We start from the raw sequence: 72,089 nt of genomic DNA, 5'->3' as shown, positions 1-72,089 counted from the left end.
CTTCCGCCTCCTCCTCCTCCGCCTCCGCCTCCTCCTCCTCCGCCTCCTCCTCCGCCTCCTCCTCCGCCTCCTCCTCCGCCTCCTCCACCGCCTCCTCCTCCGCCTCCTCCGCCTCCTCCGCCTCCTCCACCTCCTCCACCTCACTGTGTGATGGCCAATACATTTTTTTACTGACCAATTTTGTTTGACTGGTCTTTCCTTTTTTACTGGCCAATTTTTTCAGTTTGACTTTTTTTTACCATTTTGAATTAAAGCTTTCGTGACTGCAGGGATTCATATTCTTGGTTCTTTCGGTAAAGTCATGTAGAAGGGAATTTACCAGTCAAATTTTTTTATGGCCACTCATCCTTTTTTTACTGGCCAATTCTTTTACTGGTCTCTTTTTTTACGGGCCACCTACCTCTTCCGCCTCCTCCTCCTCCGCCTCCTCCTCCGCCTCCTCCTCCTCCTCCTCCGCCTCCTACACATCCTCCGCCTCCTCCTCCGCCTCCTCCACCTCCTCCTCCGCCTCCTCCGCCTCCTCCACCTCACTGTGTGATGGCCAATACATTTTTTTACTGACCAATTTTGTTTGACTGGTCTTTCCTTTTTTACGGGCCAATTTTTTGTAGTCACTTTTTTTAATGGGCAATTTTTTTAACCGTTCACTTTTTTTGATGGCCATTTATCTTTTTTACTGGCCAATTTTTTTCGACTGGTCTTTTTTTATGGGCCAATTATTTTTTGGTAGGCCAATGTTTTTTTAATGGCCACTCTTTTTTAACCGGTCACTTTTTTTGATAGCCATTTATCTTTTTTATCGGCCAATTTTTTTCACTTTTTTTATGACCATTTTTTTTACCAGTCAAATTTTTTCTTTAATGGCCACTCTTTTTTAACCGGTCACTTTTTGGATGGCCATTCATCTTTTTTACCGGGCAATTTTTTTTGACCGGTCTTTTTTTTATGGGCCAATTCATTTTTGATCGGCCACTATTTTTTTAATGGCTACTCTTTTTTAACCGGTCACTTTTTTTGATGGCCATTTATCTTTTTTCCCGGCCAATTTTTTCACTTTTTTCATGACCATTTTTTTTACCAGTCAAATGTTTTCTTTAATGGCCACTCTTTTTTAATCAGTCACTTTTCTTGATGGCCAATTATCTTTTTTACTGGCCAATTTTTTCAGTTTGACTTTTTTTACCATTTTTAATTAAAGCTTTTGTGACTGCAGGGATTCATTAACCGGTCACTGCAGGATTCATTAACCGGTCACTTTTTTGGATGGCCATTCATCTTTTTACCGGCCAATTTTTTTCACTTTTTTCATGACCATTTTTTTTTTACCAGTCAAATTTTTTCTTTAATGGCCACTCTTTTTTAACCGGTCACTTTTTTTGATGGCCATTTATCTTTTTTCCCGGCCAATTTTTTTCACTTTTTTCATGACCATTTTTTTTTTACCAGTCAAATTTTTTCTTTAATGGCCACTCTTTTTTAATCAGTCACTTTTTTTGATGGCCAATTATCTTTTTTACTGGCCAATTTTTTCAGTTTGACTTTTTTACCATTTTGAATTAAACTTTCGTGACTGCAGGGATTCATTAACCGGTCACTGCAGGATTCATTAACCAGTCACTTTTTTGGATGGCCATTCATCTTTTTACCGGCCAATTTTTTTTGACCGGTCTTTTTTATATGGGCCAATTCATTTTTGATCGGCCACTATTTTTTTAATGGCCACTCTTTTTTAACCGGTCACTTTTTTTGATGGCCATTTATCTTTTTTCCCGGCCAATTTTTTTCACTTTTTTCATGACCATTTTTTTTTTACCAGTCAAATTTTTTCTTTAATGGCCACTCTTTTTTAATCAGTCACTTTTTTTGATGGCCAATTATCTTTTTTACTGGCCAATTTTTTCAGTTTGACTTTTTACCATTTTGAATTAAAGCTTTCGTGACTGCAGGGATTCATTAACCAGTCACTTTTTTGGATGGCCATTCATCTTTTTACCGGCCAATTTTTTTTGACCGGTCTTTTTTATATGGGCCAATTCATTTTTGATCGGCCACTATTTTTTTAATGGCCACTCTTTTTTAACCGGTCACTTTTTTTGATGGCCATTTATCTTTTTTCCCGGCCAATTTTTTTCACTTTTTTCATGACCATTTTTTTTTTACCAGTCAAATTTTTTCTTTAATGGCCACTCTTTTTTAATCAGTCACTTTTTTTGATGGCCAATTATCTTTTTTACTGGCCAATTTTTTCAGTTTGACTTTTTTACCATTTTGAATTAAAGCTTTCGTGACTGCAGGGATTCATTAACCAGTCACTTTTTTGGATGGCCATTCATCTTTTTACCGGCCAATTTTTTTTGACCGGTCTTTTTTATATGGGCCAATTCATTTTTGATCGGCCACTATTTTTTTAATGGCCACTCTTTTTTAACCGGTCACTTTTTTTGATGGCCATTTATCTTTTTTCCCGGCCAATTTTTTTCACTTTTTTCATGACCATTTATTTTTTTACCAGTCAAATGTTTTCTTTAATGGCCACTCTTTTTTAATCAGTCACTTTTCTTGATGGCCAATTATCTTTTTTACTAGCCCAATTTTGTCAGTTTGACTTTTTTACCATTTTGAATTAAAGCTTTCGTGACTGCAGGGATTCATATTCTTGGTTCTTTCGGTAAAGTCATGTAGAAGGGAATTTAATTGTTTCATATTTCTATTCTTTTATTTTTTTTACCAGTCAATTTTTTATGGCCACTCACCTTTTTTTACTGGCCAATTCTTTTACTGGTCTCTTTTTTTAAGGGCCACCTACCTCTTCCGCCTCCTCCTCCGCCTCTGCCTCCTCCTCCGCCTCCTCCGCCTCCTCCTCCACCTCCTCCGCCTCCTCCACCTCACTGTGTGATGGCCAATACATTTTTTTACTGACCAATTTTGTTTGACTGGTCCTTCCTTTTTTACGGGCCAATTTTTTGTAGTCACTTTTTTTAATGGGCAATTTTTTTAACCGGTCACTTTTTTGATGGCCATTTATCTTTTTTACTGGCCAATTTTTTTCGACTGGTCTTTTTTTACGGGCCAATTATTTTTTGGTAGACCAATGTTTTTTTAATGGCCACTTTTTTTTAACCGGTCACTTTTTTTGATGGCCATATATCTTTTTTATCGTCCAATTTTTTTCACTTTTTTATGACCATTTTTTTTACCAGTCAAATTTTTTCTTTAATGGCCACTCTTTTTTAACCGGTCACTTTTTGCATGGCCATTTATCTTTTTTATCGGCCAATTTTTTTCACTTTTTTTATGACCATTTTTTTTACCAGTCAAATTTTTTCTTTAAAGGCCACTCTTTTTTAACCGGTCACTTTTTTGGATGGCCATTCATCTTTTTTACCGGCCAATTTTTTTTCGACCGGTCTTTTTTTATGGGCCAATTCATTTTTGATCGGCCACTATTTTTTTAATGGCCACTCTTTTTTAACCGGTCACTTTTTTTGATGGCCATTTATCTTTTTTCCGGGCCAATTTTTTTCACTTTTTTCATGACCATTTATTTTTTTACCAGTCAATTTTTTTCTTTAATGGCCACTCTTTTTTAATCAGTCACTTTTTTTGATGGCCAATTATCTTTTTTACTGGCCAATTTTTTCAGTTTAACTTTTTTAACATTTTGAATTAAAGCTTTCGTGACTGCAGGGATTCATATTCTTGGTTCTTTCAGTAAAGTCACATAGAAGGGAATTTAATTGTTTTATATTTCTATTATTTTTTTTTACCTGTCAAAGTTTTTTTATGGCAACTCATCTTTTTTTAATGGCCAATTCTTTTACTGGTCTCTTTTTTTACGGGCCACCTACCTCTTCCGCCTCCTCCTCCTCCGCCTCCGCCTCCTCCTCCTCCGCCTCCTCCTCCGCCTCCTCCTCCGCCTCCTCCACCGCCTCCTCCTCCGCCTCCTCCGCCTCCTCCGCCTCCTCCACGTCCTCCACCTCACTGTGTGATGGCCAATACATTTTTTTACTGACCAATTTTGTTTGACTGGTCTTTCCTTTTTTACTGGCCAATTTTTTCAGTTTGACTTTTTTTACCATTTTGAATTAAAGCTTTCGTGACTGCAGGGATTCATTAACCAGTCACTTTTTTGGATGGCCATTCATCTTTTTACCGGCCAATTTTTTTTGACCGGTCTTTTTTATATGGGCCAATTCATTTTTGATCGGCCACTATTTTTTTAATGGCCACTCTTTTTTAACCGGTCACTTTTTTTGATGGCCATTTATCTTTTTTCCCGGCCAATTTTTTTCACTTTTTTCATGACCATTTTTTTTTTACCAGTCAAATTTTTTCTTTAATGGCCACTCTTTTTTAATCAGTCACTTTTTTTGATGGCCAATTATCTTTTTTACTGGCCAATTTTTTCAGTTTGACTTTTTTACCATTTTGAATTAAAGCTTTCGTGACTGCAGGGATTCATTAACCAGTCACTTTTTTGGATGGCCATTCATCTTTTTACCGGCCAATTTTTTTTGACCGGTCTTTTTTATATGGGCCAATTCATTTTTGATCGGCCACTATTTTTTTAATGGCCACTCTTTTTTAACCGGTCACTTTTTTTGATGGCCATTTATCTTTTTTCCCGGCCAATTTTTTTCACTTTTTTCATGACCATTTATTTTTTTACCAGTCAAATTTTTTCTTTAATGGCCACTCTTTTTTAATCAGTCACTTTTCTTGATGGCCAATTATCTTTTTTACTAGCCCAATTTTGTCAGTTTGACTTTTTTACCATTTTGAATTAAAGCTTTCGTGACTGCAGGGATTCATATTCTTGGTTCTTTCGGTAAAGTCATGTAGAAGGGAATTTAATTGTTTCATATTTCTATTCTTTTATTTTTTTTACCAGTCAATTTTTTATGGCCACTCACCTTTTTTTACTGGCCAATTCTTTTACTGGTCTCTTTTTTTAAGGGCCACCTACCTCTTCCGCCTCCTCCTCCGCCTCTGCCTCCTCCTCCGCCTCCTCCGCCTCCTCCTCCACCTCCTCCACCTCCTCCGCCTCCTCCACCTCACTGTGTGATGGCCAATACATTTTTTTACTGACCAATTTTGTTTGACTGGTCCTTCCTTTTTTACGGGCCAATTTTTTGTAGTCACTTTTTTTAATGGGCAATTTTTTTAACCGGTCACTTTTTTGATGGCCATTTATCTTTTTTACTGGCCAATTTTTTTCGACTGGTCTTTTTTTACGGGCCAATTATTTTTTGGTAGACCAATGTTTTTTTAATGGCCACTTTTTTTTAACCGGTCACTTTTTTTGATGGCCATATATCTTTTTTATCGTCCAATTTTTTTCACTTTTTTATGACCATTTTTTTTACCAGTCAAATTTTTTCTTTAATGGCCACTCTTTTTTAACCGGTCACTTTTTGCATGGCCATTCATCTTTTTTACCGGGCAATTTTTTTTGACCGGTCTTTTTTTTATGGGCCAATTCATTTTTGATCGGCCACTATTTTTTTAATGGCTACTCTTTTTTAACCGGTCACTTTTTTTGATGGCCATTTATCTTTTTTCTGGGCCAATTTTTTTCACTTTTTTCATGACCATTTATTTTTTTACCAGTCAATTTTTTTCTTTAATGGCCACTCTTTTTTAATCAGTCACTTTTTTTGATGGCCAATTATCTTTTTTACTGGCCAATTTTTTCAGTTTGACTTTTTTAACATTTTGAATTAAAGCTTTCGTGACTGCAGGGATTCATATTCTTGGTTCTTTCAGTAAAGTCACATAGAAGGGAATTTAATTGTTTTATATTTCTATTATTTTTTTTTACCTGTCAAAGTTTTTTTATGGCAACTCATCTTTTTTTAATGGCCAATTCTTTTACTGGTCTCTTTTTTTACGGGCCACCTACCTCTTCCGCCTCCTCCTCCTCCGCCTCCGCCTCCTCCTCCTCCGCCTCCTCCTCCGCCTCCTCCTCCGCCTCCTCCACCGCCTCCTCCTCCGCCTCCTCCGCCTCCTCCGCCTCCTCCACCTCCTCCACCTCACTGTGTGATGGCCAATACATTTTTTTACTGACCAATTTTGTTTGACTGGTCTTTCCTTTTTTACTGGCCAATTTTTTCAGTTTGACTTTTTTTACCATTTTGAATTAAAGCTTTCGTGACTGCAGGGATTCATATTCTTGGTTCTTTCGGTAAAGTCATGTAGAAGGGAATTTACCAGTCAAATTTTTTTATGGCCACTCATCCTTTTTTTACTGGCCAATTCTTTTACTGGTCTCTTTTTTTACGGGCCACCTACCTCTTCCGCCTCCTCCTCCTCCGCCTCCTCCTCCGCCTCCTCTTCCGTCTCCTCCTCCGCCTCCTCCTCCTCCTCCGCCTCCTACACATCCTCCGCCTCCTCCTCCGCCTCCTCCACCTCCTCCTCCGCCTCCTCCGCCTCCTCCACCTCACTGTGTGATGGCCAATACATTTTTTTACTGACCAATTTTGTTTGACTGGTCCTTCCTTTTTTACGGGCCAATTTTTTGTAGTCACTTTTTTTAGTGGGCAATTTTTTTAACCGGTCACTTTTTTGATGGCCATTTATCTTTTTTACTGGCCAATTTTTTTCGACTGGTCTTTTTTTACGGGCCAATTATTTTTGGTAGACCAATGTTTTTTTAATGGCCACTTTTTTTTAACCGGTCACTTTTTTTGATGGCCATATATCTTTTTTATCGTCCAATTTTTTTCACTTTTTTATGACCATTTTTTTTACCAGTCAAATTTTTTCTTTAATGGCCACTCTTTTTTAACCGGTCACTTTTTGGATGGCCATTCATCTTTTTTACCGGGCAATTTTTTTTGACCGGTCTTTTTTTTATGGGCCAATTCATTTTTGATCGGCCACTATTTTTTTAATGGCTACTCTTTTTTAACCGGTCACTTTTTTTGATGGCCATTTATCTTTTTTCCCGGCCAATTTTTTCACTTTTTTCATGACCATTTTTTTTACCAGTCAAATTTTTTCTTTAACGGCCACTCTTTTTTAATCAGTCACTTTTCTTGATGGCCAATTATCTTTTTTACTGGCCAATTTTTTCAGTTTGACTTTTTTTACCATTTTTAATTAAAGCTTTTGTGACTGCAGGGATTCATTAACCGGTCACTGCAGGATTCATTAACCGGTCACTTTTTTGGATGGCCATTCATCTTTTTACCGGCCAATTTTTTTCACTTTTTTCATGACCATTTTTTTTTTACCAGTCAAATTTTTTCTTTAATGGCCACTCTTTTTTAACCGGTCACTTTTTTTGATGGCCATTTATCTTTTTTCCCGGCCAATTTTTTTCACTTTTTTCATCACCATTTTTTTTTTACCAGTCAAATTTTTTCTTTAATGGCCACTCTTTTTTAATCAGTCACTTTTTTTGATGGCCAATTATCTTTTTTACTGGCCAATTTTTTCAGTTTGACTTTTTTACCATTTTGAATTAAAGCTTTCGTGACTGCAGGGATTCATTAACCGGTCACTGCAGGATTCATTAAGCAGTCACTTTTTTGGATGGCCATTCATCTTTTTACCGGCCAATTTTTTTTGACCGGTCTTTTTTATATGGGCCAATTCATTTTTGATCGGCCACTATTTTTTTAATGGCCACTCTTTTTTAACCAGTCACTTTTTTTGATGGCCATTTATCTTTTTTCCCGGCCAATTTTTTTCGACTGGTCTTTTTTTACGGGCCAATTATTTTTTGGTAGACCAATGTTTTTTTAATGGCCACTTTTTTTTAACCGGTCACTTTTTTTGATGGCCATATATCTTTTTTATCGTCCAATTTTTTTCACTTTTTTATGACCATTTTTTTTACCAGTCAAATTTTTTCTTTAATGGCCACTCTTTTTTAACCGGTCACTTTTTGCATGGCCATTTATCTTTTTTATCGGCCAATTTTTTTCACTTTTTTTATGACCATTTTTTTTACCAGTCAAATTTTTTCTTTAAAGGCCACTCTTTTTTAACCGGTCACTTTTTTGGATGGCCATTCATCTTTTTTACCGGCCAATTTTTTTTCGACCGGTCTTTTTTTTATGGGCCAATTCATTTTTGATCGGCCACTATTTTTTTAATGGCCACTCTTTTTTAACCGGTCACTTTTTTTGATGGCCATTTATCTTTTTTCCGGGCCAATTTTTTTCACTTTTTTCATGACCATTTATTTTTTTACCAGTCAATTTTTTTCTTTAATGGCCACTCTTTTTTAATCAGTCACTTTTTTTGATGGCCAATTATCTTTTTTACTGGCCAATTTTTTCAGTTTGACTTTTTAACATTTTGAATTAAAGCTTTCGTGACTGCAGGGATTCATATTCTTGGTTCTGTCAGTAAAGTCACATAGAAGGGAATTTAATTGTTTTATATTTCTATTATTTTTTTTTACCTGTCAAAGTTTTTTTATGGCAACTCATCTTTTTTTAATGGCCAATTCTTTTACTGGTCTCTTTTTTTACGGGCCACCTACCTCTTCCGCCTCCTCCTCCTCCGCCTCCGCCTCCTCCTCCTCCGCCTCCTCCTCCGCCTCCTCCTCCGCCTCCTCCACCGCCTCCTCCTCCGCCTCCTCCGCCTCCTCCGCCTCCTCCACCTCCTCCACCTCACTGTGTGATGGCCAATACATTTTTTTACTGACCAATTTTGTTTGACTGGTCTTTCCTTTTTTACTGGCCAATTTTTTCAGTTTGACTTTTTTTACCATTTTGAATTAAAGCTTTCGTGACTGCAGGGATTCATATTCTTGGTTCTTTCGGTAAAGTCATGTAGAAGGGAATTTACCAGTCAAATTTTTTTATGGCCACTCATCCTTTTTTTACTGGCCAATTCTTTTACTGGTCTCTTTTTTTACGGGCCACCTACCTCTTCCGCCTCCTCCTCCTCCGCCTCCTCCTCCGCCTCCTCTTCCGTCTCCTCCTCCGCCTCCTCCTCCTCCTCCGCCTCCTACACATCCTCCGCCTCCTCCTCCGCCTCCTACACCTCCTCCTCCGCCTCCTCCGCCTCCTCCACCTCACTGTGTGATGGCCAATACATTTTTTTACTGACCATTTTTGTTTGACTGGTCCTACCTTTTTTACGGGCCAATTTTTTGTAGTCACTTTTTTTAGTGGGCAATTTTTTTAACCGGTTACTTTTTTGATGGCCATTTATCTTTTTTACTGGCCAATTTTTTTCGACTGGTCTTTTTTTACGGGCCAATTATTTTTGGTAGACCAATGTTTTTTTAATGGCTACTTTTTTTTAACCGGTCACTTTTTTTGATGGCCATATATCTTTTTTATCGTCCAATTTTTTTCACTTTTTTATGACCATTTTTTTTACCAGTCAAATTTTTTCTTTAATGGCCACTCTTTTTTAACCGGTCACTTTTTGGATGGCCATTCATCTTTTTTACCGGGCAATTTTTTTTGACCGGTCTTTTTTTTATGGGCCAATTCATTTTTGATCGGCCACTATTTTTTTAATGGCTACTCTTTTTTAACCGGTCACTTTTTTTGATGGCCATTTATCTTTTTTCCCGGCCAATTTTTTCACTTTTTTCATGACCATTTTTTTTACCAGTCAAATTTTTTCTTTAACGGCCACTCTTTTTTAATCAGTCACTTTTCTTGATGGCCAATTATCTTTTTTACTGGCCAATTTTTTCAGTTTGACTTTTTTTACCATTTTTAATTAAAGCTTTTGTGACTGCAGGGATTCATTAACCGGTCACTGCAGGATTCATTAACCGGTCACTTTTTTGGATGGCCATTCATCTTTTTACCGGCCAATTTTTTTCACTTTTTTCATGACCATTTTTTTTTTACCAGTCAAATTTTTTCTTTAATGGCCACTCTTTTTTAACCGGTCACTTTTTTTGATGGCCATTTATCTTTTTTCCCGGCCAATTTTTTTCACTTTTTTCATCACCATTTTTTTTTTACCAGTCAATTTTTTTCTTTAATGGCCACTCTTTTTTAATCAGTCACTTTTTTTGATGGCCAATTATCTTTTTTACTGGCCAATTTTTTCAGTTTGACTTTTTTACCATTTTGAATTAAAGCTTTCGTGACTGCAGGGATTCATTAACCGGTCACTGCAGGATTCATTAAGCAGTCACTTTTTTGGATGGCCATTCATCTTTTTACCGGCCAATTTTTTTTGACCGGTCTTTTTTATATGGGCCAATTCATTTTTGATCGGCCACTATTTTTTTAATGGCCACTCTTTTTTAACCAGTCACTTTTTTTGATGGCCATTTATCTTTTTTCCCGGCCAATTTTTTTCGACTGGTCTTTTTTTACGGGCCAATTATTTTTTGGTAGACCAATGTTTTTTTAATGGCCACTTTTTTTTAACCGGTCACTTTTTTTGATGGCCATATATCTTTTTTATCGTCCAATTTTTTTCACTTTTTTATGACCATTTTTTTTACCAGTCAAATTTTTTCTTTAATGGCCACTCTTTTTTAACCGGTCACTTTTTGCATGGCCATTTATCTTTTTTATCGGCCAATTTTTTTCACTTTTTTTATGACCATTTTTTTTACCAGTCAAATTTTTTCTTTAAAGGCCACTCTTTTTTAACCGGTCACTTTTTTGGATGGCCATTCATCTTTTTTACCGGCCAATTTTTTTTCGACCGGTCTTTTTTTTATGGGCCAATTCATTTTTGATCGGCCACTATTTTTTTAATGGCCACTCTTTTTTAACCGGTCACTTTTTTTGATGGCCATTTATCCTTTTTCCGGGCCAATTTTTTTCACTTTTTTCATGACCATTTATTTTTTTACCAGTCAATTTTTTTCTTTAATGGCCACTCTTTTTTAATCAGTCACTTTTTTTGATGGCCAATTATCTTTTTTACTGGCCAATTTTTTCAGTTTGACTTTTTTAACATTTTGAATTAAAGCTTTCGTGACTGCAGGGATTCATATTCTTGGTTCTTTCAGTAAAGTCACATAGAAGGGAATTTAATTGTTTTATATTTCTATTATTTTTTTTTACCTGTCAAAGTTTTTTTATGGCAACTCATCTTTTTTTAATGGCCAATTCTTTTACTGGTCTCATTTTTTACGGGCCACCTACCTCTTCCGCCTCCTCCTCCTCCGCCTCCGCCTCCTCCTCCTCCGCCTCCTCCTCCGCCTCCTCCTCCGCCTCCTCCACTGCCTCCTCCTCCGCCTCCTCCGCCTCCTCCGCCTCCTCCACCTCCTCCACCTCACTGTGTGATGGCCAATACATTTTTTTACTGACCAATTTTGTTTGACTGGTCTTTCCTTTTTTTACTGGCCAATTTTTTCAGTTTGACTTTTTTTTACCATTTTGAATTAAAGCTTTCGTGACTGCAGGGATTCATATTCTTGGTTCTTTCGGTAAAGTCATGTAGAAGGGAATTTACCAGTGAAATTTTTTTATGGCCACTCATCCTTTTTTTACTGGCCAATTCTTTTACTGGTCTCTTTTTTTACGGGCCACCTACCTCTTCCGCCTCCTCCTCCTCCGCCTCCTCCTCCGCCTCCTCTTCCGTCTCCTCCTCCGCCTCCTCCTCCTCCTCCGCCTCCTACACATCCTCCGCCTCCTCCTCCGCCTCCTCCACCTCCTCCTCCGCCTCCTCCGCCTCCTCCACCTCACTGTGTGATGGCCAATACATTTTTTTACTGACCAATTTTGTTTGACTGGTCTTTCCTTTTTTACGGGCCAATTTTTTGTAGTCACTTTTTTTAATGGGCAATTTTTTTAACCGGTCACTTTTTTTGATGGCCATTTATCTTTTTTACTGGCCAATTTTTTTCGACTGGTCTTTTTTTATGGGCCAATTATTTTTTGGTAGACCAATGTTTTTTTAATGGCCACTCTTTTTTAACCGGTCACTTTTTTTGATAGCCATTTATCTTTTTTATCGGCCAATTTTTTTCACTTTTTTTATGACCATTTTTTTTACCAGTCAAATTTTTTCTTTAATGGCCACTCTTTTTTAACCGGTCACTTTTTGGATGGCCATTCATCTTTTTTACCGGGCAATTTTTTTTGACCGGTCTTTTTTTTATGGGCCAATTCATTTTTGATCGGCCACTATTTTTTTAATGGCTACTCTTTTTTAACCGGTCACTTTTTTTGATGGCCATTTATCTTTTTTCCCGGCCAATTTTTTTCACTTTTTTCATGACCATTTTTTTTTTACCAGTCAAATTTTTTCTTTAATGGCCACTCTTTTTTAATCAGTCACTTTTTTTGATGGCCAATTATCTTTTTTACTGGCCAATTTTTTCAGTTTGACTTTTTTACCATTTTGAATTAAAGCTTTCGTGACTGCAGGGATTCATTAACCGGTCACTGCAGGATTCATTAAGCAGTCACTTTTTTGGATGGCCATTCATCTTTTTACCGGCCAATTTTTTTTGACCGGTCTTTTTTATATGGGCCAATTCATTTTTGATCGGCCACTATTTTTTTAATGGCCACTCTTTTTTAACCGGTCACTTTTTTTGATGGCCATTTATCTTTTTTCCCGGCCAATTTTTTTCACTTTTTTCATGACCATTTTTTTTTTTTACCAGTCAAATTTTTTCTTTAATGGCCACTCTTTTTTAATTAGTCACTTTTTTTGATGGCCAATTATCTTTTTTACTGGCCAATTTTTTCAGTTTGACTTTTTTACCATTTTGAATTAAAGCTTTCGTGACTGCAGGGATTCATATTCTTGGTTCTTTCGGTAAAGTCACGTAGAAGGGAATTTAATTGTTTTATATTTCTATTCTTTTATTTTTTTTACCAGTCAATTTTTTTTATGGCCACTCATCTTTTTTTACTGGCCAATTCTTTTACTGGTCTCTTTTTTTAAGGGCCACCTACCTCTTCCGCCTCCTCCTCCGCCTCTGCCTCCTCCTCCGCCTCCTCCGCCTCCTCCTCCACCTCCTCTGCCTCCTCCACCTCACTGTGTGATGGCCAATACATTTTTTTACTGACCAATTTTGTTTGACTGGTCCTTCCTTTTTTACGGGCCAATTTTTTGTAGTCACTTTTTTTAATGGGCAATTTTTTTAACCGGTCACTTTTTTTGATGGCCATTTATCTTTTTTACTGGCCAATTTTTTTCGACTGGTCTTTTTTTACGGGCCAATTATTTTTTGGTAGACCAAGGTTTTTTTAATGGCCACTCTTTTTTAACCGGTCACTTTTTTTGATGGCCATATATCTTTTTTATCGGCCAATTTTTTTCACTTTTTTATGACCATTTTTTTTACCAGTCAAATTTTTTCTTTAATGGCCACTCTTTTTTAACCGGTCACTTTTTGCATGGCCATTCATCTTTTTTATCGGCCAATTTTTTTCACTTTTTTTATGACCATTTTTTTTACGAGTCAAATTTTTTCTTTAATGGCTACTCTTTTTTAACCGGTCATTTCTTGGATGGCCATTCATCTTTTTACCAGGCAATTTTTTTCGACCGTCTTTTTTTTATGGGCCAATTCATTTTTGATCGGCCACTATCTTTTTTAATGGCCACTCTTTTTTAACCGGTCACTTTTTGGATGGCCATTCATCTTTTTTACCGACCAATTTTTTCCGGCCGGTCTTTTTTTTATGGGCCAATTCATTTTTGATCGGCCACTATTTTTTTAATGGCCACTCTTTTTTAACCGGTCACTTTTTTTGATGGCCATTTATCTTTTTTCCCGGCCAATTTTTTCACTTTTTTCATGACCATTTTTTTTACCAGTCAAATTTTTTCTTTAATGGCCACTCTTTTTTAATCAGTCACTTTTCTTGATGGCCAATTATCTTTTTTACTGGCCAATTTTTTCAGTTTGACTTTTTTTACCATTTTTAATTAAAGCTTTCGTGACTGCAGGGATTCATTAACCGGTCACTGCAGGATTCATTAACCGGTCACTTTTTTGGATGGCCATTCATCTTTTTACCGGCCAATTTTTTTCACTTTTTTCATGACCATTTTTTTTTTACCAGTCAAATTTTTTCTTTAATGGCCACTCTTTTTTAACCGGTCACTTTTTTTGATGGCCATTTATCTTTTTTACCGGCCAATTTTTTTCACTTTTTTCATGACCATTTTTTTTTTACCAGTCAAATTTTTTCTTTAATGGCCACTCTTTTTTAACCAGTCACTTTTTTTGATGGCCAATTATCTTTTTTACTGGCCAATTTTTTCAGTTTGACTTTTTTACCATTTTGAACTAAAGCTTCCGTGACTACAGGGATTCATATTCTGGTTCTTTCGGTAAAGTCACATAGAAGGGAATTTAATTGTTTTATATTTCTATTATTTTTTTTTACCTGTCAAAGTTTTTTTATGGCAACTCATCTTTTTTTAATGGCCAATTCTTTTACTGGTCTCATTTTTTACGGGCCACCTACCTCTTCCGCCTCCTCCTCCTCCGCCTCCGCCTCCTCCTCCTCCGCCTCCTCCTCCGCCTCCTCCTCCGCCTCCTCCACTGCCTCCTCCTCTGCCTCCTCCGCCTCCTCCGCCTCCTCCACCTCCTCCACCTCACTGTGTGATGGCCAATACATTTTTTTACTGACCAATTTTGTTTGACTGGTCTTTCCTTTTTTTACTGGCCAATTTTTTCAGTTTGACTTTTTTTTACCATTTTGAATTAAAGCTTTCGTGACTGCAGGGATTCATATTCTTGGTTCTTTCGGTAAAGTCATGTAGAAGGGAATTTACCAGTGAAATTTTTTTATGGCCACTCATCCTTTTTTTACTGGCCAATTCTTTTACTGGTCTCTTTTTTTACGGGCCACCTACCTCTTCCGCCTCCTCCTCCTCCGCCTCCTCCTCCGCCTCCTCTTCCGTCTCCTCCTCCGCCTCCTCCTCCTCCTCCGCCTCCTACACATCCTCCGCCTCCTCCTCCGCCTCCTCCACCTCCTCCTCCGCCTCCTCCGCCTCCTCCACCTCACTGTGTGATGGCCAATACATTTTTTTACTGACCAATTTTGTTTGACTGGTCTTTCCTTTTTTACGGGCCAATTTTTTGTAGTCACTTTTTTTAATGGGCAATTTTTTTAACCGGTCACTTTTTTTGATGGCCATTTATCTTTTTTACTGGCCAATTTTTTTCGACTGGTCTTTTTTTATGGGCCAATTATTTTTTGGTAGACCAATGTTTTTTTAATGGCCACTCTTTTTTAACCGGTCACTTTTTTTGATAGCCATTTATCTTTTTTATCGGCCAATTTTTTTCACTTTTTTTATGACCATTTTTTTTACCAGTCAAATTTTTTCTTTAATGGCCACTCTTTTTTAACCGGTCACTTTTTGGATGGCCATTCATCTTTTTTACCGGGCAATTTTTTTTGACCGGTCTTTTTTTTATGGGCCAATTCATTTTTGATCGGCCACTATTTTTTTAATGGCTACTCTTTTTTAACCGGTCACTTTTTTTGATGGCCATTTATCTTTTTTCCCGGCCAATTTTTTTCACTTTTTTCATGACCATTTTTTTTTTACCAGTCAAATTTTTTCTTTAATGGCCACTCTTTTTTAATCAGTCACTTTTTTTGATGGCCAATTATCTTTTTTACTGGCTAATTTTTTCAGTTTGACTTTTTTACCATTTTGAATTAAAGCTTTCGTGACTGCAGGGATTCATTAACCGGTCACTGCAGGATTCATTAAGCAGTCACTTTTTTGGATGGCCATTCATCTTTTTACCGGCCAATTTTTTTTGACCGGTCTTTTTTATATGGGCCAATTCATTTTTGATCGGCCACTATTTTTTTAATGGCCACTCTTTTTTAACCGGTCACTTTTTTTGATGGCCATTTATCTTTTTTCCCGGCCAATTTTTTTCACTTTTTTCATGACCATTTTTTTTTTTTACCAGTCAAATTTTTTCTTTAATGGCCACTCTTTTTTAATCAGTCACTTTTTTGATGGCCAATTATCTTTTTTACTGGCCAATTTTTTCAGTTTGACTTTTTTACCATTTTGAATTAAAGCTTTCGTGACTGCAGGGATTCATATTCTTGGTTCTTTCGGTAAAGTCACGTAGAAGGGAATTTAATTGTTTTATATTTCTATTCTTTTATTTTTTTTACCAGTCAATTTTTTTTATGGCCACTCATCTTTTTTTACTGGCCAATTCTTTTACTGGTCTCTTTTTTTAAGGGCCACCTACCTCTTCCGCCTCCTCCTCCGCCTCTGCCTCCTCCTCCGCCTCCTCCGCCTCCTCCTCCACCTCCTCTGCCTCCTCCACCTCACTGTGTGATGGCCAATACATTTTTTTACTGACCAATTTTGTTTGACTGGTCCTTCCTTTTTTACGGGCCAATTTTTTGTAGTCACTTTTTTTAATGGGCAATTTTTTTAACCGGTCACTTTTTTTGATGGCCATTTATCTTTTTTACTGGCCAATTTTTTTCGACTGGTCTTTTTTTACGGGCCAATTATTTTTTGGTAGACCAAGGTTTTTTTAATGGCCACTCTTTTTTAACCGGTCACTTTTTTTGATGGCCATATATCTTTTTTATCGGCCAATTTTTTTCACTTTTTTATGACCATTTTTTTTACCAGTCAAATTTTTTCTTTAATGGCCACTCTTTTTTAACCGGTCACTTTTTGCATGGCCATTCATCTTTTTTATCGGCCAATTTTTTTCACTTTTTTTATGACCATTTTTTTTACGAGTCAAATTTTTTCTTTAATGGCTACTCTTTTTTAACCGGTCATTTCTTGGATGGCCATTCATCTTTTTTACCGGGCAATTTTTTTCGACCGTCTTTTTTTTATGGGCCAATTCATTTTTGATCGGCCACTATCTTTTTTAATGGCCACTCTTTTTTAACCGGTCACTTTTTGGATGGCCATTCATCTTTTTTACCGACCAATTTTTTCCGGCCGGTCTTTTTTTTATGGGCCAATTCATTTTTGATCGGCCACTATTTTTTTAATGGCCACTCTTTTTTAACCGGTCACTTTTTTTGATGGCCATTTATCTTTTTTCCCGGCCAATTTTTTCACTTTTTTCATGACCATTTTTTTTACCAGTCAAATTTTTTCTTTAATGGCCACTCTTTTTTAATCAGTCACTTTTCTTGATGGCCAATTATCTTTTTTACTGGCCAATTTTTTCAGTTTGACTTTTTTTACCATTTTTAATTAAAGCTTTCGTGACTGCAGGGATTCATTAACCGGTCACTGCAGGATTCATTAACCGGTCACTTTTTTGGATGGCCATTCATCTTTTTACCGGCCAATTTTTTTCACTTTTTTCATGACCATTTTTTTTTTACCAGTCAAATTTTTTCTTTAATGGCCACTCTTTTTTAACCGGTCACTTTTTTTGATGGCCATTTATCTTTTTTACCGGCCAATTTTTTTCACTTTTTTCATGACCATTTTTTTTTTACCAGTCAAATTTTTTCTTTAATGGCCACTCTTTTTTAACCAGTCACTTTTTTTGATGGCCAATTATCTTTTTTACTGGCCAATTTTTTCAGTTTGGCTTTTTTACCATTTTGAACTAAAGCTTCCGTGACTACAGGGATTCATATTCTGGTTCTTTCGGTAAAGTCACATAGAAGGGAATTTAATTGTTTTATATTTGTATTATTTTTTTTACCAGTCAAATTTTTTTATGGCGACTCATCTTTTTTTACTGGCCAATTCTTTTACTGGTCTCTTTTTTTACGGGCCACCTACCTCTTCCGCCTCCTCCTCCTCTGCCTCCTCCTCCGCCTCCTCCTCCGCCTCCTTCTCCTCCGCCTCTGCCTCCTCCGCCTCCTCCTCCGCCTCCTCCGCCTCCTCCTCCGCCTCCTCCGCCTCCTCCACCTCACTGTGTGATGGCCAATACATTTTTTTACTGACCAATTTTGTTTGACTGGTCTTTCCTTTTTTACGGGCCAATTTTTTGTAGTCACTTTTTGTAATGGGCAATTTTTTTAACCGGTCACTTTTTTTGATGGCCATTTATCTTTTTTACTGGCCAATTTTTTTCGACTGTTTTTTTTTTACGAGCCAGTTATTTTTTGGTAGACCACTGTTTTTTTAATGGCCACTCTTTTTTAACCGGTCACTTTTTTTGATGGCCATTTATCTTTTTTATCGGCCAATTTTTTCACTTTTATTATGACCATTTTTTTTACCAGTCAAATTTTTCCTTAATGGCCACTCTTTTTTAACCGGTCACTTTTTTGGATGGCCATTCATCTTTTTTACCGGCCAATTTTTTTCGACCAGTCTTTTTTTTATGGGCCAATTCATTTTTGATCGGCCACTATTTTTTTAATGGCCACTCTTTTTTAACTGGTCACTTTTTTTGATGGCCATTTATCTTTTTTACTGGCCAATTTTTTTCGAATGGTGTTTTTTTACGAGCCAGTTATTTTTTGGTAGACCACTGTTTTTATAATGGCCACTCTTTTTTAACCGGTCACTTTTTTTGATGGCCATTTATCTTTTTTATCGGCCAATTTTTTTCACTTTTTTATGACGATTTTTTTTACCAGTCAAATTTTTTTCTTTAAAGGCCACTCTTTTTTAACCGGTAACTTTTTTGGATGGCCATTCATCTTTTTTACCGGCCAATTTTTTTTCGACCGGTCTTTTTTTTATGGGCCAATTCATTTTTGATCGGCCACTATTTTTTTAATGGCCACTCTTTTTTAACCGGTCACTTTTTTTGATGGCCATTTATTTTTTTTCCGGGCCAATTTTTTTCACTTTTTTCATGACCATTTATTTTTTTACCAGTCAAATTTTTTCTTTAATGGCCACTCTTTTTTAATCAGTCACTTTTCTTGATGGCCAATTATCTTTTTTACTGGCCAATTTTTTCAGTTTGACTTTTTTACCATTTTGAATTAAAGCTTTCGTGACTGCAGGGATTCATATTCTTGGTTCTTTCGGTAAAGTCACGTAGAAGGGAATTTAATTGTTTTATATTTCTATTCTTTTATTTTTTTTACCAGTCAATTTTTTTTATGGCCACTCATCTTTTTTTACTGGCCAATTCTTTTACTGGTCTCTTTTTTTAAGGGCCACCTACCTCTTTCGCCTCCTCCTCCGCCTCTGCCTCCTCCTCCGCCTCCTCCGCCTCCTCCGCCTCCTCCTCCACCTCCTCTGCCTCCTCCACCTCACTGTGTGATGGCCAATACATTTTTTTACTGACCAATTTTGTTTGACTGGTCCTTCCTTTTTTACGGGCCAATTTTTTGTAGTCACTTTTTTTAATGGGCAATTTTTTTAACCGGTCCTTTTTTTGATGGCCATTTATCTTTTTTACTGGCCAATTTTTTTCGACTGGTCTTTTTTTACGGGCCAATTATTTTTTGGTAGACCAATGTTTTTTTAATGGCCACTCTTTTTTAACCGGTCACTTTTTTTGATGGCCATATATCTTTTTTATCGGCCAATTTTTTTCACTTTTTTATGACCATTTTTTTTACCAGTCAAATTTTTTCTTTAATGGCTACTCTTTTTTAACCGGTCATTTCTTGGATGGCTATTCATCTTTTTTACCAGGCAATTTTTTTCGACCGTCTTTTTTTTATGGGCCAATTCATTTTTGATCGGCCACTATCTTTTTTAATGGCCACTCTTTTTTAACCGGTCACTTTTTGGATGGCCATTCATCTTTTTTACCGACCAATTTTTTTCGACCGGTCTTTTTTTTATGGGCCAATTCATTTTTGATCGGCCACTATTTTTTTAATGGCCACTCTTTTTTAACCGGTCACTTTTTTGGATGGCCATTCATCTTTTTTACCGGCCAATTTTTTTCGACCAGTCTTTTTTTTATGGGCCAATTCATTTTTGATCGGCCACTATTTTTTTAATGGCCACTCTTTTTTAACTGGTCACTTTTTTTGATGGCCATTTATCTTTTTTACTGGCCAATTTTTTTCGAATGGTGTTTTTTTACGAGCCAGTTATTTTTTGGTAGACCACTGTTTTTTTAATGGCCACTCTTTTTTAACCGGTCACTTTTTTTGATGGCCATTTATCTTTTTTATCGGCCAATTTTTTTTTGACCGGTCTTGTTTTTATGGGCCAATTCATTTTTGATCGGCCACTATTTTTTTAATGGCCACTCTTTTTTAACCGGTCACTTTTTTTGATGGCCATTTATCTTTTTTCCGGGCCAATTTTTTTCACTTTTTTCATGACCATTTATTTTTTTACCAGTCAAATTTTTTCTTTAATGGCCACTCTTTTTTAATCAGTCACTTTTCTTGATGGCCAATTATCTTTTTTACTGGCCAATTTTTTCAGTTTGACTTTTTTACCATTTTGAATTAAAGCTTTCGTGACTGCAGGGATTCATATTCTTGGTTCTTTTGGTAAAGTCACGTAGAAGGGAATTTAATTGTTTTATATTTCTATTCTTTTATTTTTTTTACCAGTCAATTTTTTTTATGGCCACTCATCTTTTTTTACTGGCCAATTCTTTTACTGGTCTCTTTTTTTAAGGGCCACCTACCTCTTCCGCCTCCTCCTCCGCCTCTGCCTCCTCCTCCGCCTCCTCCGCCTCCTCCGCCTCCTCCTCCACCTCCTCTGCCTCCTCCACCTCACTGTGTGATGGCCAATACATTTTTTTACTGACCAATTTTGTTTGACTGGTCCTTCCTTTTTTACGGGCCAATTTTTTGTAGTCACTTTTTTTAATGGGCAATTTTTTTAACCGGTCCTTTTTTTGATGGCCATTTATCTTTTTTACTGGCCAATTTTTTTCGACTGGTCTTTTTTTACGGGCCAATTATTTTTTGGTAGACCAATGTTTTTTTAATGGCCACTCTTTTTTAACCGGTCACTTTTTTTGATGGCCATATATCTTTTTTATCGGCCAATTTTTTTCACTTTTTTATGACCATTTTTTTTACCAGTCAAATTTTTTCTTTAATGGCTACTCTTTTTTAACCGGTCATTTCTTGGATGGCTATTCATCTTTTTTACCGGGGAATTTTTTTCGACCGTCTTTTTTTTATGGGCCAATTCATTTTTGATCGGCCACTATCTTTTTTAATGGCCACTCTTTTTTAACCGGTCACTTTTTGGATGGCCATTCATCTTTTTTACCGACCAATTTTTTTCGACCGGTCTTTTTTTTATGGGCCAATTCATTTTTGATCGGCCACTATTTTTTTAATGGCCACTCTTTTTTAACCGGTCACTTTTTTGGATGGCCATTCATCTTTTTTACCGGCCAATTTTTTTCGACCAGTCTTTTTTTTATGGGCCAATTCATTTTTGATCGGCCACTATTTTTTTAATGGCCACTCTTTTTTAACTGGTCACTTTTTTTGATGGCCATTTATCTTTTTTACTGGCCAATTTTTTTCGAATGGTGTTTTTTTACGAGCCAGTTATTTTTTGGTAGACCACTGTTTTTTTAATGGCCACTCTTTTTTAACCGGTCACTTTTTTTGATGGCCATTTATCTTTTTTATCGGCCAATTTTTTTCACTTTTTTATGACCATTTTTTTTACCAGTCAAATGTTTTTCTTTAAAGGCCACTCTTTTTTAACCGGTAACTTTTTTGGATGGCCATTCATCTTTTTTACCGGCCAATTTTTTTTCGACCGGTCTTGTTTTTATGGGCCAATTCATTTTTGATCGGCCACTATTTTTTTAATGGCCACTCTTTTTTAACCGGTCAATTTTTTTGATGGCCATTTATCTTTTTTCCGGGCCAATTTTTTTCACTTTTTTCATGACCATTTATTTTTTTACCAGTCAAATTTTTTCTTTAATGGCCACTCTTTTTTAATCAGTCACTTTTCTTGATGGCCAATTATCTTTTTTACTGGCCAATTTTTTCAGTTTGACTTTTTTACCATTTTGAATTAAAGCTTTCGTGACTGCAGGGATTCATATTCTTGGTTCTTTCGGTAAAGTCACGTAGAAGGGAATTTAATTGTTTTATATTTCTATTCTTTTATTTTTTTTACCAGTCAATTTTTTTTATGGCCACTCATCTTTTTTTACTGGCCAATTCTTTTACTGGTCTCTTTTTTTAAGGGCCACCTACCTCTTCCGCCTCCTCCTCCGCCTCTGCCTCCTCCTCCGCCTCCTCCGCCTCCTCCGCCTCCTCCTCCACCTCCTCTGCCTCCTCCACCTCACTGTGTGATGGCCAATACATTTTTTTACTGACCAATTTTGTTTGACTGGTCCTTCCTTTTTTACGGGCCAATTTTTTGTAGTCACTTTTTTTAATGGGCAATTTTTTTAACCGGTCCTTTTTTTGATGGCCATTTATCTTTTTTACTGGCCAATTTTTTTCGACTGGTCTTTTTTTACGGGCCAATTATTTTTTGGTAGACCAATGTTTTTTTAATGGCCACTCTTTTTTAACCGGTCACTTTTTTTGATGGCCATATATCTTTTTTATCGGCCAATTTTTTTCACTTTTTTATGACCATTTTTTTTACCAGTCAAATTTTTTCTTTAATGGCTACTCTTTTTTAACCGGTCATTTCTTGGATGGCTATTCATCTTTTTTACCGGGGAATTTTTTTCGACCGTCTTTTTTTTATGGGCCAATTCATTTTTGATCGGCCACTATCTTTTTTAATGGCCACTCTTTTTTAACCGGTCACTTTTTGGATGGCCATTCATCTTTTTTACCGACCAATTTTTTTCGACCGGTCTTTTTTTTATGGGCCAATTCATTTTTGATCGGCCACTATTTTTTTAATGGCCACTCTTTTTTAACTGGTCACTTTTTTTGATGGCCATTTATCTTTTTTACTGGCCAATTTTTTTCGAATGGTGTTTTTTTACGAGCCAGTTATTTTTTGGTAGACCACTGTTTTTTTAATGGCCACTCTTTTTTAACCGGTCACTTTTTTTGATGGCCATTTATCTTTTTTATCGGCCAATTTTTTTCACTTTTTTATGACCATTTTTTTTACCAGTCAAATGTTTTTCTTTAAAGGCCACTCTTTTTTAACCGGTCACTTTTTGGATGGCCATTCATCTTTTTTACCGACCAATTTTTTTCGACCGGTCTTTTTTTTATGGGCCAATTCATTTTTGATCGGCCACTATTTTTTTAATGGCCACTCTTTTTTAACTGGTCACTTTTTTTGATGGCCATTTATCTTTTTTACTGGCCAATTTTTTTCGAATGGTGTTTTTTTACGAGCCAGTTATTTTTTGGTAGACCACTGTTTTTTTAATGGCCACTCTTTTTTAACCGGTCACTTTTTTTGATGGCCATTTATCTTTTTTATCGGCCAATTTTTTTCACTTTTTTATGACCATTTTTTTTACCAGTCAAATGTTTTTCTTTAAAGGCCACTCTTTTTTAACCGGTAACTTTTTTGGATGGCCATTCATCTTTTTTACCGGCCAATTTTTTTTCGACCGGTCTTTTTTTTATGGGCCAATTCATTTTTGATCGGCCACTATTTTTTTAATGGCCACTCTTTTTTAACCGGTCACTTTTTTTGATGGCCATTTATCTTTTTTCCGGGCCAATTTTTTTCACTTTTTTCATGACCATTTATTTTTTTACCAGTCAAATTTTTTCTTTAATGGCCACTCTTTTTTAATCAGTCACTTTTCTTGATGGCCAATTATCTTTTTTACTGGCCAATTTTTTCAGTTTGACTTTTTTACCATTTTGAATTAAAGCTTTCGTGACTGCAGGGATTCATATTCTTGGTTCTTTCGGTAAAGTCACGTAGAAGGGAATTTAATTGTTTTATATTTCTATTCTTTTATTTTTTTTACCAGTCAATTTTTTTTATGGCCACTCATCTTTTTTTACTGGCCAATTCTTTTACTGGTCTCTTTTTTTAAGGGCCACCTACCTCTTCCGCCTCCTCCTCCGCCTCTGCCTCCTCCTCCGCCTCCTCCGCCTCCTCCGCCTCCTCCGCCTCCTCCTCCACCTCCTCTGCCTCCTCCACCTCACTGTGTGATGGCCAATACATTTTTTTACTGACCAATTTTGTTTGACTGGTCCTTCCTTTTTTACGGGCCAATTTTTTGTAGTCACTTTTTTTAATGGGCAATTTTTTAAACCGGTCCTTTTTTTGATGGCCATTTATCTTTTTTACTGGCCAATTTTTTTCGACTGGTCTTTTTTTACGGGCCAATTATTTTTTGGTAGACCAATGTTTTTTTAATGGCCACTCTTTTTTAACCGGTCACTTTTTTTGATGGCCATATATCTTTTTTATCGGCCAATTTTTTTCACTTTTTTATAACCATTTTTTTTACCAGTCAAATTTTTTCTTTAATGGCTACTCTTTTTTAACCGGTCATTTCTTGGATGGCTATTCATCTTTTTTACCGGGGAATTTTTTTCGACCGTCTTTTTTTTATGGGCCAATTCATTTTTGATCGGCCACTATCTTTTTTAATGGCCACTCTTTTTTAACCGGTCACTTTTTGGATGGCCATTCATCTTTTTTACCGACCAATTTTTTTCGACCGGTCTTTTTTTTATGGGCCAATTCATTTTTGATCGGCCACTATTTTTTTAATGGCCACTCTTTTTTAACTGGTCACTTTTTTTGATGGCCATTTATCTTTTTTACTGGCCAATTTTTTTCGAATGGTGTTTTTTTACGAGCCAGTTATTTTTTGGTAGACCACTGTTTTTTTAATGGCCACTCTTTTTTAACCGGTCACTTTTTTTGATGGCCATTTATCTTTTTTATCGGCCAATTTTTTTCACTTTTTTATGACCATTTTTTTTACCAGTCAAATGTTTTTCTTTAAAGGCCACTCTTTTTTAACCGGTCACTTTTTGGATGGCCATTCATCTTTTTTACCGACCAATTTTTTTCGACGGTCTTTTTTTTATGGGCCAATTCATTTTTGATCGGCCACTATTTTTTTAATGGCCACTCTTTTTTAACTGGTCACTTTTTTTGATGGCCATTTATCTTTTTTACTGGCCAATTTTTTTTGAATGGTGTTTTTTTACGAGCCAGTTATTTTTTGGTAGACCACTGTTTTTTTAATGGCCACTCTTTTTTAACCGGTCACTTTTTTTGATGGCCATTTATCTTTTTTATCGGCCAATTTTTTTCACTTTTTTATGACCATTTTTTTTACCAGTCAAATGTTTTTCTTTAAAGGCCACTCTTTTTTAACCGGTAACTTTTTTGGATGGCCATTCATCTTTTTTACCGGCCAATTTTTTTTCGACCGGTCTTTTTTTTATGGGCCAATTCATTTTTGATCGGCCACTATTTTTTTAATGGCCACTCTTTTTTAACCGGTCACTTTTTTTGATGGCCATTTATCTTTTTTCCGGGCCAATTTTTTTCACTTTTTTCATGACCATTTATTTTTTTACCAGTCAAATTTTTTCTTTAATGGCCACTCTTTTTTAATCAGTCACTTTTCTTGATGGCCAATTATCTTTTTTACTGGCCAATTTTTTCAGTTTGACTTTTTTACCATTTTGAATTAAAGCTTTCGTGACTGCAGGGATTCATATTCTTGGTTCTTTCGGTAAAGTCACGTAGAAGGGAATTTAATTGTTTTATATTTCTATTCTTTTATTTTTTTTACCAGTCAATTTTTTTTATGGCCACTCATCTTTTTTTACTGGCCAATTCTTTTACTGGTCTCTTTTTTTAAGGGCCACCTACCTCTTCCGCCTCCTCCTCCGCCTCTGCCTCCTCCTCCGCCTCCTCCGCCTCCTCCGCCTCCTCCGCCTCCTCCTCCACCTCCTCTGCCTCCTCCACCTCACTGTGTGATGGCCAATACATTTTTTTACTGACCAATTTTGTTTGACTGGTCCTTCCTTTTTTACGGGCCAATTTTTTGTAGTCACTTTTTTTAATGGGCAATGTTTTTAACCGGTCCTTTTTTTGATGGCCATTTATCTTTTTTACTGGCCAATTTTTTTCGACTGGTCTTTTTTTACGGGCCAATTATTTTTTGGTAGACCAATGTTTTTTTAATGGCCACTCTTTTTTAACCGGTCACTTTTTTTGATGGCCATATATCTTTTTTATCGGCCAATTTTTTTCACTTTTTTATGACCATTTTTTTTACCAGTCAAATTTTTTCTTTAATGGCCACTCTTTTTTAACCGGTCACTTTTTGCATGGCCATTCATCTTTTTTATCGGCCAATTTTTTTCACTTTTTTTATGACCATTTTTTTTACGAGTCAAATTTTTTCTTTAATGGCTACTCTTTTTTAACCGGTCATTTCTTGGATGGCTATTCATCTTTTTTACCGGGCAATTTTTTTCGACCGTCTTTTTTTTATGGGCCAATTCATTTTTGATCGGCCACTATCTTTTTTAATGGCCACTCTTTTTTAACCGGTCACTTTTTGGATGGCCATTCATCTTTTTACCGACCAATTTTTTTCGACCGGTCTTTTTTTTATGGGCCAATTCATTTTTGATCGGCCACTATTTTTTTAATGGCCACTCTTTTTTAACCGGTCACTTTTTTTGATGGCCATTTATCTTTTTTCCCGGCCAATTTTTTCACTTTTTTCATGACCATCTTTTTTACCAGTCAAATTTTTTCTTTAATGGCCACTCTTTTTTAATCAGTCACTTTTCTTGATGGCCAATTATCTTTTTTACTGGCCAATTTTTTCAGTTGACTTTTTTACCATTTTTAATTAAAGCTTTCGTGACTGCAGGGATTCATTAACCGGTCACTTTTTTGGATGGCCATTCATCTTTTTACCGGCCAATTTTTTTCACTTTTTTCATGACCATTTTTTTTTTACCAGTCAAATTTTTTCTTTAATGGCCACTCTTTTTTAACCGGTCACTTTTTTTGATGGCCATTTATCTTTTTTACCGGCCAATTTTTTTCACTTTTTTCATGACCATTTTTTTTTTACCAGTCAAATTTTTTCTTTAATGGCCACTCTTTTTTAACCAGTCACTTTTTTTGATGGCCAATTATCTTTTTTACTGGCCAATTTTTTCAGTTTGACTTTTTTACCATTTTGAACTAAAGCTTCCGTGACTACAGAGATTCATATTCTGGTTCTTTCGGTAAAGTCACATAGAAGGGAATTTAATTGTTTTATATTTGTATTATTTTTTTTACCAGTCAAATTTTTTTATGGCGACTCATCTTTTTTTACTGGCCAATTCTTTTACTGGTCTCTTTTTTTACGGGCCACCTACCTCTTCCGCCTCCTCCTCCGCCTCCTCCTCCGCCTCCTCCGCCTCCTCCTCCGCCTCCTCCGCCTCCTCCACCTCACTGTGTGATGGCCAATACATTTTTTTACTGACCAATTTTGTTTGACTGGTCTTTCCTTTTTTAAGGGCCAATTTTTTGTAGTCACTTTTTGTAATGGGCAATTTTTTTAACCGGTCACTTTTTTTTATGGCCATTTATCTTTTTTACTGGCCAATTTTTTTCGACTGGTTTTTTTTACGAGCCAGTTATTTTTTGGTAGACCACTGTTTTTTTAATGGCCACTCTTTTTTAACCGGTCACTTTTTTTGATGGCCATTCATCTTTTTTATCAGCCAATTTTTTTCACTTTTTTTATGACCATTTTTTTTACGAGTCAAATTTTTTCTTTAATGGCTACTCTTTTTTAACCGGTCATTTCATGGATGGCCATTCATCTTTTTTACCGGGCAATTTTTTTCGACCGTCTTTTTTTTATGGGCCAATTCATTTTTGATCGGCCACTATCTTTTTTAATGGCCACTCTTTTTTAACCGGTCACTTTTTGGATGGCCATTCATCTTTTTTACCGACCAATTTTTTTCGACCGGTCTTTTTTTTATGGGCCAATTCATTTTTGATCGGCCACTATTTTTTTAATGGCCACTCTTTTTTAACCGGTCACTTTTTTTGATGGCCATTTATCTTTTTTCCCGGCCAATTTTTTCACTTTTTTCATGACCATTTTTTTTACCAGTCAAATTTTTTCTTTAATGGCCACTCTTTTTTAATCAGTCACTTTTCTTGATGGCCAATTATCTTTTTTACTGGCCAATTTTTTCAGTTTGACTTTTTTTACCATTTTTAATTAAAGCTTTCGTGACTGCAGGGATTCATTAACCGGTCACTGCAGGATTCATTAACCGGTCACTTTTTTGGATGGCCATTCATCTTTTTACCGGCCAATTTTTTTCACTTTTTTCATGACCATTTTTTTTTTACCAGTCAAATTTTTTCTTTAATGGCCACTCTTTTTTAACCGGTCACTTTTTTTGATGGCCATTTATCTTTTTTACCGGCCAATTTTTTTCACTTTTTTCATGACCATTTTTTTTTTACCAGTCAAATTTTTTTATGGCGACTCATCTTTTTTTACTGGCCAATTCTTTTACTGGTCTCTTTTTTTACGGGCCACCTACCTCTTCCGCCTCCTCCTCCGCCTCCTCCTCCTCCGCCTCCTCCGCCTCCTCCTCCGCCTCCTCCGCCTCCTCCTCCGCCTCCTCCGCCTCCTCCACCTCACTGTGTGATGGCCAATACATTTTTTTACTGACCAATTTTGTTTGACTGGTCTTTCCTTTTTTAAGGGCCAATTTTTTGTAGTCACTTTTTGTAATGGGCAATTTTTTTAACCGGTCACTTTTTTTTATGGCCATTTATCTTTTTTACTGGCCAATTTTTTTCGACTGGTTTTTTTTACGAGCCAGTTATTTTTTGGTAGACCACTTTTTTTAATGGCCACTCTTTTTTAACCGGTCACTTTTTTTGATGGCCATTCATCTTTTTTTATCGGCCAATTTTTTTCACTTTTTTTATGACCATTTTTTTTACGAGTCAAATTTTTTCTTTAATGGCTACTCTTTTTTAACCGGTCATTTCTTGGATGGCCATTCATCTTTTTTACCGGGCAATTTTTTTCGACCGTCTTTTTTTTATGGGCCAATTCATTTTTGATCGGCCACTATCTTTTTAATGGCCACTCTTTTTTAACCGGTCACTTTTTGGATGGCCATTCATCTTTTTTACCGACCAATTTTTTTCGACCGGTCTTTTTTTTATGGGCCAATTCATTTTTGATCGGCCACTATTTTTTTAATGGCCACTCTTTTTTAACCGGTCACTTTTTTTGATGGCCATTTATCTTTTTTCCCGGCCAATTTTTTCACTTTTTTCATGACCATTTTTTTTACCAGTCAAATTTTTTCTTTAATGGCCACTCTTTTTTAATCAGTCACTTTTCTTGATGGCCAATTATCTTTTTTACTGGCCAATTTTTTCAGTTTGACTTTTTTTACCATTTTTAATTAAAGCTTTCGTGACTGCAGGGATTCATTAACCGGTCACTGCAGGATTCATTAACCGGTCACTTTTTTGGATGGCCATTCATCTTTTTACCGGCCAATTTTTTTCACTTTTTTCATGACCATTTTTTTTTTACCAGTCAAATTTTTTCTTTAATGGCCACTCTTTTTTAACCGGTCACTTTTTTTGATGGCCATTTATCTTTTTTACCGGCCAATTTTTTTCACTTTTTTCATGACCATTTTTTTTTTACCAGTCAAATTTTTTTATGGCTACTCATCTTTTTTTACTGGCCAATTCTTTTACTGGTCTCTTTTTTTACGGGCCACCTACCTCTTCCGCCTCCTCCTCCGCCTCCTCCTCCTCCGCCTCCGCCTCCTCCGCCTCCTCCTCCGCCTCCTCCGCCTCCTCCTCCGCCTCCTCCGCCTCCTCCACCTCACTGTGTGATGGCCAATACATTTTTTTACTGACCAATTTTGTTTGACTGGTCTTTCCTTTTTTACGGGCCAATTTTTTGTAGTCACTTTTTGTAATGGGCAATTTTTTTAACCGGTCACTTTCTTTTATGGCCATTTATCTTTTTTACTGGCCAATTTTTTTCGACTGGTTTTTTTTACGAGCCAGTTATTTTTTGGTAGACCACTGTTTTTTTAATGGCCACTCTTTTTTAACCGGTCACTTTTTTGATGGCCATTCATCTTTTTTATCGGCCAATTTTTTTCGACCGTCTTTTTTTTATGGGCCAATTCATTTTTGATCGGCCACTATCTTTTTTAATGGCCACTCTTTTTTAACCGGTCACTTTTTGGATGGCCATTCATCTTTTTTACCGACCAATTTTTTTCGACCGGTCTTTTTTTTATGGGCCAATTCATTTTTGATCGGCCACTATTTTTTTAATGGCCACTCTTTTTTAACCGGTCACTTTTTTTGATGGCCATTTATCTTTTTTCCCGGCCAATTTTTTCACTTTTTTCATGACCATTTTTTTTACCAGTCAAATTTTTTCTTTAATGGCCACTCTTTTTTAATCAGTCACTTTTCTTGATGGCCAATTATCTTTTTTACTGGCCAATTTTTTCAGTTTGACTTTTTTTACCATTTTTAATTAAAGCTTTCGTGACTGCAGGGATTCATTAACCGGTCACTGCAGGATTCATTAACCGGTCACTTTTTTGATGGCCATTCATCTTTTTTATCGGCCAATTTTTTTCGACCGTCTTTTTTTTATGGGCCAATTCATTTTTGATCGGCCACTATCTTTTTTAATGGCCACTCTTTTTTAACCGGTCACTTTTTGGATGGCCATTCATCTTTTTTACCGACCAATTTTTTTCGACCGGTCTTTTTTTATGGGCCAATTCATTTTTGATCGGCCACTATTTTTTTAATGGCCACTCTTTTTTAACCGGTCACTTTTTTTGATGGCCATTTATCTTTTTTCCCGGCCAATTTTTTCACTTTTTTCATGACCATTTTTTTTACCAGTCAAATTTTTTCTTTAATGGCCACTCTTTTTTAATCAGTCACTTTTCTTGATGGCCAATTATCTTTTTTACTGGCCAATTTTTTCAGTTTGACTTTTTTTACCATTTTTAATTAAAGCTTTCGTGACTGCAGGGATTCATTAACCGGTCACTGCAGGATTCATTAACCGGTCACTTTTTTGGATGGCCATTCATCTTTTTACCGGCCAATTTTTTTCACTTTTTTCATGACCATTTTTTTTTTACCAGTCAAATTTTTTCTTTAATGGCCACTCTTTTTTAACCGGTCACTTTTTTTGATGGCCATTTATCTTTTTTACCGGCAAATTTTTTTCACTTTTTTCATGACCATTTTTTTTTTACCAGTCAAATTTTTTCTTTAATGGCCACTCTTTTTTAACCAGTCACTTTTTTTGATGGCCAATTATCTTTTTTACTGGCCAATTTTTTCAGTTTGACTTTTTTACCATTTTGAACTAAAGCTTCCGTGACTACAGGGATTCATATTCTGGTTCTTTCGGTAAAGTCACATAGAAGGGAATTTAATTGTTTTATATTTGTATTATTTTTTTTACCAGTCAAATTTTTTTATGGCGACTCATCTTTTTTTACTGGCCAATTCTTTTACTGGTCTCTTTTTTTACAGGCCACCTACCTCTTCCGCCTCCTCCTCCTCTGCCTCCTCCTCCGCCTCCTCCTCCGCCTCCTTCTCCTCCGCCTCTGCCTCCTCCGCCTCCTCCTCCGCCTCCTCCGCCTCCTCCTCCGCCTCCTCCGCCTCCTCCACCTCACTGTGTGATGGCCAATACATTTTTTTACTGACCAATTTTGTTTGACTGGTCTTTCCTTTTTTACGGGCCAATTTTTTGTAGTCACTTTTTGTAATGGGCAATTTTATTAACCGGTCACTTTTTTTTATGGCCATTTATCTTTTTTATCGGCCAATTTTTTCACTTTTATTATGACCATTTTTTTTACCAGTCAAATTTTTCCTTAATGGCCACTCTTTTTTAACCGGTCACTTTTTTGGATGGCCATTCATCTTTTTTACCGGCCAATTTTTTTCGACCAGTCTTTTTTTTATGGGCCAATTCATTTTTGATCGGCCACTATTTTTTTAATGGCCACTCTTTTTTAACTGGTCACTTTTTTTGATGGCCATTAATCTTTTTTACTGGCCAATTTTTTTCGAATGGTGTTTTTTTACAAGCCAGTTATTTTTTGGTAGACCACTGTTTTTTTAATGGCCACTCTTTTTTAACCGGTCACTTTTTTTGATGGCCATTTATCTTTTTTACCGGCCAATTTTTTTCACTTTTTTCATGACCATTTTTTTTTTACCAGTCAAATTTTTTCTTTAATGGCCACTCTTTTTTAACCAGTCACTTTTTTTGATGGCCAATTATCTTTTTTACTGGCCAATTTTTTCAGTTTGACTTTTTTACCATTTTGAACTAAAGCTTCCGTGACTACAGGGATTCATATTCTGGTTCTTTCGGTAAAGTCACATAGAAGGGAATTTAATTGTTTTATATTTGTATTATTTTTTTTACCAGTCAAATTTTTTTATGGCGACTCATCTTTTTTTACTGGCCAATTCTTTTACTGGTCTCTTTTTTTACGGGCCACCTACCTCTTCCGCCTCCTCCTCCGCCTCCTCCTCCTCCGCCTCCGCCTCCTCCGCCTCCTCCTCCGCCTCCTCCGCCTCCTCCTCCGCCTCCTCCGCCTCCTCCACCTCACTGTGTGATGGCCAATACATTTTTTTACTGACCAATTTTGTTTGACTGGTCTTTCCTTTTTTAAGGGCCAATTTTTTGTAGTCACTTTTTGTAATGGGCAATTTTTTTAACCGGTCACTTTTTTTTATGGCCATTTATCTTTTTTACTGGCCAATTTTTTTCGACTGGTTTTTTTTACGAGCCAGTTATTTTTTGGTAGACCACTGTTTTTTTAATGGCCACTCTTTTTTAACCGGTCACTTTTTTTGATGGCCATTTATCTTTTTTATCGGCCAATTTTTTCACTTTTATTATGACCATTTTTTTTACCAGTCAAATTTTTCCTTAATGGCCACTCTATTTTAACCGGTCACTTTTTTGGATGGCCATTCATCTTTTTTACCGGCCAATTTTTTTCGACCGGTCTTTTTTTTATGGGCCAATTCATTTTTGATCAGCCACTATTTTTTTAATGGCCACTCTTTTTTAACTGGTCACTTTTTTTGATGGCCATTTATCTTTTTTACTGGCCAATTTTTTTCGAATGGTGTTTTTTTACGAGCCAGTTATTTTTTGGTAGACCACTGTTTTTTTAATGGCCACTCTTTTTTAACCGGTCACTTTTTTTGATGGCCATTTATCTTTTTTATCGGCCAATTTTTTTCACTTTTTTATGACCATTTTTTTTTTACCAGTCAAATTTTTTCTTTAATGGCCACTCTTTTTTAACCGGTCACTTTTTTTGATGGCCATTTATCTTTTTTCCGGGCCAATTTTTTTCACTTTTTTCATGACCATTTATTTTTTTACCAGTCAAATTTTTTCTTTAATGGCCACTCTTTTTTAACCAGTCACTTTTTTTGATGGCCAATTATCTTTTTTACTGGCCAATTTTTTCAGTTTGACTTTTTTACCATTTTGAACTAAAGCTTCCGTGACTACAGGGATTCATATTCTGGTTCTTTCGGTAAAGTCACATAGAAGGGAATTTAATTGTTTTATATTTGTATTATTTTTTTTACCAGTCAAATTTTTTTATGGCGACTCATCTTTTTTTACTGGCCAATTCTTTTACTGGTCTCTTTTTTTACGGGCCACCTACCTCTTCCGCCTCCTCCTCCTCTGCCTCCTCCTCCGCCTCCTCCTCCGCCTCCTCCTCCTCCGCCTCCGCCTCCTCCGCCTCCTCCTCCGCCTCCTCCGCCTCCTCCTCCGCCTCCTCCGCCTCCTCCACCTCACTGTGTGATGGCCAATACATTTTTTTACTGACCAATTTTGTTTGACTGGTCTTTCCTTTTTTACGGGCCAATTTTTTGTAGTCACTTTTTGTAATGGGCAATTTTTTTAACCGGTCACTTTTTTTTATGGCCATTTATCTTTTTTACTGGCCAATTTTTTTCGACTGGTTTTTTTTACGAGCCAGTTATTTCTTGGTAGACCACTGTTTTTTTAATGGCCACTCTTTTTTAACCGGTCACTTTTTTTGATGGCCATTTATCTTTTTTATCGGCCAATTTTTTCACTTTTATTATGACCATTTTTTTTACCAGTCAAATTTTTCCTTAATGGCCACTCTTTTTTAACCGGTCACTTTTTTGGATGGCCATTCATCTTTTTTACCGGCCAATTTTTTTCGACCGGTCTTTTTTTTATGGGCCAATTCATTTTTGATCGGCCACTATTTTTTTAATGGCCACTCTTTTTTAACCGGTCACTTTTTTTGATGGCCATTTATATTTTTTCCCGGCCAATTTTTTCACTTTTTTCATGACCATTTTTTTTACCAGTCAAATTTTTTCTTTAATGGCCACTCTTTTTTAATCAGTCACTTTTCTTGATGGCCAATTATCTTTTTTACTGGCCAATTTTTTCAGTTTGACTTTTTTTACCATTTTGAATTAAAGCTTTCGTGACTGCAGGGATTCATTAACCGGTCACTGCAGGATTCATTAACCGGTCACTTTTTTGGATGGCCATTCATCTTTTTCCCGGCCAATTTTTTCACTTTTTTCATGACCATTTTTTTTACCAGTCAAATTTTTTCTTTAATGGCCACTCTTTTTTAACCAGTCACTTTTTTTGATGGCCAATTATCTTTTTTACTGGCCAATTTTTTCAGTTTGACTTTTTTACCATTTTGAACTAAAGCTTCCGTGACTACAGGGATTCATATTCTGGTTCTTTCGGTAAAGTCACATAGAAGGGAATTTAATTGTTTTATATTTGTATTATTTTTTTTACCAGTCAAATTTTTTTATGGCGACTCATCTTTTTTTACTGGCCAATTCTTTTACTGGTCTCTTTTTTTACGGGCCACCTACCTCTTCCGCCTCCTCCTCCTCTGCCTCCTCCTCCGCCTCCTCCTCCGCCTCCTCCTCCTCCGCCTCCGCCTCCTCCGCCTCCTCCTCCGCCTCCTCCGCCTCCTCCTCCGCCTCCTCCGCCTCCTCCACCTCACTGTGTGATGGCCAATACATTTTTTTACTGACCAATTTTGTTTGACTGGTCTTTCCTTTTTTACGGGCCAATTTTTTGTAGTCACTTTTTGTAATGGGCAATTTTATTAACCGGTCACTTTTTTTTATGGCCATTTATCTTTTTTACTGGCCAATTTTTTTCGACTGGTTTTTTTTACGAGCCAGTTATTTTTTGGTAGACCACTGTTTTTTTAATGGCCACTCTTTTTTAACCGGTCACTTTTTTTGATGGCCATTTATCTTTTTTATCGGCCAATTTTTTCACTTTTATTATGACCATTTTTTTTACCAGTCAAATTTTTCTTTAATGGCCACTCTTTTTTAACCGGTCACTTTTTTGGATGGCCATTCATCTTTTTTACCGGCCAATTTTTTTCGACCGGTCTTTTTTTTATGGGCCAATTCATTTTTGATCAGCCACTATTTTTTTAATGGCCACTCTTTTTTAACTGGTCACTTTTTTTGATGGCCATTTATCTTTTTTACTGGCCAATTTTTTTCGAATGGTGTTTTTTTACGAGCCAGTTATTTTTTGGTAGACCACTGTTTTTTTAATGGCCACTCTTTTTTAACCGGTCACTTTTTTTGATGGCCATTTATCTTTTTTATCGGCCAATTTTTTTCACTTTTTTATGACCATTTATTTTACCAGTCAAATTTTTTCTTTAAAGGCCACTCTTTTTTAACCGGTACCTTTTTTGGATGGCCATTCATCGTTTTTACCGACCAATTTTTTTCGACCGGTCTTTTTTTTATGGGCCAATTCATTTTTGATCGGCCACTATTTTTTTAATGGCCACTCTTTTTTAACCGGTCACTTTTTTTGATGGCCATTTATATTTTTTCCCGGCCAATTTTTTCACTTTTTTCATGACCATTTTTTTTACCAGTCAAATTTTTTCTTTAATGGCCACTCTTTTTTAATCAGTCACTTTTCTTGATGGCCAATTATCTTTTTTACTGGCCAATTTTTTCAGTTTGACTTTTTTTACCATTTTGAATTAAAGCTTTCGTGACTGCAGGGATTCATTAACCGGTCACTGCAGGATTCATTAACCGGTCACTTTTTTGGATGGCCATTCATCTTTTTACCGGCCAATTTTTTTCACTTTTTTCATGACCATTTTTTTTTTACCAGTCAAATTTTTTCTTTAATGGCCACTCTTTTTTAACCAGTCACTTTTTTTGATGGCCAATTATCTTTTTTACTGGCCAATTTTTTCAGTTTGACTTTTTTACCATTTTGAACTAAAGCTTCCGTGACTACAGGGATTCATATTCTGGTTCTTTCGGTAAAGTCACATAGAAGGGAATTTAATTGTTTTATATTTGTATTATTTTTTTTACCAGTCAAATTTTTTTATGGCGACTCATCTTTTTTTACTGGCCAATTCTTTTACTGGTCTCTTTTTTTCCGGGCCACCTACCTCTTCCGCCTCCTCCTCCTTTGCCTCCTCCTCCTCTGCCTCCTCCTCCGCCTCCTCCTCCTCCGCCTCCTCCTCCTCCGCCTCCGCCTCCTCCTCCGCCTCCTCCGCCTCCTCCTCCGCCTCCTCCGCCTCCTCCTCCGCCTCCTCCGCCTCCTCCACCTCACTGTGTGATGGCCAATACATTTTTTTACTGACCAATTTTGTTTGACTGGTCTTTCCTTTTTTACGGGCCAATTTTTTGTAGTCACTTTTTGTAATGGGCAATTTTTTTAACCGGTCACTTTTTTTGATGGCCATTTATCTTTTTTACTGGCCAATTTTTTTCGACTGTTTTTTTTTACGAGCCAGTTATTTTTTGGTAGACCACTGTTTTTTTAATGGCCACTCTTTTTTAACCGGTCACTTTTTTTGATGGCCATTTATCTTTTTTATCGGCCAATTTTTTCACTTTTATTATGACCATTTTTTTTACCAGTCAAATTTTTCCTTAATGGCCACTCTTTTTTAACCGGTCACTTTTTTGGATGGCCATTCATCTTTTTTACCGGCCAATTTTTTTCGACCGGTCTTTTTTTTATGGGCCAATTCATTTTTGATCGGCCACTATTTTTTTAATGGCCACTCTTTTTTAACTGGTCACTTTTTTTGATGGCCATTTATCTTTTTTACTGGCCAATTTTTTTCGAATGGTGTTTTTTTGCGAGCCAGTTATTTTTTGGTAGACCACTGTTTTTTTAACCGGTCACTTTTTTTGATGGCCATTTATCTTTTTTATCGGCCAATTTTTTTCACTTTTTTATGACCATTTTTTTTACCAGTCAATTTTTTTCTTTAAAGGCCACTTTTTTTAACCGGTAACTTTTTTGGATGGCCATTCATCTTTTTTACCGGCCAATTTTTTTTCGACCGGTCTTTTTTTTATGGGCCAATTCATTTTTGATCGGCCAATATTTTTTTAATGGCCACTCTTTTTTAACCGGTCACTTTTTTTGATGGCCATTTATCTTTTTTCCGAGCCAATTTTTTTCACTTTTTTCATGACCATTTATTTTTTTACCAGTCAAATTTTTTCTTTAATGGCCACTCTTTTATAATCAGTCACTTTTCTTGATGGCCAATTATCTTTTTTACTGGCCAATTTTTTCAGTTTGACTTTTTTACCATTTTGAATTAAAGCTTTCGTGACTGCAGGGATTCATATTCTTGGTTCTTTCGGTAAAGTCACGTAGAAGGGAATTTAATTGTTTTATATTTCTATTCTTTTATTTTTTTTACCAGTCAATTTTTTTTATGGCCACTCATCTTTTTTTACTGGCCAATTCTTTTACTGGTCTCTTTTTTTAAGGGCCACCTACCTCTTCCGCCTCCTCCTCCGCCTCTGCCTCCTCCTCCGCCTCCTCCGCCTCCTCCGCCTCCTCCTCCACCTCCTCCGCCTCCTCCACCTCACTGTGTGATGGCCAATAAATTTTTTTACTGACCAATTTTGTTTGACTGGTCCTTCCTTTTTTACGGGCCAATTTTTTGTAGTCACTTTTTTTAATGGGCAATTTTTTTAACCGGTCACTTTTTTTGATGGCCATTTATCTTTTTTACTGGCCAATTTTTTTCGACTGGTCTTTTTTTACGGGCCAATTATTTTTTGGTAGACCAATGTTTTTTTAATGGCCACTCTTTTTTAACCGGTCACTTTTTTTGATGGCCATATATCTTTTTTATCGTCCAATTTTTTTCACTTTTTTATGACCATTTTTTTTACCAGTCAAATTTTTTCTTTAATGGACACTCTTTTTTAACCGGTCATTTCTTGGATGGCCATTCATCTTTTTTACCGGGCAATTTTTTTCGACCGTCTTTTTTTTATGGGCCAATTCATTTTTGATCGGCCACTATCTTTTTTGATGGCCACTCTTTTTTAACCGGTCACTTTTTGGATGGCCATTCATCTTTTTTACCGACCAATTTTTTTCGACCGGTCTTTTTTTTATGGGCCAATTCATTTTTGATCGGCCACTATTTTTTTAATGGCCACTCTTTTTTAACCGGTCACTTTTTTTGATGGCCATTTATCTTTTTTCCCGGCCAATTTTTTCACTTTTTTCATGACCATTTTTTTTACGAGTCAAATTTTTTCTTTAATGGCTACTCTTTTTTAACCGGTCATTTCTTGGATGGCCATTCATCTTTTTTACCGGGCAATTTTTTTCGACCGTCTTTTTTTTATGGGCCAATTCATTTTTGATCGGCCACTATCTTTTTTGATGGCCACTCTTTTTTAACCGGTCACTTTTTGGATGGCCATTCATCTTTTTTACCGACCAATTTTTTTCGACCGGTCTTTTTTTTATGGGCCAATTCATTTTTGATCGGCCACTATTTTTTTAATGGCCACTCTTTTTTAACCGGTCACTTTTTTTGATGGCCATTTATCTTTTTTCCCGGCCAATTTTTTCACTTTTTTCATGACCATTTTTTTTACCAGTCAAATTTTTTCTTTAATGGCCACTCTTTTTTAATCAGTCACTTTTCTTGATGTCCAATTATCTTTTTTACTGGCCAATTTTTTCAGTTTGACTTTTTTTACCATTTTGAATTAAAGCTTTCGTGACTGCAGGGATTCATTAACCGGTCACTGCAGGATTCATTAACCGGTCACTTTTTTGGATGGCCATTCATCTTTTTACCGGCCAATTTTTTTCACTTTTTTCATGACCATTTTTTTTTTACCAGTCAAATTTTTTCTTTAATGGCCACTCTTTTTTAACTGGTCACTTTTTTTGATGGCCATTTATCTTTTTTACCGGCCAATTTTTTTCACTTTTTTCATGACCATTTTTTTTTTACCAGTCAAATTTTTTCTTTAATGGCCACTCTTTTTTAACCAGTCACTTTTTTTGATGGCCAATTATCTTTTTTACTGGCCAATTTTTTCAGTTTGACTTTTTTTACCATTTTGAACTAAAGCTTCCGTGACTACAGGGATTCATATTCTGGTTCTTTCGGTAAAGTCACATAGAAGGGAATTTAATTGTTTTATATTTGTATTATTTTTTTTACCAGTCAAATTTTTTTATGGCGACTCATCTTTTTTTACTGGCCAATTCTTTTACTGGTCTCTTTTTTTACGGGCCACCTACCGCTTCCGCCTCCTCCTCCTCTGCCTCCTCCTCCGCCTCCTCCTCCTCCGCCTCCGCCTCCTCCGCCTCCTCCTCCGCCTCCTCCGCCTCCTCCACCTCACTGTGTGATGGCCAATACATTTTTTTACTGACCAATTTTGTTTGACTGGTCTTTCCTTTTTTACGGGCCAATTTTTTGTAGTCACTTTTTGTAATGGGCAATTTTTTTAACCGGTCACTTTTTTTGATGGCCATTTATCTTTTTTACTGGCCAATTTTTTTTGACTGGTTTTTTTTACGAGCCAGTTATTTTTTGGTAGACCACTGTTTTTTTAATGGCCACTCTTTTTTAACCGGTCACTTTTTTTGATGGCCATTTATCTTTTTTATCAGCCAATTTTTTCACTTTTATTATGACCATTTTTTTTACCAGTCAAATTTTTCCTTAATGGCCACTCTTTTTTAACCGGTTACTTTTTTGGATGGCCATTCATCTTTTTTACCGGCCAATTTTTTTCGACCGGTCTTTTTTTTATGGGCCAATTCATTTTTGATCGGCCACTATTTTTTTAATGGCCACTCTTTTTTAACTGGTCACTTTTTTTGATGGCCATTTATCTTTTTTACTGGCCAATTTTTTTCGAATGGTGTTTTTTTACGAGCCAGTTATTTTTTGGTAGACCACTGTTTTTTTAATGGCCACTCTTTTTTAACCGGTCACTTTTTTTGATGGCCATTTATCTTTTTTATCGGCCAATTTTTTTCACTTTTTTATGACCATTTTTTTTACGAGTCAAATTTTTTCTTTAAAGGCCACTCTTTTTTAACCGGTCATTTCTTGGATGGCCATTCATCTTTTTTACCGGGCAATTTTTTTCGACCGTCTTTTTTTTATGGGCCAATTCATTTTTGATCGGCCACTATCTTTTTTAATGGCCACTCTTTTTTAACCGGTCACTTTTTGGATGGCCATTCATCTTTTTTACCGACCAATTTTTTTCGACCGGTCTTTTTTTTATGGGCCAATTCATTTTTGATCGGCCACTATTTTTTTAATGGCCACTCTTTTTTAACCGGTCACTTTTTTTGATGGCCATTTATCTTTTTTCCCGGCCAATTTTTTCACTTTTTTCATGACCATTTTTTTTACCAGTCAATTTTTTTCTTTAATGGCCACTCTTTTTTAATCAGTCACTTTTCTTGATGTCCAATTATCTTTTTTACTGGCCAATTTTTTCAGTTTGACTTTTTTAACATTTTGAATTAAAGCTTTCGTGACTGCAGGGATTCATATTCTTGGTTCTTTCAGTAAAGTCACATAGAAGGGAATTTAATTGTTTTATATTTCTATTATTTTTTTTTACCTGTCAAAGTTTTTTTATGGCAACTCATCTTTTTTTAATGGCCAATTCTTTTACTGGTCTCTTTTTTTACGGGCCACCTACCTCTTCCGCCTCCTCCTCCTCCGCCTCCGCCTCCTCCTCCTCCGCCTCCTCCTCCGCCTCCTCCACCGCCTCCTCCTCCGCCTCCTCCGCCTCCTCCGCCTCCTCCACCTCCTCCACCTCACTGTGTGATGGCCAATACATTTTTTTACTGACCAATTTTGCTTGACTGGTCTTTCCTTTTTTACTGGCCAATTTTTTCAGTTTGACTTTTTTTTACCATTTTGAATTAAAGCTTTCGTGACTGCAGGGATTCATATTCTTGGTTCTTTCGGTAAAGTCATGTAGAAGGGAATTTACCAGTCAAATTTTTTTATGGCCACTCATCCTTTTTTTACTGGCCAATTCTTTTACTGGTCTCTTTTTTACGGGCCACCTACCTCTTCCGCCTCCTCCTCCTCCGCCTCCTCCTCCGCCTCCTCTTCCGTCTCCTCCTCCGCCTCCTCCTCCTCCTCCGCCTCCTACACATCCTCCGCCTCCTCCTCCGCCTCCTCCACCTCCTCCTCCGCCTCCTCCGCCTCCTCCACCTCACTGTGTGATGGCCAATACATTTTTTTACTGACCAATTTTGTTTGACTGGTCTTTCCTTTTTTACGGGCCAATTTTTTGTAGTCACTTTTTTTAATGGGCAATTTTTTTAACCGGTCACTTTTTTTGATGGCCATTTATCTTTTTTACTGGCCAATTTTTTTCGACTGGTCTTTTTTATGGGCCAATTATTTTTTGGTAGACCAATGTTTTTTTAATGGCCACTCTTTTTTAACCGGTCACTTTTTTTGATAGCCATTTATCTTTTTTATTGGCCAATTTTTTCACTTTTTTATGACCATTTTTTTTACCAGTCAAATTTTTTCTTTAATGGCCACTCTTTTTTAACCGGTCACTTTTTGGATGGCCATTCATCTTTTTTACCGGGCAATTTTTTTTGACCGGTCTTTTTTTTATGGGCCAATTCATTTTTGATCGGCCACTATTTTTTTAATGGCTACTCTTTTTTAACCGGTCACTTTTTTTGATGGCCATTTATCTTTTTTCCCGGCCAATTTTTTCACTTTTTTCATGACCATTTTTTTTACCAGTCAAATTTTTTCTTTAATGGCCACTCTTTTTTAATCAGTCACTTTTCTTGATGGCCAATTATCTTTTTTACTGGCCAATTTTTTCAGTTTGACTTTTTTTACCATTTTTAATTAAAGCTTTTGTGACTGCAGGGATTCATTAACCGGTCACTGCAGGATTCATTAACCGGTCACTTTTTTGGATGGCCATTCATCTTTTTACCGGCCAATTTTTTTCGAATGGTGTTTTTTTGCGAGCCAGTTATTTTTTGGTAGACCACTGTTTTTTTAATGGCCACTCTTTTTTAACCGGTTACTTTTTTTGATGGCCATTTATCTTTTTTATCGGCCAATTTTTTTCACTTTTTTATGACCATTTTTTTTACCAGTCAATTTTTTTCTTTAAAGGCCACTTTTTTTAACCGGTAACTTTTTTGGATGGCCATTCATCTTTTTTACCGGCCAATTTTTTTTCGACCGGTCTTTTTTTTATGGGCCAATTCATTTTTGATCGGCCAATATTTTTTTAATGGCCACTCTTTTTTAACCGGTCACTTTTTTTGATGGCCATTTATCTTTTTTCCGAGCCAATTTTTTTTCACTTTTTTCATGACCATTTATTTTTTTACCAGTCAAATTTTTTCTTTAATGGCCACTCTTTTATAATCAGTCACTTTTCTTGATGGCCAATTATCTTTTTTACTGGCCAATTTTTTCAGTTTGACTTTTTTTACCATTTTTAATTAAAGCTTTTGTGACTGCAGGGATTCATTAACCAGTCACTGCAGGATTCATTAACCGGTCACTTTTTTGGATGGCCATTCATCTTTTTACCGGCCAATTTTTTTCACTTTTTTCATGACCATTTTTTTTTTACCAGTCAAATTTTTTCTTTAATGGCCACTCTTTTTTAACCAGTCACTTTTTTTGATGGCCATTTATCTTTTTTACTGGCCAATTTTTTTCGAATGGTGTTTTTTTGCGAGCCAGTTATTTTTTGGTAGACCACTGTTTTTTTAACCGGTCACTTTTTTTGATGGCCATTTATCTTTTTTATCGGCCAATTTTTTTCACTTTTTTATGACCATTTTTTTTACCAGTCAATTTTTTTCTTTAAAGGCCACTTTTTTTAACCGGTAACTTTTTTGGATGGCCATTCATCTTTTTTACCGGCCAATTTTTTTTCGACCGGTCTTTTTTTTATGGGCCAATTCATTTTTGATCGGCCAATATTTTTTTAATGGCCACTCTTTTTTAACCGGTCACTTTTTTTGATGGCCATTTATCTTTTTTCCGAGCCAATTTTTTTCACTTTTTTCATGACCATTTATTTTTTTACCAGTCAAATTTTTTCTTTAATGGCCACTCTTTTATAATCAGTCACTTTTCTTGATGGCCAATTATCTTTTTTACTGGCCAATTTTTTCAGTTTGACTTTTTTACCATTTTGAATTAAAGCTTTCGTGACTGCAGGGATTCATATTCTTGGTTCTTTCGGTAAAGTCACGTAGAAGGGAATTTAATTGTTTTATATTTCTATTCTTTTATTTTTTTTACCAGTCAATTTTTTTTATGGCCACTCATCTTTTTTTACTGGCCAATTCTTTTACTGGTCTCTTTTTTTAAGGGCCACCTACCTCTTCCGCCTCCTCCTCCGCCTCTGCCTCCTCCTCCGCCTCCTCCGCCTCCTCCGCCTCCTCCTCCACCTCCTCCGCCTCCTCCACCTCACTGTGTGATGGCCAATAAATTTTTTTACTGACCAATTTTGTTTGACTGGTCCTTCCTTTTTTACGGGCCAATTTTTTGTAGTCACTTTTTTTAATGGGCAATTTTTTTAACCGGTCACTTTTTTTGATGGCCATTTATCTTTTTTACTGGCCAATTTTTTTCGACTGGTCTTTTTTACGGGCCAATTATTTTTTGGTAGACCAATGTTTTTTTAATGGCCACTCTTTTTTAACCGGTCACTTTTTTTGATGGCCATATATCTTTTTTATCGTCCAATTTTTTTCACTTTTTTATGACCATTTTTTTTACCAGTCAAATTTTTTCTTTAATGGACACTCTTTTTTAACCGGTCATTTCTTGGATGGCCATTCATCTTTTTTACCGGCCAATTTTTTTCGACCGTCTTTTTTTCATGGGCCAATTCATTTTTGATCGGCCACTATCTTTTTTGATGGCCACTCTTTTTTAACCGGTCACTTTTTGGATGGCCATTCATCTTTTTTACCGACCAATTTTTTTCGACCGGTCTTTTTTTTATGGGCCAATTCATTTTTGATCGGCCACTATTTTTTTAATGGCCACTCTTTTTTAACCGGTCACTTTTTTTGATGGCCATTTATCTTTTTTCCCGGCCAATTTTTTCACTTTTTTCATGACCATTTTTTTTACCAGTCAAATTTTTTCTTTAATGGCCACTCTTTTTTAATCAGTCACTTTTCTTGATGTCCAATTATCTTTTTTACTGGCCAATTTTTTCAGTTTGACTTTTTTTACCATTTTGAATTAAAGCTTTCGTGACTGCAGGGATTCATTAACCGGTCACTGCAGGATTCATTAACCGGTCACTTTTTTGGATGGCCATTCATCTTTTTACCGGCCAATTTTTTTCACTTTTTTCATGACCATTTTTTTTTTACCAGTCAAATTTTTTCTTTAATGGCCACTCTTTTTTAACTGGTCACTTTTTTTGATGGCCATTTATCTTTTTTACCGGCCAATTTTTTCACTTTTTTCATGACCATTTTTTTTTTACCAGTCAAATTTTTTCTTTAATGGCCACTCTTTTTTAACCAGTCACTTTTTTTGATGGCCAATTATCTTTTTTACTGGCCAATTTTTTCAGTTTGACTTTTTTACCATTTTGAACTAAAGCTTCCGTGACTACAGGGATTCATATTCTGGTTCTTTCGGTAAAGTCACATAGAAGGGAATTTAATTGTTTTATATTTGTATTATTTTTTTTACCAGTCAAATTTTTTTATGGCGACTCATCTTTTTTTACTGGCCAATTCTTTTACTGGTCTCTTTTTTTACAGGCCACCTACCGCTTCCGCCTCCTCCTCCTCTGCCTCCTCCTCCGCCTCCTCCTCCTCCGCCTCCGCCTCCTCCTCCGCCTCCTCCGCCTCCTCCACCTCACTGTGTGATGGCCAATACATTTTTTTACTGACCAATTTTGTTTGACTGGTCTTTCCTTTTTTACGGGCCAATTTTTTGTAGTCACTTTTTGTAATGGGCAATTTTTTTAACCGGTCACTTTTTTTGATGGCCATTTATCTTTTTTACTGGCCAATTTTTTTTGACTGGTTTTTTTTACGAGCCAGTTATTTTTTGGTAGACCACTGTTTTTTTAATGGCCACTCTTTTTTAACCGGTCACTTTTTTTGATGGCCATTTATCTTTTTTATCGGCCAATTTTTTCACTTTTATTATGACCATTTTTTTTACCAGTCAAATTTTTCCTTAATGGCCACTCTTTTTTAACCGGTCACTTTTTTGGATGGCCATTCATCTTTTTTACCGGCCAATTTTTTTCGACCGGTCTTTTTTTTATGGGCCAATTCATTTTTGATCGGCCACTATTTTTTTAATGGCCACTCTTTTTTAACTGGTCACTTTTTTTGATGGCCATTTATCTTTTTTACTGGCCAATTTTTTTCGAATGGTGTTTTTTTACGAGCCAGTTATTTTTTGGTAGACCACTGTTTTTTTAATGGCCACTCTTTTTTAACCGGTCACTTTTTTTGATGGCCATTTATCTTTTTTATCGGCCAATTTTTTTCACTTTTTTATGACCATTTTTTTTACGAGTCAAATTTTTTCTTTAAAGGCCACTCTTTTTTAACCGGTCATTTCTTGGATGGCCATTCATCTTTTTTACCGGGCAATTTTTTTCGACCGTCTTTTTTTTATGGGCCAATTCATTTTTGATCGGCCACTATCTTTTTTAATGGCCACTCTTTTTTAACCGGTCACTTTTTGGATGGCCATTCATCTTTTTTACCGACCAATTTTTTTCGACCGGTCTTTTTTTTATGGGCCAATTCATTTTTGATCGGCCACTATTTTTTTAATGGCCACTCTTTTTTAACCGGTCACTTTTTTTGATGGCCATTTATCTTTTTTCCCGGCCAATTTTTTCACTTTTTTCATGACCATTTTTTTTACCAGTCAATTTTTTTCTTTAATGGCCACTCTTTTTTAATCAGTCACTTTTCTTGATGTCCAATTATCTTTTTTACTGGCCAATTTTTTCAGTTTGACTTTTTAACATTTTGAATTAAAGCTTTCGTGACTGCAGGGATTCATATTCTTGGTTCTTTCAGTAAAGTCACATAGAAGGGAATTTCATTGTTTTATATTTCTATTATTTTTTTTTACCTGTCAAAGTTTTTTTATGGCAACTCATCTTTTTTTAATGGCCAATTCTTTTACTGGTCTCTTTTTTTACGGGCCACCTACCTCTTCCGCCTCCTCCTCCTCCGCCTCCGCCTCCTCCTCCTCCGCCTCCTCCTCCGCCTCCTCCTCCGCCTCCTCCACCGCCTCCTCCTCCGCCTCCTCCGCCTCCTCCGCCTCCTCCACCTCCTCCACCTCACTGTGTGATGGCCAATACATTTTTTTACTGACCAATTTTGCTTGACTGGTCTTTCCTTTTTTACTGGCCAATTTTTTCAGTTTGACTTTTTTTTACCATTTTGAATTAAAGCTTTCGTGACTGCAGGGATTCATATTCTTGGTTCTTTCGGTAAAGTCATGTAGAAGGGAATTTACCAGTCAAATTTTTTTATGGCCACTCATCCTTTTTTTACTGGCCAATTCTTTTACTGGTCTCTTTTTTACGGGCCACCTACCTCTTCCGCCTCCTCCTCCTCCGCCTCCTCCTCCGCCTCCTCTTCCGTCTCCTCCTCCGCCTCCTCCTCCTCCTCCGCCTCCTACACATCCTCCGCCTCCTCCTCCGCCTCCTCCACCTCCTCCTCCGCCTCCTCCGCCTCCTCCACCTCACTGTGTGATGGCCAATACATTTTTTTACTGACCAATTTTGTTTGACTGGTCTTTCCTTTTTTACGGGCCAATTTTTTGTAGTCACTTTTTTTAATGGGCAATTTTTTTAACCGGTCACTTTTTTTGATGGCCATTTATCTTTTTTACTGGCCAATTTTTTTCGACTGGTCTTTTTTATGGGCCAATTATTTTTTGGTAGACCAATGTTTTTTTAATGGCCACTCTTTTTTAACCGGTCACTTTTTTTGATAGCCATTTATCTTTTTTATTGGCCAATTTTTTCACTTTTTTTATGACCATTTTTTTTACCAGTCAAATTTTTTCTTTAATGGCCACTCTTTTTTAACCGGTCACTTTTTGGATGGCCATTCATCTTTTTTACCGGGCAATTTTTTTTGACCGGTCTTTTTTTTATGGGCCAATTCATTTTTGATCGGCCACTATTTTTTTAATGGCTACTCTTTTTTAACCGGTCACTTTTTTTGATGGCCATTTATCTTTTTTCCCGGCCAATTTTTTCACTTTTTTCATGACCATTTTTTTTACCAGTCAAATTTTTTCTTTAATGGCCACTCTTTTTTAATCAGTCACTTTTCTTGATGGCCAATTATCTTTTTTACTGGCCAATTTTTTCAGTTTGACTTTTTTTACCATTTTTAATTAAAGCTTTTGTGACTGCAGGGATTCATTAACCGGTCACTGCAGGATTCATTAACCGGTCACTTTTTTGGATGGCCATTCATCTTTTTACCGGCCAATTTTTTTCGAATGGTGTTTTTTTGCGAGCCAGTTATTTTTTGGTAGACCACTGTTTTTTTTAATGGCCACTCTTTTTTAACCGGTCACTTTTTTTGATGGCCATTTATCTTTTTTATCGGCCAATTTTTTTCACTTTTTTATGACCATTTTTTTTACCAGTCAATTTTTTTCTTTAAAGGCCACTTTTTTTAACCGGTAACTTTTTTGGATGGCCATTCATCTTTTTTACCGGCCAATTTTTTTTCGACCGGTCTTTTTTTTATGGGCCAATTCATTTTTGATCGGCCAATATTTTTTTAATGGCCACTCTTTTTTAACCGGTCACTTTTTTTGATGGCCATTTATCTTTTTTCCGAGCCAATTTTTTTCACTTTTTTCATGACCATTTATTTTTTTACCAGTCAAATTTTTTCTTTAATGGCCACTCTTTTATAATCAGTCACTTTTCTTGATGGCCAATTATCTTTTTTACTGGCCAATTTTTTCAGTTTGACTTTTTTACCATTTTGAATTAAAGCTTTCGTGACTGCAGGGATTCATATTCTTGGTTCTTTCGGTAAAGTCACGTAGAAGGGAATTTAATTGTTTTATATTTCTATTCTTTTATTTTTTTTACCAGTCAATTTTTTTTATGGCCACTCATCTTTTTTTACTGGCCAATTCTTTTACTGGTCTCTTTTTTTAAGGGCCACCTACCTCTTCCGCCTCCTCCTCCGCCTCTGCCTCCTCCTCCGCCTCCTCTGCCTCCTCCGCCTCCTCCACCTCCTCCGCCTCCTCCACCTCACTGTGTGATGGCCAATAAATTTTTTTACTGACCAATTTTGTTTGACTGGTCCTTCCTTTTTTACGGGCCAATTTTTTGTAGTCACTTTTTTTAATGGGCAATTTTTTTAACCGGTCACTTTTTTTGATGGCCATTTATCTTTTTTACTGGCCAATTTTTTTCGACTGGTCTTTTTTACGGGCCAATTATTTTTTGGTAGACCAATGTTTTTTTAATGGCCACTCTTTTTTAACCGGTCACTTTTTTTGATGGCCATATATCTTTTTTATCGTCCAATTTTTTTCACTTTTTTATGACCATTTTTTTTACCAGTCAAATTTTTTCTTTAATGGACACTCTTTTTTAACCGGTCATTTCTTGGATGGCCATTCATCTTTTTTACCGGCCAATTTTTTTCGACCGTCTTTTTTTTATGGGCCAATTCATTTTTGATCGGCCACTATCTTTTTTGATGGCCACTCTTTTTTAACCGGTCACTTTTTGGATGGCCATTCATCTTTTTTACCGACCAATTTTTTTCGACCGGTCTTTTTTTTATGGGCCAATTCATTTTTGATCGGCCACTATTTTTTTAATGGCCACTCTTTTTTAACCGGTCACTTTTTTTGATGGCCATTTATCTTTTTTCCCGGCCAATTTTTTCACTTTTTTCATGACCATTTTTTTTACCAGTCAAATGTTTTCTTTAATGGCCACTCTTTTTTAATCAGTCACTTTTCTTGATGTCCAATTATCTTTTTTACTGGCCAATTTTTTCAGTTTGACTTTTTTTACCATTTTGAATTAAAGCTTTCGTGACTGCAGGGATTCATTAACCGGTCACTGCAGGATTCATTAACCGGTCACTTTTTTGGATGGCCATTCATCTTTTTACCGGCCAATTTTTTTCACTTTTTTCATGACCATTTTTTTTTTACCAGTCAAATTTTTTCTTTAATGGCTACTCTTTTTTAACTGGTCACTTTTTTTGATGGCCATTTATCTTTTTTACCGGCCAATTTTTTTCACTTTTTTCATGACCATTTTTTTTTTACCAGTCAAATTTTTTCTTTAATGGCCACTCTTTTTTAACTGGTCACTTTTTTTGATGGCCATTTATCTTTTTTACCGGCCAATTTTTTTCACTTTTTTCATGACCATTTTTTTTTTACCAGTCAAATTTTTTCTTTAATGGCCACTCTTTTTTAACCAGTCACTTTTTTTGATGGCCAATTATCTTTTTTACTGGCCAATTTTTTCAGTTTGACTTTTTTACCATTTTGAACTAAAGCTTCCGTGACTACAGGGATTCATATTCTGGTTCTTTCGGTAAAGTCACATAGAAGGGAATTTAATTGTTTGATATTTGTATTATTTTTTTTACCAGTCAAATTTTTTTATGGCGACTCATCTTTTTTACTGGCCAATTCTTTTACTGGTCTCTTTTTTTACGGGCCACCTACCTCTTCCGCCTCCTCCTCCTCTGCCTCCTCCTCCGCCTCCTCCTCCGCCTCCTCCTCCTCCGCCTCCGCCTCCTCCGCCTCCTCCTCCGCCTCCTCCGCCTCCTCCACCTCACTGTGTGATGGCCAATACATTTTTTTACTGACCAATTTTGTTTGACTGGTCTTTCCTTTTTTACGGGCCAATTTTTTGTAGTCACTTTTTGTAATGGGCAATTTTTTTAACCGGTCACTTTTTTTGATGGCCATTTATCTTTTTTACTGGCCAATTTTTTTTGACTGGTTTTTTTTACGAGCCAGTTATTTTTTGGTAGACCACTGTTTTTTTAATGGCCACTCTTTTTTAACCGGTCACTTTTTTTGATGGCCATTTATCTTTTTTATCGGCCAATTTTTTCACTTTTATTATGACCATTTTTTTTACCAGTCAAATTTTTCCTTAATGGCCACTCTTTTTTAACCGGTCACTTTTTTGGATGGCCATTCATCTTTTTTACCGGCCAATTTTTTTCGACCGGTCTTTTTTTTATGGGCCAATTCATTTTTGATCGGCCACTATTTTTTTAATGGCTACTCTTTTTTAACCGGTCACTTTTTTTGATGGCCATTTATCTTTTTTCCCGGCCAATTTTTTCACTTTTTTCATGACCATTTTTTTTACCAGTCAAATTTTTTCTTTAATGGCCACTCTTTTTTAATCAGTCACTTTTCTTGATGGCCAATTATCTTTTTTACTGGCCAATTTTTTCAGTTTGACTTTTTTTACCATTTTTAATTAAAGCTTTTGTGACTGCAGGGATTCATTAACCGGTCACTGCAAGATTCATTAACCGGTCACTTTTTTGGATGGCCATTCATCTTTTTACCGGCCAATTTTTTTCGAATGGTGTTTTTTTGCGAGCCAGTTATTTTTTGGTAGACCACTGTTTTTTTAATGGCCACTCTTTTTTAACCGGTCACTTTTTTTGATGGCCATTTATCTTTTTTATCGGCCAATTTTTTTCACTTTTTTATGACCATTTTTTTTACCAGTCAATTTTTTTCTTTAAAGGCCACTTTTTTTAACCGGTAACTTTTTTGGATGGCCATTCATCTTTTTTACCGGCCAATTTTTTTTCGACCGGTCTTTTTTTTATGGGCCAATTCATTTTTGATCGGCCAATATTTTTTTAATGGCCACTCTTTTTTAACCGGTCACTTTTTTTGATGGCCATTTATCTTTTTTCCGAGCCAATTTTTTTCACTTTTTTCATGACCATTTATTTTTTTACCAGTCAAATTTTTTCTTTAATGGCCACTCTTTTATAATCAGTCACTTTTCTTGATGGCCAATTATCTTTTTTACTGGCCAATTTTTTCAGTTTGACTTTTTTACCATTTTGAATTAAAGCTTTCGTGACTGCAGGGATTCATATTCTTGGTTCTTTCGGTAAAGTCACGTAGAAGGGAATTTAATTGTTTTATATTTCTATTCTTTTATTTTTTTTACCAGTCAATTTTTTTTATGGCCACTCATCTTTTTTTACTGGCCAATTCTTTTACTGGTCTCTTTTTTTAAGGGCCACCTACCTCTTCCGCCTCCTCCTCTGCCTCTGCCTCCTCCTCCGCCTCCTCCGCCTCCTCCGCCTCCTCCACCTCCTCCGCCTCCTCCACCTCACTGTGTGATGGCCAATAAAATTTTTTACTGACCAATTTTGTTTGACTGGTCCTTCCTTTTTTACGGGCCAATTTTTTGTAGTCACTTTTTTTAATGGGCAATTTTTTTAACCGGTCACTTTTTTTGATGGCCATTTATCTTTTTTACTGGCCAATTTTTTTCGACTGGTCTTTTTTACGGGCCAATTATTTTTTGGTAGACCAATGTTTTTTTAATGGCCACTCTTTTTTAACCGGTCACTTTTTTTGATGGCCATATATCTTTTTTATCGTCCAATTTTTTTCACTTTTTTATGACCATTTTTTTTACCAGTCAAATTTTTTCTTTAATGGACACTCTTTTTTAACCGGTCATTTCTTGGATGGCCATTCATCTTTTTTACCGGCCAATTTTTTTCGACCGTCTTTTTTTTATGGGCCAATTCATTTTTGATCGGCCACTATCTTTTTTGATGGCCACTCTTTTTTAACCGGTCACTTTTTGGATGGCCATTCATCTTTTTTACCGACCAATTTTTTTCGACCGGTCTTTTTTTTATGGGCCAATTCATTTTTGATCGGCCACTATTTTTTTAATGGCCACTCTTTTTTAACCGGTCACTTTTTTTGATGGCCATTTATCTTTTTTCCCGGCCAATTTTTTCACTTTTTTCATGACCATTTTTTTTACCAGTCAAATGTTTTCTTTAATGGCCACTCTTTTTTAATCAGTCACTTTTCTTGATGTCCAATTATCTTTTTTACTGGCCAATTTTTTCAGTTTGACTTTTTTTACCATTTTGAATTAAAGCTTTCGTGACTGCAGGGATTCATTAACCGGTCACTGCAGGATTCATTAACCGGTCACTTTTTTGGATGGCCATTCATCTTTTTACCGGCCAATTTTTTTCACTTTTTTCATGACCATTTTTTTTTTACCAGTCAAATTTTTTCTTTAATGGCTACTCTTTTTTAACTGGTCACTTTTTTTGATGGCCATTTATCTTTTTTACCGGCCAATTTTTTTCACTTTTTTCATGACCATTTTTTTTTTACCAGTCAAATTTTTTCTTTAATGGCCACTCTTTTTTAACTGGTCACTTTTTTTGATGGCCATTTATCTTTTTTACCGGCCAATTTTTTTCACTTTTTTCATGACCATTTTTTTTTTACCAGTCAAATTTTTTCTTTAATGGCCACTCTTTTTTAACCAGTCACTTTTTTTGATGGCCAATTATCTTTTTTACTGGCCAATTTTTTCAGTTTGACTTTTTTACCATTTTGAACTAAAGCTTCCGTGACTACAGGGATTCATATTCTGGTTCTTTCGGTAAAGTCACATAGAAGGGAATTTAATTGTTTTATATTTGTATTATTTTTTTTACCAGTCAAATTTTTTTATGGCGACTCATCTTTTTTACTGGCCAATTCTTTTACTGGTCTCTTTTTTTACGGGCCACCTACCTCTTCCGCCTCCTCCTCCTCTGCCTCCTCCTCCGCCTCCTCCTCCGCCTCCTCCTCCTCCGCCTCCGCCTCCTCCGCCTCCTCCTCCGCCTCCTCCGCCTCCTCCACCTCACTGTGTGATGGCCAATACATTTTTTTACTGACCAATTTTGTTTGACTGGTCTTTCCTTTTTTACGGGCCAATTTTTTGTAGTCACTTTTTGTAATGGGCAATTTTTTTAACCGGTCACTTTTTTTGATGGCCATTTATCTTTTTTACTGGCCAATTTTTTTTGACTGGTTTTTTTTACGAGCCAGTTATTTTTTGGTAGACCACTGTTTTTTTAATGGCCACTCTTTTTTAACCGGTCACTTTTTTTGATGGCCATTTATCTTTTTTATCGGCCAATTTTTTCACTTTTATTATGACCATTTTTTTTACCAGTCAAATTTTTCCTTAATGGCCACTCTTTTTTAACCGGTCACTTTTTTGGATGGCCATTCATCTTTTTTACCGGCCAATTTTTTTCGACCGGTCTTTTTTTTATGGGCCAATTCATTTTTGATCGGCCACTATTTTTTTAATGGCCACTCTTTTTTAACCGGTCACTTTTTTTGATGGCCATTTATCTTTTTTATCGGCCAATTTTTTCACTTTTATTATGACCATTTTTTTTACCAGTCAAATTTTTCCTTAATGGCCACTCTTTTTTAACCGGTCACTTTTTTGGATGGCCATTCATCTTTTTTACCGGCCAATTTTTTTCGACCGGTCTTTTTTTTATGGGCCAATTCATTTTTGATCGGCCAATATTTTTTTAATGGCCACTCTTTTTTAACCGGTCACTTTTTTTGATGGGCATTTATCTTTTTTCCGAGCCAATTTTTTTCACTTTTTTCATGACCATTTATTTTTTTACCAGTCAAATTTTTTCTTTAATGGCCACTCTTTTATAATCAGTCACTTTTCTTGATGGCCAATTATCTTTTTTACTGGCCAATTTTTTCAGTTTGACTTTTTTACCATTTTGAATTAAAGCTTTCGTGACTGCAGGGATTCATATTCTTGGTTCTTTCGGTAAAGTCACGTAGAAGGGAATTTAATTGTTTTATATTTCTATTCTTTTATTTTTTTTACCAGTCAATTTTTTTTATGGCCACTCATCTTTTTTTACTGGCCAATTCTTTTACTGGTCTCTTTTTTTAAGGGCCACCTACCTCTTCCGCCTCCTCCTCCGCCTCTGCCTCCTCCTCCGCCTCCTCCGCCTCCTCCGCCTCCTCCACCTCCTCCGCCTCCTCCACCTCACTGTGTGATGGCCAATAATTTTTTTTACTGACCAATTTTGTTTGACTGGTCCTTCCTTTTTTACGGGCCAATTTTTTGTAGTCACTTTTTTTAATGGGCAATTTTTTTAACCGGTCACTTTTTTTGATGGCCATTTATCTTTTTTACTGGCCAATTTTTTTCGACTGGTCTTTTTTACGGGCCAATTATTTTTTGGTAGACCAATGTTTTTTTAATGGCCACTCTTTTTTAACCGGTCACTTTTTTTGATGGCCATATATCTTTTTATCGTCCAATTTTTTTCACTTTTTTATGACCATTTTTTTTACCAGTCAAATTTTTTCTTTAATGGACACTCTTTTTTAACCGGTCATTTCTTGGATGGCCATTCATCTTTTTTACCGGCCAATTTTTTTCGACCGTCTTTTTTTTATGGGCCAATTCATTTTTGATCGGCCACTATCTTTTTTGATGGCCACTCTTTTTTAACCGGTCACTTTTTGGATGGCCATTCATCTTTTTTACCGACCTATTTTTTTCGACTGGTCTTTTTTTTATGGGCCAATTCATTTTTGATCGGCCACTATTTTTTTAATGGCCACTCTTTTTTAACCGGTCACTTTTTTTGATGGCCATTTATCTTTTTTCCCGGCCAATTTTTTCACTTTTTTCATGACCATTTTTTTTACCAGTCAAATGTTTTCTTTAATGGCCACTCTTTTTTAATCAGTCACTTTTCTTGATGTCCAATTATCTTTTTTACTGGCCAATTTTTTCAGTTTGACTTTTTTTACCATTTTGAATTAAAGCTTTCGTGACTGCAGGGATTCATTAACCGGTCACTGCAGGATTCATTAACCGGTCACTTTTTTGGATGGCCATTCATCTTTTTACCGGCCAATTTTTTTCACTTTTTTCATGACCATTTTTTTTTTACCAGTCAAATTTTTTCTTTAATGGCCACTCTTTTTTAACTGGTCACTTTTTTTGATGGCCATTTATCTTTTTTACCGGCCAATTTTTTTCACTTTTTTCATGACCATTTTTTTTTTACCAGTCAAATTTTTTCTTTAATGGCCACTCTTTTTTAACTGGTCACTTTTTTTGATGGCCATTTATCTTTTTTACCGGCCAATTTTTTTCACTTTTTTCATGACCATTTTTTTTTTACCAGTCAAATTTTTTCTTTAATGGCCACTCTTTTTTAACCAGTCACTTTTTTTGATGGCCAATTATCTTTTTTACTGGCCAATTTTTTCAGTTTGACTTTTTTACCATTTTGAACTAAAGCTTCCGTGAATACAGGGATTCATATTCTGGTTCTTTCGGTAAAGTCACATAGAAGGGAATTTAATTGTTTTATATTTGTATTATTTTTTTTACCAGTCAAATTTTTTTATGGCGACTCATCTTTTTTGCTGGCCAATTCTTTTACTGGTCTCTTTTTTTACGGGCCACCTACCTCTTCCGCCTCCTCCTCCTCTGCCTCCTCCTCCGCCTCCTCCTCCTCCGCCTCCGCCTCCTCCGCCTCCTCCTCCGCCTCCTCCGCCTCCTCCACCTCACTGTGTGATGGCCAATACATTTTTTTACTGACCAATTTTGTTTGACTGGTCTTTCCTTTTTTACGGGCCAATTTTTTGTAGTCACTTTTTGTAATGGGCAATTTTTTTAACCGGTCACTTTTTTTGATGGCCATTTATCTTTTTTACTGGCCAATTTTTTTTGACTGGTTTTTTTTACGAGCCAGTTATTTTTTGGTAGACCACTGTTTTTTTAATGGCCACTCTTTTTTAACCGGTCACTTTTTTTGATGGCCATTTATCTTTTTTATCGGCCAATTTTTTCACTTTTATTATGACCATTTTTTTTACCAGTCAAATTTTTCCTTAATGGCCACTCTTTTTTAACCGGTCACTTTTTTGGATGGCCATTCATCTTTTTTACCGGCCAATTTTTTTCGACCGGTCTTTTTTTTATGGGCCAATTCATTTTTGATCGGCCACTATTTTTTTAATGGCCACTCTTTTTTAACCGGTCACTTTTTTTGATGGCCATTTATCTTTTTTATCGGCCAATTTTTTCACTTTTATTATGACCATTTTTTTTACCAGTCAAATTTTTCCTTAATGGCCACTCTTTTTTAACCGGTCAATTTTTTGGATGGCCATTCATCTTTTTTACCGGCCAATTTTTTTCGACCGGTCTTTTTTTTATGGGCCAATTCATTTTTGATCGGCCACTATTTTTTTAATGGCCACTCTTTTTTAACTGGTCACTTTTTTTGATGGCCATTTATCTTTTTTACTGGCCAATTTTTTTCGAATGGTGTTTTTTTACGAGCCAGTTATTTTTTGGTAGACCACTGTTTTTTTAATGGCCACTCTTTTTTAACCGGTCACTTTTTTTGATGGCCATTTATCTTTTTTATCGGCCAATTTTTTTCACTTTTTTATGACCATTTTTTTTACGAGTCAAATTTTTTCTTTAAAGGCCACTCTTTTTTAACCGGTCATTTCTTGGATGGCCATTCATCTTTTTTACCGGGCAATTTTTTTCGACCGTCTTTTTTTTATGGGCCAATTCATTTTTGATCGGCCACTATCTTTTTTAATGGCCACTCTTTTTTAACCGGTCACTTTTTGGATGGCCATTCATCTTTTTTACCGACCAATTTTTTTCGACCGGTCTTTTTTTTATGGGCCAATTCATTTTTGATCGGCCACTATTTTTTTAATGGCCACTCTTTTTTAACCGGTCACTTTTTTTGATGGCCATTTATCTTTTTTCCCGGCCAATTTTTTCACTTTTTTCATGACCATTTTTTTTACCAGTCAATTTTTTTCTTTAATGGCCACTCTTTTTTAATCAGTCACTTTTCTTGATGTCCAATTATCTTTTTTACTGGCCAATTTTTTCAGTTTGACTTTTTTAACATTTTGAATTAAAGCTTTCGTGACTGCAGGGATTCATATTCTTGGTTCTTTCAGTAAAGTCACATAGAAGGGAATTTAATTGTTTTATATTTCTATTATTTTTTTTTACCTGTCAAAGTTTTTTTATGGCAACTCATCTTTTTTTAATGGCCAATTCTTTTACTGGTCTCTTTTTTTACGGGCCACCTACCTCTTCCGCCTCCTCCTCCTCCGCCTCCGCCTCCTCCTCCTCCGCCTCCTCCTCCGCCTCCTCCTCCGCCTCCTCCACCGCCTCCTCCACCGCCTCCTCCGCCTCCTCCGCCTCCTCCACCTCCTCCACCTCACTGTGTGATGGCCAATACATTTTTTTACTGACCAATTTTGTTTGACTGGTCTTTCCTTTTTTACTGGCCAATTTTTTCAGTTTGACTTTTTTTACCATTTTGAATGAAAGCTTTCGTGACTGCAGGGATTCATATTCTTGGTTCTTTCGGTAAAGTCATGTAGAAGGGAATTTACCAGTCAAATTTTTTTATGGCCACTCATCCTTTTTTTACTGGCCAATTCTTTTACTGGTCTCTTTTTTACGGGCCACCTACCTCTTCCGCCTCCTCCTCCTCCGCCTCCTCCTCCGCCTCCTCTTCCGTCTCCTCCTCCGCCTCCTCCTCCTCCTCCGCCTCCTACACATCCTCCGCCTCCTCCTCCGCCTCCTCCACCTCCTCCTCCGCCTCCTCCGCCTCCTCCACCTCACTGTGTGATGGCCAATACATTTTTTTACTGACCAATTTTGTTTGACTGGTTTTTCCTTTTTTACGGGCCAATTTTTTGTAGTCACTTTTTTTAATGAGCAATTTTTTTAACCGGTCACTTTTTTTGATGGCCATTTATCTTTTTTACTGGCCAATTTTTTTCGACTGGTCTTTTTTTATGGGCCAATTATTTTTTGGTAGACCAATGTTTTTTTAATGGCCACTCTTTTTTAACCGGTCACTTTTTTTGATAGCCATTTATCTTTTTTATTGGCCAATTTTTTTCACTTTTTTTATGACCATTTTTTTTACCAGTCAAATTTTTTCTTTAACGGCCACTCTTTTTTAACCAGTCACTTTTTTGATGGCCAATTATCTTTTTTACTGGCCAATTTTTTCAGTTTGACTTTTTTACCATTTTGAACTAAAGCTTCCGTGACTACAGGGATTCATATTCTGGTTCTTTCGGTAAAGTCACATAGAAGGGAATTTAATTGTTTTATATTTGTATTATTTTTTTTGCCAGTCAAATTTTTTTATGGCGACTCATCTTTTTTTACTGGCCAATTCTTTTACTGGTCTCTTTTTTTACGGGCCACCTACCTCTTCCGCCTCCTCCTCCTCTGCCTCCTCCTCCTCTGCCTCCTCCTCCGCCTCCTCCTCCTCCGCCTCCGCCTCCTCCGCCTCCTCCTCCGCCTCCTCCGCCTCCTCCACCTCACTGTGTGATGGCCAATACATTTTTTTACTGACCAATTTTGTTTGACTGGTCTTTCCTTTTTTACGGGCCAATTTTTTGTAGTCACTTTTTGTAATGGGCAATTTTTTTAACCGGTCACTTTTTTTGATGGCCATTTATCTTTTTTACTGGCCAATTTTTTTTAACTGGTTTTTTTTACGAGCCAGTTATTTTTTGGTAGACCACTGTTTTTTTAATGGCCACTCTTTTTTAACCGGTCACTTTTTTTGATGGCCATTTATCTTTTTTATCGGCCAATTTTTTCACTTTTATTATGACCATTTTTTTTACCAGTCAAATTTTTCCTTAATGGCCACTCTTTTTTAACCGGTCACTTTTTTGGATGGCCATTCATCTTTTTTACCGGCCAATTTTTTTCGACCGGTCTTTTTTTTATGGGCCAATTCATTTTTGATCGGCCACTATTTTTTTAATGGCCACTCTTTTTTAACTGGTCACTTTTTTTGATGGCCATTTATCTTTTTTATCGGCCAATTTTTTTCACTTTTTTATGACCATTTTTTTTACGAGTCAAATTTTTTCTTTAAAGGCCACTCTTTTTTAACCGGTCATTTCTTGGATGGCCATTCATCTTTTTTACCGGGCAATTTTTTTCGACCGTCTTTTTTTTATGGGCCAATTCATTTTTGATCGGCCACTATCTTTTTTAATGGCCACTCTTTTTTAACCGGTCACTTTTTGGATGGCCATTCATCTTTTTTACCGACCAATTTTTTTCGACCGGTCTTTTTTTTATGGGCCAATTCATTTTTGATCGGCCACTATTTTTTTAATGGCCACTCTTTTTTAACCGGTCACTTTTTTTGATGGCCATTTATCTTTTTTCCCGGCCAATTTTTTCACTTTTTTCATGACCATTTTTTTTACCAGTCAATTTTTTTCTTTAATGGCCACTCTTTTTTAATCAGTCACTTTTCTTGATGTCCAATTATCTTTTTTACTGGCCAATTTTTTCAGTTTGACTTTTTTAACATTTTGAATTAAAGCTTTCGTGACTGCAGGGATTCATATTCTTGGTTCTTTCAGTAAAGTCACATAGAAGGGAATTTAATTGTTTTATATTTCTATTATTTTTTTTTACCTGTCAAAGTTTTTTTATGGCAACTCATCTTTTTTTAATGGCCAATTCTTTTACTGGTCTCTTTTTTTACGGGCCACCTACCTCTTCCGCCTCCTCCTCCTCCGCCTCCGCCTCCTCCTCCTCCGCCTCCTCCTCCGCCTCCTCCACCGCCTCCTCCTCCGCCTCCTCCGCCTCCTCCGCCTCCTCCACCTCCTCCACCTCACTGTGTGATGGCCAATACATTTTTTTACTGACCAATTTTGTTTGACTGGTCTTTTCTTTTTTACTGGCCAATTTTTTCAGTTTGACTTTTTTTACCATTTTGAATTAAAGCTTTCGTGACTGCAGGGATTCATATTCTTGGTTCTTTCGGTAAAGTCATGTAGAAGGGAATTTACCAGTCAAATTTTTTTATGGCCACTCATCCTTTTTTTACTGGCCAATTCTTTTACTGGTCTCTTTTTTACGGGCCACCTACCTCTTCCGTCTCCTCCTCCGCCTCCTCCTCCGCCTCCGCCTCCTACACATCCTCCGCCTTCTCCTCCGCCTCCTCCACCTCCTCCTCCGCCTCCTCCGCCTCCTCCACCTCACTGTGTGATGGCCAATACATTTTTTTACTGACCAATTTTGTTTGACTGGTTTTTCCTTTTTTACGGGCCAATTTTTTGTAGTCACTTTTTTTAATGAGCAATTTTTTTAACCGGTCACTTTTTTTGATGGCCATTTATCTTTTTTACTGGCCAATTTTTTTCGACTGGTCTTTTTTTATGGGCCAATTATTTTTTGGTAGACCAATGTTTTTTTAATGGCCACTCTTTTTTAACCGGTCACTTTTTTTGATAGCCATTTATCTTTTTTATTGGCCAATTTTTTCCACTTTTTTTATGACCATTTTTTTTACCAGTCAAATTTTTTCTTTAATGGCCACTCTTTTTTAACCGGTCACTTTTTGGATGGCCATTCATCTTTTTTACCGGGCAATTTTTTTTGACCGGTCTTTTTTTTATGGGCCAATTCATTTTTGATCGGCCACTATTTTTTTAATGGCTACTCTTTTTTAACCGGTCACTTTTTTTGATGGCCATTTATCTTTTTTCCCGGCCAATTTTTTCACTTTTTTCATGACCATTTTTTTTACCAGTCAAATTTTTTCTTTAATGGCCACTTTTTTAATCAGTCACTTTTCTTGATGGCCAATTATCTTTTTTACTGGCCAATTTTTTCAGTTTGACTTTTTTTACCATTTTTAATTAAAGCTTTTGTGACTGCAGGGATTCATTAACCAGTCACTGCAGGATTCATTAACCGGTCACTTTTTTGGATGGCCATTCATCTTTTTACCGGCCAATTTTTTTCACTTTTTTTATGACCATTTTTTTTTTACCAGTCAAATTTTTTCTTTAATGGCCACTCTTTTTTAACCGGTCACTTTTTTTGATGGCCATTTATATTTTTTCCCGGCCAATTTTTTTCACTTTTTTCATGACCATTTTTTTTTTACCAGTCAAATTTTTTCTTTAATGGCCACTCTTTTTTAATCAGTCACTTTTTTTGATGGCCAATTATCTTTTTTACTGGCCAATTTTTTCAGTTTGACTTTTTTACCATTTTGAATTAAAGCTTTCGTGACTGCAGGGATTCATTAACCAGTCACTGCAGGATTCATTAACCAGTCACTTTTTTGGATGGCCATTCATCTTTTTACCGGCCAATTTTTTTTGACCGGTCTTTTTTATATGGGCCAATTCATTTTTGATCGGCCACTATTTTTTTAATGGCCACTCTTTTTTAACCGGTCACTTTTTTTGATGGCCATTTATCTTTTTTCCCGGCCAATTTTTTTCACTTTTTTCATGACCATTTTTTTTTTACCAGTCAAATTTTTTCTTTAATGGCCACTCTTTTTTAATCAGTCACTTTTTTTTTATGGCCAATTATCTTTTTTACTGGCCAATTTTTTCAGTTTGACTTTTTTACCATTTTGAATTAAAGCTTTTGTGACTGCAGGGATTCATATTCTTGGTTCTTTCGGTAAAGTCACGTAGAAGGGAATTTAATTGTTTTATATTTCTATTCTTTTTTTTTACCAGTCAATTTTTTTTATGGCCACTCATCTTTTTTTACTGGCCAATTCTTTTACTGGTCTCTTTTTTTAAGGGCCACCTACCTCTTCCGCCTCCTCCTCTGCCTCTGCCTCCTCCTCCGCCTCCTCCGCCTCCTCCGCCTCCTCCTCCACCTCCTCCGCCTCCTCCACCTCACTGTGTGATAGCCAATACATTTTTTTACTGACCAATTTTGTTTGACTGGTCCTTCCTTTTTTACGGGCCAATTTTTTTCACTTTTTTCATGACCATTTTTTTTTTACCAGTCAAATTTTTTCTTTAATGGCCACTCTTTTTTAACTGGTCACTTTTTTTGATGGCCATTTATCTTTTTTACCGGCCAATTTTTTCACTTTTTTCATGACCATTTTTTTTTTACCAGTCAAATTTTTTCTTTAATGGCCACTCTTTTTTAACCAGTCACTTTTTTTGATGGCCAATTAAACTTTTTTACTGGCCAATTTTTTCAGTTTGACTTTTTTACCATTTTGAACTAAAGCTTCCGTCACACCAGGGATTCATATTCTGGTTCTTTCGGTAAAGTCACATAGAAGGGAATTTAATTGTTTTATATTTGTATTATTTTTTTTACCAGTCAAATTTTTTTATGGCGACTCATCTTTTTTTACTGGCCAATTCTTTTACTGGTCTCTTTTTTTACGGGCCACCTACCTCTTCCGCCTCCTCCTCCTCTGCCTCCTCCTCCGCCTCCTCCTCCTCCGCCTCCGCCTCCTCCGCCTCCTCCTCCGCCTCCTCCGCCGCCTCCTCCACCTCACTGTGTGATGGCCAATACATTTTTTTACTGACCAATTTTGTTTGACTGGTCTTTCCTTTTTTACGGGCCAATTTTTTGTAGTCACTTTTTGTAATGGGCAATTTTTTTAACCGGTCACTTTTTTTGATGGCCATTTATCTTTTTTACTGGCCAATTTTTTTCGACTGGTTTTTTTTACGAGCCAGTTATTTTTTGGTAGACCACTGTTTTTTTAATGGCCACTCTTTTTTAACCGGTCACTTTTTTTGATGGCCATTTATCTTTTTTATCGGCCAATTTTTTCACTTTTATTATGATCATTTTTTTTACCAGTCAAATTTTTCCTTAATGGCCACTCTTTTTTAACCGGTCACTTTTTTGGATGGCCATTCATCTTTTTTACCGGCCAATTTTTTCGACCGGTCTTTTTTTTATGGGCCAATTCATTTTTGATCGGCCACTATTTTTTTAATGGCCACTCTTTTTTAACTGGTCACTTTTTTTGATGGCCATTTATCTTTTTTACTGGCCAATTTTTTTCGAATGGTGTTTTTTTACGAGCCAGTTATTTTTTGGTAGACCACTGTTTTTTTAATGGCCACTCTTTTTTAACCGGTCACTTTTTTTGATGGCCATTTATCTTTTTTATCGGCCAATTTTTTCACTTTTTTCATGACCATTTTTTTTACCAGTCAAATTTTTTCTTTAATGGCCACTCTTTTTTAATCAGTCACTTTTCTTGATGGCCAATTATCTTTTTTACTGGCCAATTTTTTCAGTTTGACTTTTTTTACCATTTTGAATTAAAGCTTTCGTGACTGCAGGGATTCATTAACCGGTCACTGCAGGATTCATTAACCGGTCACTTTTTTGGATGGCCATTCATCTTTTTACCGGCCAATTTTTTTCACTTTTTTCATGACCATTTTTTTTTTACCAGTCAAATTTTTTCTTTAATGGCCACTCTTTTTTAACCGGTCACTTTTTTTGATGGCCATTAATCTTTTTTACCGGCCAATTTTTTTCACTTTTTTCATGACCATTTTTTTTTTACCAGTCAATTTTTTTCTTTAATGGCCACTCTTTTTTAACCAGTCACTTTTTTTGATGGCCAATTATCTTTTTTACTGGCCAATTTTTTCAGTTTGACTTTTTTACCATTTTGAACTAAAGCTTCCGTGACTACAGGGATTCATATTCTGGTTCTTTCGGTAAAGTCACATAGAAGGGAATTTAATTGTTTTATATTTGTATTATTTTTTTTACCAGTCAAATTTTTTTATGGCGACTCATCTTTTTTTACTGGCCAATTCTTTTACTGGTCTCTTTTTTTACGGGCCACCTACCTCTTCCGCCTCCTCCTCCTCTGCCTCCTCCTCCGCCTCCTCCTCCGCCTCCTCCTCCGCCTCCTCCTCCGCCTCCGCCTCCTCCTCCGCCTCCTCCGCCTCCTCCTCCGCCTCCTCCGCCGCCTCCTCCACCTCACTGTGTGATGGCCAATACATTTTTTTACTGACCAATTTTGTTTGACTGGTCTTTCCTTTTTTACGGGCCAATTTTTTGTAGTCACTTTTTGTAATGGGCAATTTTTTTAACCGGTCACTTTTTTTGATGGCCATTTATCTTTTTTACTGGCCAATTTTTTTCGACTGGTTTTTTTTACGAGCCAGTTATTTTTTGGTAGACCACTGTTTTTTTAATGGCCACTCTTATTTAACCGGTCACTTTTTTTGATGGCCATTTATCTTTTTTATCGGCCAATTTTTTCACTTTTATTATGACCATTTTTTTTACCAGTCAAATTTTTCCTTAATGGCCACTCTTTTTTAACCGGTCACTTTTTTGGATGGCCATTCATCTTTTTTACCAGCCAATTTTTTTCGACCGGTCTTTTTTTTATGGGCCAATTCATTTTTGATCGGCCACTATTTTTTTAATGGCCACTCTTTTTTAACTGGTCACTTTTTTTGATGGCCATTTATCTTTTTTACTGGCCAATTTTTTTCGAATGGTGTTTTTTTACGAGCCAGTTATTTTTTGGTAGACCACTGTTTTTTTAATGGCCACTCTTTTTTAACCGGTCACTTTTTTTGATGGCCATTTATCTTTTTTATCGGCCAATTTTTTTCACTTTTTTACGACCATTTTTTTTACCAGTCAATTTTTTTCTTTAAAGGCCACTTTTTTTAACCGGTAACTTTTTTGGATGGCCATTCATCTTTTTTACCGGCCAATTTTTTTTCGACCGGTCTTTTTTTTATGGGCCAATTCATTTTTGATCGGCCAATATTTTTTTAATGGCCACTCTTTTTTAACCGGTCACTTTTTTTGATGGCCATTTATCTTTTTTCCGAGCCAATTTTTTTCACTTTTTTCATGACCATTTATTTTTTTACCAGTCAAATTTTTTCTTTAATGGCCACTCTTTTATAATCAGTCACTTTTCTTGATGGCCAATTATCTTTTTTACTGGCCAATTTTTTCAGTTTGACTTTTTTACCATTTTGAATTAAAGCTTTCGTGACTGCAGGGATTCATTAACCGGTCACTGCAGGATTCATTAACCGGTCACTTTTTTGGATGGCCATTCATCTTTTTACCGGCCAATTTTTTTCACTTTTTTCATGACCATTTTTTTTTTACCAGTCAAATTTTTTCTTTAATGGCCACTCTTTTTTAACTGGTCACTTTTTTTGATGGCCTTTTATCTTTTTTACCGGCCAATTTTTTTCACTTTTTTCATGACCATTTATTTTTTTACCAGTCAAATTTTTTCTTTAATGGCCACTCTTTTTTAATCAGTCACTTTTTTTGATGGCCAATTATCTTTTTTACTGGCCAATTTTTTCAGTTTGACTTTTTTTACCATTTTGAATTAAAGCTTTTGTGACTGCAGGGATTCATATTCTTGGTTCTTTCGGTAAAGTCACGTAGAAGGGAATTTAATTGTTTTATATTTCTATTCTTTTTTTTTACCAGTCAATTTTTTTTATGGCCACTCATCTTTTTTTACTGGCCAATTCTTTTACTGGTCTCTTTTTTTAAGGGCCACCTACCTCTTCCGCCTCCTCCTCCGCCTCTGCCTCCTCCTCCGCCTCCTCCGCCTCCTCCGCCTCCTCCTCCACCTCCTCCGCCTCCTCCACCTCACTGTGTGATAGCCAATACATTTTTTTACTGACCAATTTTGTTTGACTGGTCCTTCCTTTTTTACGGGCCAATTTTTTTCACTTTTTTCATGACCATTTTTTTTTTACCAGTCAAATTTTTTCTTTAATGGCCACTCTTTTTTAACTGGTCACTTTTTTTGATGGCCATTTATCTTTTTTACTGGCCAATTTTTTCACTTTTTTCATGACCATTTTTTTTTTACCAGTCAAATTTTTTCTTTAATGGCCACTCTTTTTTAACCAGTCACTTTTTTTGATGGCCAATTATCTTTTTTACTGGCCAATTTTTTCAGTTTGACTTTTTTACCATTTTGAACTAAAGCTTCCGTGACTACAGGGATTCATATTCTGGTTCTTTCGGTAAAGTCACATAGAAGGGAATTTAATTGTTTTATATTTGTATTATTTTTTTTACCAGTCAAATTTTTTTATGGCGACTCATCTTTTTTTACTGGCCAATTCTTTTACTGGTCTCTTTTTTTACGGGCCACCTACCTCTTCCGCCTCCTCCTCCTCTGCCTCCTCCTCCGCCTCCTCCTCCTCCGCCTCCGCCTCCTCCGCCTCCTCCTCCGCCTCCTCCGCCGCCTCCTCCACCTCACTGTGTGATGGCCAATACATTTTTTTACTGACCAATTTTGTTTGACTGGTCTTTCCTTTTTTACGGGCCAATTTTTTGTAGTCACTTTTTGTAATGGGCAATTTTTTTAACCGGTCACTTTTTTTGATGGCCATTTATCTTTTTTACTGGCCAATTTTTTTCGACTGGTTTTTTTTACGAGCCAGTTATTTTTTGGTAGACCACTGTTTTTTTAATGGCCACTCTTTTTTAACCGGTCACTTTTTTTGATGGCCATTTATCTTTTTTATCGGCCAATTTTTTCACTTTTATTATGATCATTTTTTTTACCAGTCAAATTTTTCCTTAATGGCCACTCTTTTTTAACCGGTCACTTTTTTGGATGGCCATTCATCTTTTTTACCGGCCAATTTTTTCGACCGGTCTTTTTTTTATGGGCCAATTCATTTTTGATCGGCCACTATTTTTTTAATGGCCACTCTTTTTTAACTGGTCACTTTTTTTGATGGCCATTTATCTTTTTTACTGGCCAATTTTTTTCGAATGGTGTTTTTTTACGAGCCAGTTATTTTTTGGTAGACCACTGTTTTTTTAATGGCCACTCTTTTTTAACCGGTCACTTTTTTTGATGGCCATTTATCTTTTTTATCGGCCAATTTTTTCACTTTTTTCATGACCATTTTTTTTACCAGTCAAATTTTTTCTTTAATGGCCACTCTTTTTTAATCAGTCACTTTTCTTGATGGCCAATTATCTTTTTTACTGGCCAATTTTTTCAGTTTGACTTTTTTTACCATTTTGAATTAAAGCTTTCGTGACTGCAGGGATTCATTAACCGGTCACTGCAGGATTCATTAACCGGTCACTTTTTTGGATGGCCATTCATCTTTTTACCGGCCAATTTTTTTCACTTTTTTCATGACCATTTTTTTTTTACCAGTCAAATTTTTTCTTTAATGGCCACTCTTTTTTAACCGGTCACTTTTTTTGATGGCCATTAATCTTTTTTACCGGCAAATTTTTTTCACTTTTTTCATGACCATTTTTTTTTTACCAGTCAATTTTTTTCTTTAATGGCCACTCTTTTTTAACCAGTCACTTTTTTTGATGGCCAATTATCTTTTTTACTGGCCAATTTTTTCAGTTTGACTTTTTTACCATTTTGAACTAAAGCTTCCGTGACTACAGGGATTCATATTCTGGTTCTTTCGGTAAAGTCACATAGAAGGGAATTTAATTGTTTTATATTTGTATTATTTTTTTTACCAGTCAAATTTTTTTATGGCGACTCATTTTTTTACTGGCCAATTCTTTTACTGGTCTCTTTTTTTACGGGCCACCTACCTCTTCCGCCTCCTCCTCCTCTGCCTCCTCCTCCGCCTCCTCCTCCGCCTCCTCCTCCGCCTCCTCCTCCGCCTCCGCCTCCTCCTCCGCCTCCTCCGCCTCCTCCTCCGCCTCCTCCGCCGCCTCCTCCACCTCACTGTGTGATGGCCAATACATTTTTTTACTGACCAATTTTGTTTGACTGGTCTTTCCTTTTTTACGGGCCAATTTTTTGTAGTCACTTTTTGTAATGGGCAATTTTTTTAACCGGTCACTTTTTTTGATGGCCATTTATCTTTTTTACTGGCCAATTTTTTTCGACTGGTTTTTTTTACGAGCCAGTTATTTTTTGGTAGACCACTGTTTTTTTAATGGCCACTCTTATTTAACCGGTCACTTTTTTTGATGGCCATTTATCTTTTTTATCGGCCAATTTTTTCACTTTTATTATGACCATTTTTTTTACCAGTCAAATTTTTCCTTAATGGCCACTCTTTTTTAACCGGTCACTTTTTTGGATGGCCATTCATCTTTTTTACCAGCCAATTTTTTTCGACCGGTCTTTTTTTTATGGGCCAATTCATTTTTGATCGGCCACTATTTTTTTAATGGCCACTCTTTTTTAACTGGTCACTTTTTTTGATGGCCATTTATCTTTTTTACTGGCCAATTTTTTTCGAATGGTGTTTTTTTACGAGCCAGTTATTTTTTGGTAGACCACTGTTTTTTTAATGGCCACTCTTTTTTAACCGGTCACTTTTTTTGATGGCCATTTATCTTTTTTATCGGCCAATTTTTTTCACTTTTTTACGACCATTTTTTTTACCAGTCAATTTTTTTCTTTAAAGGCCACTTTTTTTAACCGGTAACTTTTTTGGATGGCCATTCATCTTTTTTACCGGCCAATTTTTTTTCGACCGGTCTTTTTTTTATGGGCCAATTCATTTTTGATCGGCCAATATTTTTTTAATGGCCACTCTTTTTTAACCGGTCACTTTTTTTGATGGCCATTTATCTTTTTTCCGAGCCAATTTTTTTCACTTTTTTCATGACCATTTATTTTTTTACCAGTCAAATTTTTTCTTTAATGGCCACTCTTTTATAATCAGTCACTTTTCTTGATGGCCAATTATCTTTTTTACTGGCCAATTTTTTCAGTTTGACTTTTTTACCATTTTGAATTAAAGCTTTCGTGACTGCAGGGATTCATTAACCGGTCACTGCAGGATTCATTAACCGGTCACTTTTTTGGATGGCCATTCATCTTTTTACCGGCCAATTTTTTTCACTTTTTTCATGACCATTTTTTTTTTACCAGTCAAATTTTTTCTTTAATGGCCACTCTTTTTTAACTGGTCACTTTTTTTGATGGCCTTTTATCTTTTTTACCGGCCAATTTTTTTCACTTTTTTCATGACCATTTATTTTTTTACCAGTCAAATTTTTTCTTTAATGGCCACTCTTTTTTAATCAGTCACTTTTTTTGATGGCCAATTATCTTTTTTACTGGCCAATTTTTTCAGTTTGACTTTTTTTACCATTTTGAATTAAAGCTTTCGTGACTGCAGGGATTCATATTCTTGGTTCTTTCGGTAAAGTCACGTAGAAGGGAATTTAATTGTTTTATATTTCTATTTTTTTTTTTTACCTGTCAAATTTTTTCATGGCCACTCATCTTTTTATAATGGCCAATTCTTTTACTGGTCTCTTTTTTACGGGCCACCTACCTCTTCCGCCTCCTCCGCCTCCTCCTCCGCCTCCTCCTCCTCCTCTGCCTCCTCCTCCGCCTCCTCCTCCTCCTCCGCCTCCTCTTCCATCTCCTCCTCCGCCTCCTCCTCCACATCCTCCGCCTCCTCCTCCGCCTCCTCCTCCACCTCCTCCACCTCCTCCACCTCCTCCTCCGCCTCCTCCACCTCACTGTGTGATGGCCAATACATTTTTTTACTGACCAATTTTGTTTGACTGGTCTTTCCTTTTTTACGGGCCAATTTTTTGTTGTCACTTTTTTTAATGGGCAATTTTTTTAACTGGTCACTTTTTTGATGGCCACTTATCTTTTTTACTGGCCAATTTTTTTCGACTGGTCTTTTTTTACGGGCCAATTATTTTTTGGTAGGCCACTGTTTTTTTAATGGCCACTCTTTTTTAACCGGTCACTTTTTTTTGATGGCCATTTATCTTTCTTACCGGCCAATTTTTTTCACTTTTTTCATGACCATTTTTTTTTACCAGTTAAATTTTTTTCTTTAATGGCCACTATTTTTTAACCAGTCACTTTTCTTGATGGCCAATTATCTTTTTTACTGGCCAATTTTTTCAGTTTGACTTTTTTACCATTTTGAATTAAAGCTTTCGTGACTGCAGGGATTCATATTCTTGGTTCTTTCGGTAAAGTCACGTAGAAGGGAATTTAATTGTTTTATATTTCAATTCTTTTATTTTTATTACCAGTCAATTTTTTTTATGGCCACTCATCTTTTTTTACTGGCCAATTCTTTTACTGGTCTCTTTTTTTAAGGGCCACCTACCTCTTCCGCCTCCTCCTCCGCCTCTGCCTCCTCCTCCGCCTCCTCCGCCTCCTCCGCCTCCTCCTCCACCTCCTCCGCCTCCTCCACCTCACTGTGTGATGGCCAATACATTTTTTTACTGACCAATTTTGTTTGACTGGTCCTTCCTTTTTTACGGGCCAATTTTTTGTAGTCACTTTTTTTAATGGGCAATTTTTTTAACCGGTCACTTTTTTTGATGGCCATTTATCTTTTTTACTGGCCAATTTTTTTCGACTGGTCTTTTTTTACGGGCCAATTATTTTTTGGTAGACCAAGGTTTTTTTAATGGCCACTCTTTTTTAACCGGTCACTTTTTTTGATGGCCATATATCTTTTTTATCGTCCAATTTTTTTCACTTTTTTATGACCATTTTTTTTACCAGTCAAATTTTTTCTTTAATGGCCGCTCTTTTTTAATCAGTCACTTTTCTTGATGGCCAATTATCTTTTTTACTGGCCAATTTTTTCAGTTTGACTTTTTTTACCATTTTGAATTAAAGCTTTCGTGACTGCAGGGATTCATATTCTTGGTTCTTTCGGTAAAGTCACGTAGAAGGGAATTTAATTGTTTTATATTTCTATTTTTTTTTTTTACCTGTCAAATTTTTTCATGGCCACTCATCTTTTTATAATGGCCAATTCTTTTACTGGTCTCTTTTTTACGGGCCACCTACCTCTTCCGCCTCCTCCGCCTCCTCCTCCGCCTCCTCCTCCTCCTCTGCCTCCTCCTCCGCCTCCTCCTCCTCCTCCGCCTCCTCTTCCATCTCCTCCTCCGCCTCCTCCTCCACATCCTCCGCCTCCTCCTCCGCCTCCTCCTCCACCTCCTCCACCTCCTCCTCCGCCTCCTCCACCTCACTGTGTGATGGCCAATACATTTTTTTACTGACCAATTTTGTTTGACTGGTCTTTCCTTTTTTACGGGCCAATTTTTTGTTGTCACTTTTTTTAATGGGCAATTTTTTTAACTGGTCACTTTTTTGATGGCCACTTATCTTTTTTACTGGCCAATTTTTTTCGACTGGTCTTTTTTTACGGGCCAATTATTTTTTGGTAGGCCACTGTTTTTTTAATGGCCACTCTTTTTTAACCGGTCACTTTTTTTTGATGGCCATTTATCTTTCTTACCGGCCAATTTTTTTCACTTTTTTCATGACCATTTTTTTTTACCAGTTAAATTTTTTTCTTTAATGGCCACTATTTTTTAACCAGTCACTTTTCTTGATGGCCAATTATCTTTTTTACTGGCCAATTTTTTCAGTTTGACTTTTTTACCATTTTGAATTAAAGCTTTCGTGACTGCAGGGATTCATATTCTTGGTTCTTTCGGTAAAGTCACGTAGAAGGGAATTTAATTGTTTTATATTTCAATTCTTTTATTTTTATTACCAGTCAATTTTTTTTATGGCCACTCATCTTTTTTTACTGGCCAATTCTTTTACTGGTCTCTTTTTTTAAGGGCCACCTACCTCTTCCGCCTCCTCCTCCGCCTCTGCCTCCTCCTCCGCCTCCTCCGCCTCCTCCGCCTCCTCCTCCACCTCCTCCGCCTCCTCCACCTCACTGTGTGATGGCCAATACATTTTTTTACTGACCAATTTTGTTTGACTGGTCCTTCCTTTTTTACGGGCCAATTTTTTGTAGTCACTTTTTTTAATGGGCAATTTTTTTAACCGGTCACTTTTTTTGATGGCCATTTATCTTTTTTACTGGCCAATTTTTTTCGACTGGTCTTTTTTTACGGGCCAATTATTTTTTGGTAGACCAAGGTTTTTTTAATGGCCACTCTTTTTTAACCGGTCACTTTTTTTGATGGCCATATATCTTTTTTATCGTCCAATTTTTTTCACTTTTTTATGACCATTTTTTTTACCAGTCAAATTTTTTCTTTAATGGCCACTCTTTTTTAACCGGTCACTTTTTGCATGG

Source organism: Petromyzon marinus, assembly GCF_048934315.1.
Source record: "Petromyzon marinus isolate PM22_M1 ecotype Great Lakes invasive population chromosome 70 unlocalized genomic scaffold, UKy_Petmar_22M1.pri1.0 chr70_unloc.1, whole genome shotgun sequence".
Taxonomy (NCBI): Eukaryota; Metazoa; Chordata; class Hyperoartia; order Petromyzontiformes; family Petromyzontidae; genus Petromyzon; species Petromyzon marinus.
This window is presented reverse-complemented; position numbering follows the sequence as displayed.